Genomic DNA, 71661 nt, shown 5'->3' on the forward strand with positions numbered 1-71661 from the left:
AGCCTTACTCTGCATTTTTTCCTTCATTGCTATATTCACACAGAGAGCAGTAGGTGGGGGATCAGTAGGGTCTAACAGAAATTTTAACACCAGAGCCTCCTAAAGAAAAGAAGCAAAGAAGATTAACTCTGATTTACATTTGGTGATCATATTTGGACATGTACTGCAAAACCAGTAATGTGATACTATTTACTTCACTTTAGGTAGTCATTTAGTCAAGTCAAGTTTATTTAAACAGCGTATTTCATACGTACATACAGTGTGTAGATTCAATGTGCTTCCAGATGAAAAACAAAAATTAGGAAAAGATTTTACGTGACAAAAACTGAACTGAAGAAGCCTTTTGGTTGAGAGGTGTAGTGTCCTAACCCTAACACCATCCTGCAGGTATCTACAACCACATCCATTTGCCTTCAACTCAGAATTTCTTGGACAAGATAAGAAGGTATTACAATAAAAAGCGCTTAAGCTATCATTGGAATTATCCAAAGGGAATAATAATAATGAGATAAAACTTTTACCTATTAACATACTTTAAACCTAACTAAAACTTGGTCAGTCACTGGGCTAAGATTGTATTAAAATAATTAATACCAGAAATAAATGTATGAACTTTTCAGCATCTAACTTTAGATATATTTCTGAGATGATAAAAGGCAGTCTTGAAGATATTAGATATGCGTTTCTAGAAACTAAGTTCAGCATCTGAAATCATAAGTTTCTGGCATACTCAATTTTTCAACAACAAGGGAGAGAACAAAGAATCAATCAGGTTTTCTCAATGCCTTTGGACCTACTAAAAGAATCTTTTTGTCCTCATTTAGCTGTAAAGATTTCCATCCAGTATTTGATATCGGCAATGCATTGGTGTCATCAGCATAGGAATGACATGAAATATTGTATTGCTGAAAGATAGGCCCAAGTGGTAGTCTATACAAGTTAAATAACAGTGGACCAAGAATTGAACCTTGAGGGACTCCATATGAAGTGTTGATTTCATCTGACTCAAAGTTACCAATAGAAACATCTCCCAGTGAGGGAGGAGGACAGTCCAGTTAAGAACTGTGCCTCTGAAGCCCAAACAGTGTTCAAGGCACTGAAGAAACATTATATGGTCAACCGTATTGATGGCTGCACTAAGGTCATGAAGTATCAAAATAGAGACTTTATGGTTTTCTAAGCTGATTTTAAGATCATTAACAACTCTGATCTGGGCAGTTTCTGTACTATGACTGGTAAACATCAAACAAATTGTTATGACAGATAAATTGTTGTTGATATCCAACGTTTTTTTAATAGAATTTTTACCAGAAATAGAAGGCTTGAGATTGATCTGTAGTTCTCCAAAACAAATTGATCAACACTGATGTTATAATAGCGTATTTCCAGAGAGTAGGACGCCATCAACAATCACATACCAAACACATTTTTGAACAACTTTGTTGGCACTGGGTGAGGAGCACATGTTGCAGCACATAATTTATTCAACAGATGATGTGTAGATATTATTTAACAGAGATAAATATTATAAGCACCTATATAAAATTAAACCAAGCTGAAATATTTGTGTATTTTATTCATATTTATTCTGTCTTCGCTGTCAATGTAATGTGGGACTTTTTGAAATGAGTGGAAGGCTGAGAGAGGAAGCACTTGTTTCTTAGTTTAGAAGCCTCGAAACCACTACTCGGGTTCCTGTGCAGAAGTTCCTGTACAGAATTTGCATATGGGGATCCCAAATGCAGATAAGCCATATGTAATGTTTTTTTTTTCCAGCAGGTATCACTTAGTTGTTTCAGGGTTTTCCTTGTGTTTGCTTGAGTCATGGTTTCTAAAAAATCAACATCATGACATTTGTTTAGTGACTGGGTTTTTCTATGGTGAATGTATGAAATTTACTGGTGATTCCAGGGAGAGATTTTTTTTAATCACATGTGACATCACATGATGAGCATGAGCATATATTCACATAAATACACAATAAATATTTTTTTTTCATATTATCTAATAAATCTTTTAAACATGACAGCCAGGACTGCAGTATAAGACATCTGAGAGTCAGTAGATGAGCCAGAGACCATTAAAAATAATCTGTAATTTTGCTGATCACAGCATCAAAAAATGCTCCTTAATACAGTTTTTTGTTTGTTTCATATAGCAAATTAGTGGAGTTATGATATAGAGAAACAAGAGACTTAAGACGTTGGTTCACCGTTGGCGGATGTGTAATAGCAAAATGTCCAAAAGCACGTAACTGTTAAACTGTTTCTCTGCATTGCTCGCCACACTAGTTTCATTTCCGGCATACTACATTTTAGTCAGTTGTAAATATACCTTATGAGACGGAACTGAATAAGATCTTTGACATAATAGTCTCCATTTTTATAAACTCCTGAGACTCAAACCAACAGCTACCAGCCAGCAGCTGTGTGGTTAAACCCCTATTTCCTTCCTATCCTCAATAACAAGACATTGGGTACTCTGTTTCCTCCCAACATTTCTCACCTTTTTCCTTCAGATTATAATACCACAGCATTCACCGGTACAAAAGGGAGTGCATCATTCCAGTATACAACTGAAATGGGTCACGTCAGCCTGATTTTATAAATAGTATTGTAACATTCCTCAGTGTATCAGTCAGTTGTCAGCTGTACGTCACATAGGGAGAGGGACACATTGTTCATGTTGAGGTCATGTCCTCCCTCCACTAGGGGCAGTGCTGATAGAGATGTTAGCAGGGGGAAAGTCTCCTCTATTTGTGTAAAAGTTTTTTTTAAATCATCCATAATGACTGTGTCCATTTGTGATTTTTTAGAATAATTTGAAAATGTGAGCCCTGCTTTGTAAGAGTCCACAAAATCACATTTGCTGCTCAGTGGTCCATTTTCAATACACAATGCTCGGTATTGTTTGATGACTTCAGATCCAAAATGACCTTGTCTATGACACCAAGTGCACTGACCTGCTCCTGAACAGATACACAACTGAGGTCCAGCCCTGTAACCTGTGACCACTTCAGCCAAAACTGTTTCTGGAAGTATCTGTTTAAATGTCTCATCGTCATCACAGACACGATTCACAGCAGAGGGGCTCTGGGTGCGATAATTACCCCGAAGAATGGGCTCCTTCAGGAGCCCACTGTCCTGCCCATCCATATTCATGGAAGAAGGATCAAGCTGACAGCCCAGCCCTACTCCACTGTCCTCCCTCTTTCGAACTGTGTCAGTATCAGTCCTCTCATCCTGCAAGGGGTAATCTGTCTGACTGCTGGTGGAGCTCTCTGGTCCTCCCAAGCTGCCGCAGCCACTGTCTTCTTGTCTCATTAGAGGACTTCCTCCATTGTTTGAAGTAGAATTGGACTCCATGCTGAGCCCACTGTCCATGCTTGTCCGTCTGTCCTCCTCTCCATTGTCTACTGTTACTGTAACGTGGGGCACTGAGTCTTTGACACTGTTTTTCACTTCTGCCCTGTAACTGGACAGGAACCATCCTTTGTCTGTGACAACCTCCATAGTCCCCTCTCCAACAGAGAGTGGGAGCCAGTGACTAATAGGGGATTTCTGGGGTGACATAAGAGAGGACAAAGGTTGCAGTGTTATTCATTGTTTTGTTATCACTTTCAGTAGCAAAGTTTATGACCTATAAGCCATCTCACAAGACTTCAATAAAAAATATGATTCAATGTGGTATCTACAATCAACTTTGTGATCTCCCTTTCTCTATATTTTCTTGATAACTTTTGCTTCTCCTTTCCACATAGTTGACAGTACAAGTTTGTAATTATTCCCAATTTTCTGTAATTTAATCTACTTACCAACGCAGCAGGTGTTTTCTCTGGTCGTCTCAGATAACACATCAGGACGATTGCATTAATAGCAATGATTGCCAGCACACCCAGAATAGACAGGGATATTACAGCAATTATGAACCATTCTGGAGGAAGCAAAAACAGGGAAGAGTGAAACAGGTGTGAAGGCGTCATATATATATAGATATATATTAAAGGATTTCTCCATCGGTACAGATTTGAACCCATATCAAACTTTAAGTGTTGGTTTGAAGGCTTGACATTTTGGGAACAACACCAGACAAGAGAGTGACCCAACAGTGAACAATGAGCGCAACTCTCAAAATGAAAGTGAGTTGGGAGCTGTGTGTCATTAATGTTAGCAGCAAATGACATATGTACTGAATGTATCTCATGTTTATTTTATTGTTGGTGCATATATATATATATATATATATATATATATATATATATATAATTTGACTTTTTCTTTAATATATTATGTTGTTTTTTTGGTTTGTTTTTTTTTTTTGAACTTGGACAAATGAGACATCTGAACTAACCTAAATTGTAACTCTCTAATTACTGCTATCTCATAAATGTGCATCATAATTCTAATGTTTTCTTACCTTGTTCCGGTAGCAGGAGGCACTGCTTTGGGGACATATTGCTGGCAGGGAGAGCTCCATTACCTTCCACCTTCATGCTGACACAGTATTGTTTCCCCCACTGGAGAGAACTGAAAGTCTTACTCCTCTGATCCACATCATCTTTCAGGTATGCTGTGGTAGTCTGTAAGGTAAAAATCAAAAAGGTCATGAAGGCCAAGGTAATGTAGTCGAAGGAGTGATGATCAGATGTTGATTCAGGCAGATGAGTATGACATTAAATGTCAAAATATTGTTTATTGGATCATTCACCTGACCAAGACCCAATCAAGATTTTTAAAACATAAATTACAGGTATATTCAGATACACAATTATAGAGTTTGACTTAAATAAAAACAAGCATTCGAGCATCAACAAACATTTTACACAATGAAAAACATTAACAAATGAAATTTAGTTCTTATCTATGTTTTAAAAGCCCTGTCAATCAATGTAACAGTTTCAATTCTAGTGACACGGTTGGCCGAATGGCTGCCTGCTGTTATTTCATAAATTGTGCCTTTAAACCTAATTCTGATGCCTACCTTATTATCTTCTCCTATCTCATCCAGGTAGATGGTGTAGGTCAGCCCATAGGGAAAGAGCTTATTCAGAATGGGCTTTTGGTGAACATAAATTGATAGGGTGCTGGAAGTAGCCAACAAAGTGAAGGAGGGAGGCTGCAGTTTGCCTGTAGGAAAAGAGAAAGGTAGGAAAACAACCCTATATTAGACTGTACAATTATTATTCTGGGCAGATTACAGTAGTCTGACTAATCAACACTGATGTAATACCATGCTTACTTTCATTTGGGCGAACTTTCTTGCTTATCCACTGAGATTTGCCATCTCTTGTGACCAGCTGAATTTTGACCTTGTAGATACTGTTGTCATGTATAAGGCTGGTAAGGTCACAGTAGGTCCTTGTGATCCCCATGCAGCTTTCTACCTCACCCCAATCACCATTGTACCTGAGGACAGAAAACACACCAGTCACTAACTGGAAGGAGTGGAGTCATTGGATAACATAAATGATGACATGATTGACATAAAATCTAGCATTTTATTAAAAGTCAAAATCAACATTTGGTAACTCAACTTGGAAAATGATTGAAGTGGTTCAAAAAATAGGGAAAAAAAAACTTTTAATTGTAAAATAATAGGAAGTCAGTGAACAGGACATGGTAACTCTTAAGTAAAATAGTTATTACTGACATTTTGAAGTCAAACTTACTTTCCCATTTCAACATTGTACGTGGAGTTTGAGGGGGCATTCTTAGGAGGATTCCAATATATTATTACCTCCCCATCCAAAATATTCACCATCAATGTATCAGGTGGAGGAACGTTCGCTCCTGTCACAGAAAAAAAGTCACAAATTACATTCACTGCTGAGTATTACAAGATCATTTACATTTCTCCAAATGAAGTATAGGTTGAAGTACTGTTTTAATTTTAGAGACTTATGTAAAATCATTGACATGCTGTACAAAAAGCAAATTAAGTTATTTTTACTTAAATGCTTTATGAGGGATGTGTTGAGGAGGAGAAAAAGGAAGTCTGGCAGGCGAGAAGACACAGCGATTCTTGCAAATCATTCATGGGATCTTTGATCACAGTGACGCCATGGGTGTTTTGTAAAGGGAACAAAGTTTTACCCATTTCCACTCTGACAACGGGATACATTCACCAGAGTGGAAGAGGAACATTTGCAATTAATTCCTTTTTTTTTTTCCCCCAGATGCCTTCATGATAGAAAACCCTCTGTATTTGACTCACAGCATTTCACTGTAACAATCCCACCATGATAAACAACATATTTATATATAATTCTATTTGTTTAAAAAGTTAGAAAAAGATACAATGTAATAAAGGTTGTTAATTACCTGACACAGAGTTTATGAAGATAATGATGAAGAGAAGAACTAATGTCTTGTTGTTCATATCCATTTTTGGTATTCTCAGAAATGTCACCATTCAGTCATAATCCACACAGCTGTCACCACCGAACTCCCTTATTCCAGTCATCACTGAGACAAATTAGACTGTAGAAACATCTTTTCTCCTCAAGAACTCGGGTTAACGATTCAGATTAACGTGATAGTGTTGATAAATGTAGACAGACGGGAGGCAGCCGTTCTCTTGCTGATACTGTGGTGTCCGTTCATCTGTGAAAGAAATAAGAGGAGGCGGCTTGTTTTCCCCTGATGACTTTATTTACATAGTTCTGCTTAGATATCCTCCTCACTCACTCAACTCCCCTCCCTCTCATGTGACGCGTTTCCTGTTGTGCCTGCATCAGTGACGTTTTGCCTAGTTTCATCTCCCTTTCTAACTTCTGTCATCAGAGTTTTTCCTCTTTCGACACTCTCAGCAGGTTCAGTCAACTGCGATCGGGGGCTGTCAGAAAAAAAAGTACTGTAGGACTGTATAAGGCTCAAAGAAAAGAACAGGGAAGCTTTCAGAAATTCCCCTTTCACTTTTTTTTATTTGCATGGAGTAGTTGGATATGAGAGGCATATACAAAATATACAGTCTGAACCAGTACAGTCTTAGATTTCCACTGTTTAGTTTTTGTGTAGTGGTGCCTTTTTGACGACAGGACATGTATGCTTGCATGGTTGCTGTGGGTCTGTGTTTGTCAAACCTCAGCTGTGGTCAGCTGCCTGACAGGTGGTTTTTGTAAAGAGCAGTGACAGAACTGAGCAGAATAGACCTAAAAATATACACATACATACAATACAACAGCAATAAGGCTGTGTGGTGTGTCCTATAGTGTCATCTTAGGGAAACATCTGTCTTGATCTCTAGTTTTGACAAACCACAATGACCTTTATCTTCACACCTCATCTTACGCTCACAATTTATCGCTTTTCCATAGCTTTTATAAGGAAATGCACGATGTAAAGGTTATTGTGGTTGAATATGCAAGATACAGTATGAGTATATATTTTTTATATTAGCAAGAAGTCGCTGGCAAATTACTCAGTTATTTATCATTAATTTGATAAGATCAGGTAAGTAATGACATTTCACATTCTGAGTATTTCTCAGTTCTCAGTATTTCCATTTCATTTACATAGAGCAGGCAAAAAGTGCAAAGCTTTAAACGGGCCCTAAAATATCCAAATACACCTGTGTATTTTCCTCTTGCGTCTGCTGGATACTTCTCCTTAATAAACGTACAATAACAGAATGGATTTATAACATATTGCCCTTAAACTAAAGGCATGGTTATTTTTGAACCAACTGAACTGTCTAACTTGCCTCCTCTATTCTGCCTCTGCCAGGGTTTTTGTCTTGTACTTGTTTAATACCCCCTTTCATGGGACATTTTCCTCCTAATGAAAAGCAGAAAGGTTTGCTTTTTAAATTCTAACCTAGAATTTACAATGAATCCCACTGAAGCTGCATATTGATTGCCCACACTTAACAGAGTCCACAATACTTGTATTACTAAACTGAAGAGGAATGCATAAGGGTATTGATTTATTTAAGGGGAGGAAACTTATCTTATCTTTTAAAGGAATGTCAATAAGTTTTTTATAAGGGGTTTTCATTTGTTTAAAATTTAGCTCCTACAGATCAGTCAGAACTTTAATTTCAAAAACATGCTGTTGATTCTAAGAAAGCAATTTATACTTAATTATAGTCAAACATGTAATCTTACTTCCCCCTTCAGTTTCTCACCTCGAGTTTTGGTTCCTGGTAAATGCAGTCAAACATGTGTGTCAGTGTCATCTTTAGGTTTCTGTCTTGCAGATGGACAGAGAACTGCACTGTGTACGTGTGAAGTGTGAGAGCTCTTCTTAAATGTCAGCTATCTGTTTTTGTTCAGAGTGGGTACTTTTCTGTCAAGTCACTTGTGTCAGGAGGAATTCCCACAGACTACATGCACATAGGAAGAGACTATATAATATCACCCTCTAGTGGTGTTCTAAGGTGCATACATTTTTATAGTGAGTATCTGCTGGTACTTCTCATAAACTGCATATTAGTAGGCCACACATAACAGGTGTTTTTTTTTTTTTTGCAAAGAGCAGTTGTAGAACTGAGAAGAAACACAGTGGTTTCTCAGTAATGATTACATTTACATATACCCACACAAAGACTTGTGTTTATCTGATCATCAAAGGTCATCAAAACACTCAGATATTCAGCACTGATATTATGTATTGGTGTGATCTGTCTGCTCAACATCCATGGGCACAGAGAGGGAGATGGGGGGATGGCATGCCTCTGAGGTCCTCAGCCAGCTTCAAATCTTGGACAACGTGAATATGATGGATGTGAATTAGACCACGAGGCCACCACCAGGCCCCATACATTAGTACTGCACAGCACTTGCAAGCTACAGTAAATTGTTACTGATAAATCCTACATATTGTGACAGGGTGAAAGATGCAGGAAGAGTGGACCCAGGGAAGCAGTACTTCCATGGTTAAATTCCTATAATAAAGATTCACAAACAAGAGTGTATCAGTCTTGAGTTTAATTGTCACAGGTAAGTGGGCAACCACAATTATCAGAGTATGACACTGTGACCATGCTGAGGTGCACACTAGATATTTATATTAATATTTATACTAGAGGAAGTGACCACTCATATCTGGATGACTGTAGCTCATCATTTTTAATGAGTATGAAGCTGCATTTTGATATGCATTCCTGGCTGATGTGTTCAAATAGCCCAGTTCAAGGACAGTTTTGCATACCTGCTTAATAAGTCCACTGTCCACTTGTTGAGCACGCTATCTGCTTAACAAGCACAGTGTGCTGATATGATAGAACATTTATCAAAATCAAAGGTTAAGTCTGTGATCAAAGGTTGAGGCTGTGTATCTTAGCATCAGCAAGCAGTATCTTGACAGAAATCAGGTGAAGGTAGCTCCATTCATGGGCACATCTGTGCGGTAAGGTACCACTGAAATTTACAGACAGAGGTTCAAGAAAACAACTCAAACAGTAGCAGGCATATGAGTGAGTGAGGAAACATACCTGTATTTTGAGGATTCAATGACTCTTTTTTTCCCCCAGCATGTCCTTAAACTGCCAACACTGAGGTACCTGTCAGTCTCTGTGGAGAGGAGGCCATTTTGGTTCAGGTCCCTGCCTGCTCAGCTGGTGTCATTTGAGCCATAATGGAGCTTCGTACCGTGAAACAAGTGCTGACAGTCCCTTGCTGCCACGAAACCTGTTTGGCGGGTGAGAAACTGGTGCACTGGGCACGCCCGTCTCTGTGAGTAAAAGAATGAAGGGGAGAATGAGAGAATAATGGAGGCTGGAGGTGGGAGGTGTCAGGAAGGGAAGGAGAAGGCAGACCTACCTGTTGTTTGCGTGGATGAAGGTCAGTAACAAACACACAGTCAAGCAGAAAGGAGAGGAGAAGTTAAGAGACAGGAGAGAAGAGGAATTTAATGTGGCGTCACCATGCTATAATCACCGCTCTGTGACTGAGTAAGCACCTGGATGTGAAAAAGTATCCACCTACCTGCTCTCACCTCTACTCTCCACTGCTCTGAGTCCAATGGCAAAGCATGATCCGGTAGGTTCTTCCTCTGCACTTCTCTTTTTCTCATAACAAAAAACTTCTTCTGCTTGCTACAGTGTGCCTTCTTCAACCAACCTTCAATCAAAAACGAAACTTGCTCCTTAATCACCTGTTCTGCTTATCTCCTTCTCTGTTTGCTCGTTTTGAGTTTCACTGTAGTGTTGTCTTTAAGCCTTTGTGTCGTCCACAAGGTTGAACAATGCTGTTCATTGAAAAGGTTATATACTGCCAACAGAGGTTTTACTTGTTTCTATTTGCGTACCAGATTGCTGGGAAGAAAGGAGTTTGAATGTAAGTTTTGCCTAGATCGCCTAGGGCTCTGTAGTGTTGATTGCGCAACACTTTAGATTGTACCATTTTATTTACCTGGAATTGTGATTCTGTTTTGTCATTGTTTACCATATATCTCCACACCATCAACTTTTCATTAGTGAAGAAAAAAAATCACAATCATAGTCTTCAGATATTCCAATAGGGGTTTAAAATGGTGTATTTAGCTTAAGAAGCAGGGGAATATTCTCAACCCACAAAGGAACAATGTTGGTTCTATCTATTCAGAAACTATTGCAAAATGTAAGTGTAAAAAAACTGTTAAAAATTTTTTGGAGTGTTTCCTTCTCCAAATTGAGAGTCTATGGAGAGAGGGTGTTGTTGGTTGTACAGACTGTAAGGCCCTCTGAGACAAACTGTTATAAAGATAAACTAATGATAAGCACATAATGTATTGAAGTTTTCAGTGGTCTGACTGTGTGGTCTGAGCAGGAATAGCTCAGATTTGCCTTGGTTGCTGTCAGACTCAGATCACTATATGTTCTAAAGAAATGCAGTGACCAACTTTTATCTGCCCTGATTTATTTTGTCTCTACAGACACATAAGTTTACCATTTTATGTCAGGAACCTTTGTAACTTTATATTATCATAGTTATTGTTTGAGTGAAACAATAAATGTCATGTGAACCCGTAATCTTTTAATTATTTCAGTACTTTTCCATTATAATGGCCAATTGGCAAACTATGCAACACGATCCATGTGTACTCTAGTGGGAAATATGATGAACTTGCTCCTCCACCTATTTCAGCTTGGCCATTTTCACCTCAATTAAGTCGGGAGTATGCTGCCTATAGGCATATTTTGAAACTTGATCAGCTTGCAATAGAAATGGTCTTATGAAACATCTTTTGTAGCCAGTCCACCTCACAGACTAATCCCTTTCCTTTTTCTTTTGACAAAGGATTTTTTCCCCCCTGTTTATGAAGGCGTGACCATAGTGATGAATGACGAAGGTTCTCAAGAGCTATGGAGAAGCCATCATCATTGACTGTCGGGAACTAAATCTTAGCTTTCTCTGCACTCTGGACTGATTTGTTGAGGTTACTGCTCAAAGCTGCGCTTATAATTTGACCATAATGAAAAGACAGTGGCAGAAACTGACTCTATAATTGTGTATTTCAGATTTTCATCAAAATATCTTAGTACATGGGTATGTAAAAGTTTTTATTTCTAAGAATAACAGAGGAGATACAAATAGCTCAACATTTCTGTATTTGCTCAGGTAACTCTGCAGACTAGGTGATGACAGGGAAGCATTGTGCCCAAACAAGTTTAGTCCCATAACATTTTGCATTCGGGAACTAGAAGCATTCCACATACCAAACAACACAGCTCTCTAGTAAGTAACTGCACAGGAATGTATTTGCTCATTTTTACGAAGAGCTGTTGACATTTTTTTGAACATTTTTGCAAATATACTTATTCACTCTCCCAGAACAACCTAACCCTCTGGTTTTTGTTCTAATAAAACAACTGAGATATAATGTGTAAATTAGTGAGCTTTATAATACGTGCTGTTGTTGCCCTTGGACAGAGCGGCACTCGAGCTGTTCACAGACCCGAGAGCGATATCAATCTTTTCATCTAACTCCCAGCAAGAAAGAAAATTAAATGTCAAACTAAAGCTAAACTAAAGCTACCACTCCTATCAATATATTTTCTGTTGCAATATTTACAGTCGCTAAACGTCAGCCTCATTCGGGGAAGCAGGAAGAGAAGATTGTTTGAACAAGGAAACAATGTTTAATAAATTTTCAAAAGCAAGTTTTGCAAGTCATAGACAGATACAGGTACACAGAGACTAGAAGGAATCACCGGTATTAGAGGCTATATACCAAAAATAGAGTCTGACTAACCTATGTATCTGTTTATCATGAGTCATTCACAGTGAGATCATGATAGAGCTTTCAGCATTTGAGTAAAAGCACTTTTAAAACTCGCTTTCCCTCTCCCTGTTACCTCTCATTGGTGAGCAGATGTTAACCTACCTGTCCCAAAAATTCAAACAGTGATTAAGCCCTTTGTCTGAAATACACGATATGGCTTGATACTTGGCTGCTGCGAATCAAAAATGGCAGAGGAGATAGTATAAATAAATGAGGAAATGAACTGTTAAAAACTTGATCTTTTAGATACTGTTGCCAGGATACATCACCTGTGTCTTTGTGTGTGAGGCTGTCACCCTGGTGTGGACTTAAACATAGACTTGATACTAGTGTTAGGATTGCATAGAGGACAATGGGCTACGTGCTCAGTCTTGGCAACAAAAAACATACAGAGTTATTTGCCTCCGTATCTATTGTTCGTCTATCCACTGATATCAATATACCTACTAAATATAACATAGTGTCTCATTTCCAAGGGTAATAGATGGCACAATAATGACAATGACTGATCACCTCTAGCTGGTTATTTATTTTAATTCCATCCTTTCTGTCCTTTCCTCATAGAACGACCCCCCTCCTCCTTACTACTCTGTTGCCGTGCACACCCAACCTCCCCTGACGCCCTATGAGGAGGTGGTGTACGGTGTGGGTCCAGGCCTGACGCCCCCCACCCAGCCACATTACATCCCCCAGTATGCACCACCTGTGGTAGTTCCCCAGGTCACACGGCCAAGCATACGTGAGTGATATCCACAGCTCCCATATTTATGTTTTATGCGGAGTGTACAATTGATATGGGTGTATGAGAAAAACAAACAGAGATCGAGTCACTTTGAGGATTATCAGTGTGTCTCTGTGTGTATGTTTGTGTACCGTCTGTGTCCAGCCCCCAGCAGGAAGAAGAAAAGATGCTGTGAGAATAATGCCAAGTGTTACGGTGGGTCAGGGGGAGTTTTACTGGTGCTCGCTCTGCTGGCACTGGCCATCTGGCTTGGAGGTATACTGTGTTTAATATTAATTAATACAATATTCATTTGCTGCTCTAATTTATTCATGCAGAGTATATGTATCTTAAGCCCTTGTGGTTACATAAACATACAGTATACTGTATATAGTTAAGTTTATCTTGAGTTAAGTATACACATAAGTATTTTTAAATTAGTTGCTGGTATTTATGAAGTGAGGATGGCATAGGTGATGTATTCATCTACGTTGTATTTTACCTTTCTTTTTTTATGTCAATATTTAGTTTTAGTTAATCATAAGGCACACTGTACCTCTCCTTACCTATACTACCTCCTTACCACCCACTCTACCCCAACAACAGTTCGTTACGGCACCAGGCTGGCAACGGCAGCGATCTTGTATGATGACGACGATGATGACAGAAATGAAGATCTGCCGCTGCCAAAGCACGACAGCTGCCCCAATAATACTGTCCAGTGTGACGGGATAAGAGACTGCCAACTTGGCTCTGATGAAACAAACTGTGGTAAGCAGATGCAGCCACACACATAGGTCTGGTAATGGGGATAATACTAGGGTTGATACTAGTGTTTAGTGTCAATATCAAGAACAATTGAAACCTAAATCTACAGTAATAACATCATCAGCAATTAAGCGAGACGAGGCAAGGTGCAATCCACTTGATAGCCTTATTTTTACTGTAATTGTTTCTAGTTGCAACAACAGCAGCACACAGACCAGATTCCACATTACAGTTACATTCTTCTAGGTGTGACCCCAACTGAGAAGAGGCCATCTAAGTTGTCTTCTGTGTTTTGCCCAACTCCTTGTTTTCCCCAGTGAGGTTTGGTGAGGATAATGGTCTTCAGATCAAGACATCTCAAGATGGCCGCTTCCTACCAGTGTGCTACAAAGGCTGGGACCAGAGCTATGCTGAACAGACCTGCTCTCAACTGGGATTCAGACAGTAAATAATCACCACTTTATGTTTAAGCTAACTTGACCTAAAGTGTGCTAAACAACATCCATAAAAAGGTCTGAGAGTAGTAGCACCAAAGCTCTGGCTTCATGGTGGAATGATTTCAGTTCATCATTTTGCCAAACCCAGTTTCAACAGCAGCCAGCACACTTTGTGGGCTTCTGTCACCAATCTGCAGTTTACCCGCTGAGATCCATCTAGTTTCTAATTTCTCCTCACCTGCTGCTGTGTGTTAAGGGCTGAATTGATTCTCCATGGGTCTCTCTGGGGTGTCTCAGTGTGACAGAGCCAGAATGACTTTCCAGACCCAGTCAGACATTGTTTCAACAAAATGGTCTCTGTATGTGCAAGTTTATCTCTTCAGCTTTCTAAACTGCCCTTCTCTCTATCTCCAGGTCAAGTGTCACCAAACCAATTCAATCCCAGGAGACCACTGGTTTAACAATGACCAGCAGATCATCCTCACCTATCCAGGGTCTGGTAACAGTCAGGTATAGAATCTCTCCCCTGTTTCATACACAGCTTAATCTATGATCCTTCCAATTTCAGTTTGTTGTGATGTCTGTCTGATCATGTGAAATCTATCAATATTTGTAAAAGAGGGATACCTACAAAAACAGGAGTGACGTGCACATTAGGTCACTGTGTGTGCTCATGTTAACTAACATGCGTTTTTCATTATGGCATTGCACAGTCCTTCCTGTCCAGACCAGAAGATTGTCTCCCTGCAGTGTGTGGGTAAGGAGCCTCCATCTGTTCCTACAGTCCTGTGTCACACACAGTAACACATGAGCTCTCTCTCTACCTCTCTTTCTCTCTCTCTCTGTTATGCACACACAATACCAATGACTGCACATTCAGCCATTTGGCACCACAACAACAGAACATAAGTATCCGATCATATCACTTGACATTGCTGCAGCACGTTTTTGCTCATTGTAAGATTTTCTAAAATCATTTCTTGCCTTCTTTGAATTTTAAATCTGGATTGAATTCAGAGAATATTTCTATAGACCATGTTATATGAAAGCTGGTGTGATAAGGTTGAATTTCAAAAATGAGAAAACAAAACAATAAAAATATGAAAGTCAGCATGCTAGCTAGTTCTGGCAGTCAACTTGAGTCGACCACTACACTTAACTGCACATAGCATCCACCTGGCACTGCAACGTAAATCTAAGGCTCCCTTAGAGTCATGTGTACCTAAGCTGTTAGTGCTTTCTCACTCTTTTTCTGCCATGCTTGCTGGTATACCGCTTGCCTGAAAACTATACTGACACTTTCTACTACTGCTGCCAATGCTAGTATACTATTGCATCCAGTCGGGTCTGAGTCTACCTCTCCCCAGGGGGCAGTTACTATCATCACTCCCCCCACGATGCTCTCTGAGCCTGGAGCTTCTTTGTGGGGAGTGATGAGGTCAGAGCCTAGATGGCAAACATCAGCGCTTTACATGTTCTACATTGACATAATAATCAGCAATAACACAATGCGATGACTCATTCTAGCACCACCATTCCACTGAAACTACACAATAATACTGAATTATGTTTGATGTTTTAGCTGTTTCCTTGGTATGGTAGAGTATCTTACATTGTTTCTCTTTCCTAGACTGTGGTGAGCAGCAGTCTACATCCCGGATCATTGGAGGCAGCATAGCCAAGACAGGTCAGTGGCCTTGGCAGTTGTCGCTCCACTTCAGAGGATCCCATGTCTGCGGCGGAGTCCTGATCTCTCATGATTTTGTGCTGACTGCTGCACACTGCTTCCCGAGGTGAGTGACACAGATAATGCATCTTAGTAATCTTTTCCACATTTTGGAAATTTCGTTCAGCTTCAGTCCACAATGCTGAGCTCATAAATTTACAAAGTTACAATGCAAAGATTCAAAGTCGTCTTTTGTGCTGAGAATGTAAGAGCCAAATCAGTGTGAACACGTTGTTTTCGACTGAACGGTCTCTTTCTGCGCTGCAGAAGCAACTCTTTGGCTTTCTCAGCTGACCACTGGACAGTGTATGCTGGACTGGTGTCCCTGGACAATCTACCTCAGCCTTACCTGGTTAAGAAGATCGTGCTCAACGAGAACTACAGCAGCAAGACTAATGACCAAGACATTGCTCTGCTGAAACTGACATCTCCAGTCGTTTTCAATGGTCAGTCTCATATTCCCTTTATCAGTATGTTTCATCCTGTTTTCATTCTGAGGCTGCAGTCAGAATTTTGTCCTCACATCACCACCTAGATACCTGGTGGGAATCTGACCTCTTTGCAGCAAGAAAAGAGTCATAGAGTCAGAATATACTGTATAGGACACTGTCCAAAGTCTTGAATGATGCTATAAAGACTCAATAGACACTCACATTGTGTCATCATCTTATTATCTTGTTTTCTGTGGTGCATCTGTCTGAAGTACTATCATTTTGAGTATACAAGTTTCCTGTTGTGTTTGCAAAAGTTAAATACTTGTTTTGTTGTGTTATCTAGATAAAGTCCAGCCAGCTTGTCTGCCAACATCTGGCCAGCAATTTCTCCATGGAACCAAATGCTGGACCTCAGGCTTTGGCACAACTGAGGCAGGATCCGGTAAGCTGAGACATGGAGCCACCAAGTTTGTTTATTTTATTGGATCTGGTACCAAAATCGGTCCTTAGGTCAAAAGGCAGAGTTACAGTTGGTAAGAAGAACACACTCAGACAAAACAAAGAGCCACAGGACATTCAGGAAGATAGGCATCGGAAGAAATACAGGCAGGCAGAACACAATGCAATAAAGTCTGGACCACCTAAGGGAACACGCATGTGTGATTAATGGCTGTCCTCTATAATACTGAGGCTGATAGTAAATGAGAAAGATGGATGTAAAACAACAATAATGGCTGATGTGCAGCTGCAGAATGACAGGGGAAGTAAGAATGCGCAGCACTGCAATCATATAAAATGAAGACAAAGGAGAGAAGACGTGACTGTGGACTAGCTGTTGCCATCACAGTGCACATATTTATCAGTCAGCTAATCCTGTTTTTAAGCTCAGTGTAAAGTTTCACATATGTTCAACCACTATTTTGACATATTTTAGAGCCTTGTTGGAAAAGTGATTACATTGTTTTCTCCGACACAGGCACCGTCTCCAAGGATCTGATGGAAGTGATGGTGGACATCATCGGTACACCAGTGTGTAACAACCTCCGTGTGTATGGAGGCTCTGTGTCCAGGAACATGCTCTGTGCTGGGGACCTGAATGGAGGCAAAGACTCCTGTCAGGTGAGGCGTCGCTGTCAAGGGACAGGTTTACAGCGATGAAGGTGGATACACTTTGTTCTTTTGAACTCCCAGCAAACTTTAGTGGAAAACACGTGTTAACTATGTATGAACTACATTCTCTAGGGTGACAGTGGTGGACCTCTGGTGTGTCAGAAAGACAATCGTTGGTACCTGGCAGGGATCACAAGCTGGGGAGCTGGCTGCGGTGAAAGATACAAGCCTGGCGTTTATACCAAAGTCAGTAGTGTTTTGCCCTGGATCTACAGCAAAATGCAGGTAAGAGCGGATGGAGCAAAGAGTGAATAAAAAGTGTATGATTAGGTTGCATTTAGGCCTACTTTAATAGGTCACGGGTTTTCACCATCTTAACTCTTCCTGTGGCTCCTACAGCAAGAGAAGCCATGATGCCCCTTTGTCTCCTGTGGGTGGTCCGCTTCCCCACTCCCCCCAATGGACCCCGCACTATGAAGTCGTCGTAGGAAGATGGATGGACTGACACATTGGTGAGGAGATGCTGTAGACAGGAAGACAGACAGATGAAAGGTTGAGGGAGTAGTAGTGCCACAAAAATGCCCAAGTTGAACAAAGGACATCTGTCCTGGTTTCCTACATCATTTATATTCATCCTCTGTCACATACACACTAATCGATGCAATGACTTCAGTTCTTGATTTTTTTTCCCTCTGTCTTTTGGTGTCTCAGTTGTACAGTATATTTACTGTAGGTTTATCTACAGTACATGTTAAGCGAGCTTTAAAGATGGCTGGCCCTTCTCTTATGTGTTCTGTGCCAATGCAACAGTCCATTGGACTATGATCTCTTAAACTGGTTTGAGAAGGGTACTCTTTAAAAATGATTTATGATTGTATAGAGGTGTGTTTTTTGTCCTCAGGGACACATCTCAGGCTTTTCTATGTTACCTGTTGTTTATCACATTGAAATTAAGTAAGGACACTTTATATATTCACTTAATGAAGAAGGAAATCAGTTTGATGCTTGACCCCCTTTATTGAGCTGGCACTCTGTGCACCTAAACCTCCTCTTATGCTCACACTGTGAAATTTTTCAGAAATTGTATGTCAACATGTATGTGTGCGTGTGTTGTCTGTGTCATATTTATGTGGACTGGCCATGCTGTCTAACAGAATTTTCTACTTGTCTAACGTGTGGGATCAGAGCTTTAAACACTGAGCATACATAAAAAAAAATAAAATAAAGATGAAGGAAAATCATTATTATGGCGTTGATCTGTCTGACCCTCACAAATTGCCAATCACACACGAGGCTGACATAATGCTGGGGGGTCTGTGATGGGTGTGTGTTGTGTGTGAGAGCGAGAGAGAGGGAGGGAGAGAGAGCGACAGAAAGGATTCAAGGCGCTGAATAAACAGTCACTCTCGGAGTCACGCTGTTATCAATCACACCTCTTTTTCCAGGATAAAGTAGATGTGAGAAGTGTGCACATATTGACAGATGAGAATATTTGCATCGAAAAGCCTTGTAGATACAAGCTGACTGATTTTTTTTTTTTTGTGGGTGGATATCAGTTTGTTGGCCAACGGTCCAGCTGGAGAAACAAGAGGTAAGTTGATGAGCGTGCGTGTGTTATGTGTTAGATGGTTTTATTGTTATTGTTTCGTAGAATGACAGTCAGGAGGGATCATAGTGGTCAGAAGAGAAGGATTGGAAAGGAAATCAGAATTGATTTCCAACCGCTTTTTGGAGTAAACAATCCAAATTAAATAAATGGAGTAATTAGGGTTTTTCACTGAATCACTTCTAAATGAAACGTTGTGTGGTGTTTGTGATATTTACACACTGCTGGATGTGCTTTCATTGACTTGCAGGAATGCCGTTTACAACGCTAGTTATTTATCACTGCTCTAATAGCCTATATCACGAGGGTGTGTCTACTGGCACTGATCACTATATAACCTTCTCCTAACTGCGCGGCAATAAATAAATAAATAAATAATAATAATGGCAAAAATGGATCAAAGCCGTGAAAAAAGGCGGGCGTGACCGGTTCACTTTCTCTGACTCGTGCCATGCAAGAGTAAAGTTGAAAATCAAATATCAGCTGTCGTGTATGATGTCACTGCTTGTTGCTTTCACCGAAACGGAGAATCACAAGGCGGATGATGGCTCGCTTCTCAGACCCATCGGATGATCCACAGGTTGAGGGGGGCGCGCAAGTGGATGAATGCGCAGACGTCACCCATCGGATGTTTAAATTTTATCGTGCCGATTGTACATTCAGAGTCTGTCGGTGAGACATGGCAGCGCCGCGTAGGCTGTGCGTTGACAGGTGATCGGTGCCAGGCTCGGTCTTGTGTTTGCTGTGCGCACAACTTACATAGGTAACAAAAGCTGCCGAATTTTCCATCACCGTCCCCCGTAGCTGACGTTTTTCTTAATGAATGGACGTGTAGCGATTTATCCTGGAGACAGACTGAATTCAATAAGACAAGACTTATTCAGATTTCAAAGCCTCGTGCCACACCCGTTTCTCCTGTTTATGTGTGGACTTTGATTGTCCTTGTGTTTTCGCGTGAGGCCGTCATCTTAACCCATTTCCCGTTCGGCGCCAGAATTTTCAGTTTCAGAGACAGTTACCATGGAGATAACTGGACACTATGGAACAACGCACATTGTTGTCATGGTGATGTAACATCATTATGGTGGCAGATACTGGGAGTCAAGTTGTTTTTTTTTCCTCAAAGGCTATGGAGACCCGTGGCGTGACCTATTTACCTGCCCTACATTTTTTTAAATTGATGCTGAAAAATAGGAAACACTGTTTTATTTGACACTTCAACTCTAGTATTTCATTTGTCATATATAATAATAATAATATAGTAATCATACTTACACCAAAGCCTCAGGGTCATTGGTCTCCAAACTGAGGAAATCTGCACAAATGGCGAAGAACTGGCACAATGATGCATTGAAAACCTTGCATGTAAAGAGGGAAACACATACATGAACTCAAATATCCAGTCAAACAGGTGCACAGTCTCTCAGAGACTCATACAGTTGTAGCAGTATTTCATGTGAAGTAGCCCCTCAGTGAACAGCAACCAGACAATGAAACATGCGCAGCAAGCCAGGGAGAACGACCTCTATTACCTGATATGACTTCAAATTACATTTGATCTCCGTGTCATTATGCACAGGGGTGTGTTGTGTTGGGGGTGTTGGTGGGGTGTGGTCCTATGTAGAAATACAATGGACTTTGTGGGCCTACTCAGTCTTTTTGATATATTCTTTATTTAATAACCTTGTCTGCTTTTTCCATAATTCATGAGAGTAACTGTCATTTCAGGTGTTTGTGTTAAAAAGGGTTTGTGTCACACTCATCTTCTGAGACTCTTGCATTTGCCAGATTGTGTGATGTCAAAGGTTACATTGTTGTTTTTTCATATCTCACTGACCGTTGAGCACTCAGCTGCCCTACTTTGTCATCTCACTACTCCTATTGCTTTGTCTAATTGTTGTCTCTTTGATCTCCTGTCTTCATCTCCCCCCATCACATTTGCCTCGCCACATTTTCTGACCTTTCTTTTCAATACTTTGTGTATTTTACACACTGCCCTTCCCTTGTCCTCTCTCCTCAGACAGTGTCTCCTCTTTATGCCCTTCGCCTGTGCTCTCCTGCCAGACAGTGTCTGTCCCTGTCTGCTCATCCCCCCGTTCTCACCGTCTTCCTGCCTGCCCTTTCCTCGTCCCCACATTACAGAAAACAGCCTCCTTCCCTGCTATTTCCTTGTCCTCCCCAAAGAGATACGGTCACCCTGCCTGCCCTTTCCCTGTCCTCTCCTCTCAGACAAAGGGGAGCCTAGGTCTGGAACTTGATATTGCTTAAACAATAGTGCAGATAAGGTAAGTTGAGGAAAGATGGAGAAGAAACTGCTCAGGTGCCATGTATCATACCTAGGAAGAGAAAGGCTGCCGCTGAATAGGTGCTTGATACATTACATTTGGCAGTGCCATGCTGCCAAACACCCTAAAGGGTTCTCACGGGACAAGTATGTGACACTGACCCACTAACAGTTAAAAATACTCCCCCTCAAAAGGGATTCATATTGCAACCCAAACAATTAGCAGTCTTTCAATACTTGCCTATGAAATATCTGGCATTGATATCCACACAGTATATGTCCATCTGAAATTCCTGCTCTTCATCCTTCCTTTGGACCAATAACCAGACAAACTATGGGGACACAGTTGTGATTCCTTCTAAAACTAAGCCTGCAATAATTACTGTCAATAATAAATACAGAATTTTTTTCAAAGTGGGATTTGTATTGCATAAAAGTCTACTTCCACAGGGCCAGGTGTTGTGGGGTGAATGGCCATCTAGTACGTTAAGTCTGACTGATTGCTCAGCCTTTAACCCCAGTTTATCTTTAGTCCCCCTAGAGTTAATGGAGGTTGTCCAACAGTCCACTTAACCATGAGCACTTACCGTCATATCAATGCTATTAACAAGTCTCCCAGTGAGATGAGACACAAAAGGGCACAAGAGCTCTCTCCATCCAATGGCCACCAGCAGCTTCATCTTTCCCTCCAACATTCCTCCTCTCCATTAGTCTCTTACTGACGGACTCATCTTTACATTGCCAGTGAAGGAGGCCATCCGGATGAACACACATTATTCCACAATGCTCTATCTAAATATAGTGCTAGAGGGATCAGATGATATTGTATAGGAACATTTTGCAAATGGCTAAGTAGCTGCCTCATGCACAGTTATATTTTCAGTTTAGGTTTTCTGTTATTAGTATAAAGCCTTTTACTTTTGGTTGAACACTTGTTTCTTATTGAAAACAGTAACGGGAGGGCTTACCAGTGGTCCATATTTTTTGAGATGGATCACTTTTTATCTCTTCAGGAGCCTTTCTCTATTTATCCCACATCCTCTCAGATATATAGAGGTTTTTCACACCAGTTGCACAGCATGTAATGAGTGAAAGATGAGGAGGAGGGTTAAGAGGGGAAAGAAAAAAGGTTAAGGGAAACTGCTGTTGCTTTTGAAGAGAGAGATCAATGTGGCTCATGATCAAACATACCTAACAATTTCTGATCATAGTAACCATCTCTTGAGCGATGTAGCCACATTAAAGCATATAATTACCCTAAAGATGAAATCTTAACAATTCAAAAAAAAAAAAAAAAGTCAGGTGTCAGACATAGATGACAGTGATAGACAAATCTTAGAGACTACTAATTATACTAATTAGATAAACCACAACCAATATTTAAGCTTCTGTGTCACTGTTTTTACTATTGCAAAACTGTCATAGGTAATTGTAAGCTTCTATAACTGCAGTTTAAGAATCTCAAAGCAGTACACATTTTTGTGAATTGGGAGCAAAAACAAGCAGTCTATGTTCAATTAAGCAAACTGTTTGATAGACTGAACAGAGATGACCTACTTTTTGGCTGTTTGCTCTAACTGTACTGAGAGCTCTGTCACAGACAAATTAAAGTGTGTTTGGATGTTTCCTACTCCATAACAGGTAGATATCAAAGTGGTAATAAGAAAAAATGTAGTGCTGTAGATTTCACCTGCATTAGCGTGAATAATTTTCCTGCCTGTTTTGCTTGAGCTAGATCAGTGTGTATTAATTTGTTTGAACTGAATACCAGTGATGTACAGTTTGGGGCCAGCCGTCAATCATCACCTCTGATGTGAAAAAAAGATGTCTCTTTCAAGATGTGCAGATGTGATAGACATGCCTCTAAAGGCTATATTGTCATATTTCATCATTCATATCTGGGTTTGGTTTTAACTAGACTGTAAAAGTGTCCATTTTGAATGCACCATATTCTTCATAACACGCACATGGTGATGGTTAAAAAGACCTTGAGAGAGGACTTCAAAGGTTTCTGTCTTGGCTGTGTAGTCACAACTGAAATTAAAGAAGAAATTCTCTTTTGTCTGCAGGATTTATGAATGTTAAATGACTTTTTTAAATGACTAATATATGAATATGACTAATACTATATACTAGCTGATAACAGCTCATTATATATATATATATATATATATATATATATAATGAGCTGTATATATATATATATACACACACACACACACACACATACAGATATAGATATATGTTCAAGGTCACATAGGGTTGATTTTCATTTTAAGGGGAGATGCTATTAGTGTGATGGATGCTATAGGCCTTATGTTTGTCAGTTGTCATCTTGTGTCACATTATTTCAGAAATGTCCAGTGTGTTGGTCAGATCTGTATGAGGGCAAAATCAAATATATGGAGCACCAACATACAAATAGCAACTGGACTGCTACAGTCAGTACCTCTGCTAATGACTATAATGGAATCTGTTCATTTAAGTGCACTGTGTCCCATACCACTGATGCAGCTGAAGACAGACAAACAGCCAAATGGGTAGATAGACGTAAATGGATCCAGTAAGTCAGTTAGATGGATGGAAAGAAATACAGGCATGTAGACAGACAGATAGACAGCCAGGTGGTCGCTCTCAAAGAAGACTGGTTCAGCTTGGTGTATATAAAACATTTGGGCTTGAGACGAATGGTTTGTATATATACATGTTGTACTACAGACTTGTCACTTTCTGTTATTTCACTATAGAGCTTTGACATGCTCCATCAAATACATTGCTGTCAAGTCTTGTTACCCACCAGTATTCATCTATATTGACACATTACTCCCAATACATCCTGTTGGTTTGTTTAATGGTTCCTGGAAGATTGATGTATAACACATAATGGCACCTTGGAGAATTTGATGGGGAATTAGACCATTTGTAGATATAGACTGATGACTTGTTGCCATCAGGTCTGCATTGTAAGTACCCTGACAATTATTGTATTGAAACATCAGAGAGGAGGCAGTAAACTACTGCCTTTCCTGACCTTTCAAACCCTTCTTTGTGGGAGTTTTATAAATCTGAGGACCCAGACATTAACTTGTTCTACTTAAAATATGTTTCTTTTGTTCAAATGTTACTGAATTAAAGTAGTAGTGTAGATAAGTTACTTATAAAAGGTTCACCATTGTATTAACAAGACAAAGAAGTAGCCCTGTGACTTCACAATCACTATATTTACATGCACAGGATATTCTGGTTTTTGCCCTTATTCTGAAAAAGACAACATTCCTACTAAGCTGTTTACATGGTTAATAAAAATTAATATTCCACTAATATTCCTGTGTACATGCAGTCTTGCATACTCCAATTAACGTAAAATGCCCCTGTGACACTCTTTTATTGCTGCATATCCAAAAACTAATTGATATCCAAGTCTTTCATAATGTTTAATGATTGGTGTGTTTTTCCTTCTGTGTACAAATGTGAGCCTTTCTTTCATGACAATCCATCCTGTAGCTGAACTTCACTTAAAACATCAACCTCATCACTAAAGACAGTAGAATACTAGTCAAGACATGTCACTCAAACCAGAGATGTAGGAGTGCCAATAAAGTCATCAGGATTCATCCTCTGGGGAACACGAATGTCTGTAAAAATGTCACTGTAATCCATGCAGAAGTTGTGGAAATAGTTCATTCAAAATGGGGTAACTACTGACCGAATCATGGATAGACTGGATAACATTGCCAACCCTTGGAGCCAGCATGGCTAAAAACTTACCTGGGTGACATCACAGTACCTAACTAAATGCATTAACCAATGCAAAATAGTTGAGCATTAACACATTTTGTAGGAGACACTGTTGCAATGTGAAATGAATACCCTATATGAAAATAGGTCAAGGTTGTGGGATGCCCACAGGGGAGGCAGGAGTAATCTCTGCCTGGAAAAGAGAACATGTATGCAGGCTCTGAACATGGATCGTTATGCAAGATTAAAAAAACTATATCTGTAGGCCTTTTACATCAGTTACACTCCAGGGGTTTGGATAGAGCCAGTGCTGTGTGATGTGGTTCCCCCGTTCACACACCGTATGTAGTCCGTTTGGTCTGTGGGGTGTATATAAATTGTATGTGTTTGTGCTTTCATTGTTATTGTTTATGTTCCAAACTGGTGTGTTATATGTGTGGCGGAGTAGTGCTGCTTACTCAAACACTCTCTCACTGTATTTTTTTCTATCTTTCTTTCATTCTCTCTCACCCTCCCTCTGTATTACTCTATGTCAACAGTTGCCATGGAAACTATTTTGCTCTTCCTCTCTTCGCTCCTGGTGTGTGTGGCTGGTAAGTAACATGAAACACACACACACACACACACACACGCTGCGCATGCACGCACACCAATTGTCCATAGGGAGGCAGTGTAAGGGCGGGTAGTGATGTTACATGAAAAGGCACTCCATGGGTGTGGGCCAGTGAGCAAAACATCAATTACGACTTTAGGGCTTTATGTGTGGGTTTCACAGAACGGCTGTGTCACTGACTGCGTGTGTGAGGTCTGTTTATAGTGTGTGATTAAATGTAAGACACGTAAACACATGCTCTAACAGTCACACACTACAAATAGATGATGTAGTGCTGTACTGCAAATGTCTTTTTTTAAATGACACTTGGAGTTTGTGTAAGGTAGAACACAGACAGATGAATGATGACTAGACAAAGAGAGAGATAGGACCCTTTTGAGTATTTTTCTCCCACCTGATTTTGTGTGTTCCTTCTCTCTCCCTTTTCCTCTCTCCCTCTCGCTCAAACCACTTTCCCTCTTCGCCGCCTCTCAGCTGTAACAGACCCCAATGCGCAGGGTGAGTACCCTTGATGTAATGTCTAACACCTCAGTCCTAGCAGCCACGTGGTGTGGTCTGTTGGTTCCCACATCAGATCAAACCCATATGGATTGCCCCACTACAGTGAACAGTGGCAGATGTATGGATTAAGTCCAAGAATCACCAGACCCAACTGTGGGTTAATTAAAAGGAGGCTTTTATAGAGCAAAACCAATGCTAAAAAGTGGTTGTTTGGTAGGGGAGAGAAAGGATAATGTACGTGTATGAATACTTAACAAAATAATGAAACTCTCTGATTATGTCTGCAATTTCTGCCTTCTATAATATTTGCACATTCAAACTATGATATGGTTAACTTTGGGGAAATATGGTGAATAGACTGTAGTTAAGTCATGGGTAAGAGTAGTTAAGCAAAACACTTATTTTTTGAAACATCGTGGTCATGGTTAATAAAGGTGCAGAGGTCAACTACAAGTCAGTACCAGGAAGTAAAATGTGAGGTGAAGATTTATCCTAAATGGACTGAGGAATATAGAATTGACAACTTTTGATATTAGGGCCTCCCATTGGTAATATCAAAAAAGACAGACAATGATATGAGTTCCTACACCAAGGTTCTAAATGTGCGGTTGCTATTGTATTTTACAGATGGCAAAGATGGCAAGAAAGTTGAAAACCCATTTGTTTATGGTAAGTTTAGAAAATCTTTGTTTCCTGAACACACCATTTTCAAGATGTAGTGACTCCCTCTACACAAAAGAAAACTTTTTGCCATAAATGACATACTGATTCAATATCCTTCCCCTGCTCCTGTGTGCACTCTGTCATCAACTCCTCCTACAGACTATGATAGTCTCAGGATTGGGGGATTGGCCTTTGCTGTGGTGTTGTTCACACTGGGCATTCTTCTCATCCTCAGTAAGCTGACCTCTACCTGTGTGTTTGTGTGTCATTATATCATGTGTAACATGCACTCAGTGTAATCAAGTGTTACAAGCAAATTAAAGATAATTAATAATAAAGTAATGAATCGTTAGTGCATTTCCACGGCCATGCCATGTGTTTTTACACAATTTATTATTATTAACTATATTTCAATTATCAGGAAACACTGAAACAAATTTATCAGTGACGACAGAGACAGTACATTCAACTAATTAGATCTCAGTCAACACAGCTAATGATTTCTTACGTTGCCAGGTCGGCGATGCCGCTGCAGTATCAACCAGAAGCCCAGGTATGTCAGTGTCTCTCTGTGATTGGAGAAAAATAGAAAACGAAGACTTGTTTTTTTTTTTTTATGTCATATTACATGATTTGGTTACCATGACAACACGTGGTTCCTTTCTTCAGGGCCCCTGGAGACGAGGAAGCACAGGAGGAGAACCTGATTGTCTCCAAGGGTAAGGTTCACATTTTAACTCTCTGTCAGCTCCTCTCACCTCTGGCTCACCCCCTGACATACATCCATAATTGAGATTTCCTTTGGGAGTGCCGATGGGAAAGGGAAGGAGGAGGGGGGAGAGGTGATTTGCTCCGTGTGCACATATTCGCACATATGGAACTGTACGATATGTGTGACACAAAGAAGGCATACAAGTTGTATATGCTTTAAATTACTGCTGACCTCTTTCAAAAGGCATACAAGAAGTTTGGTTTAATACCTTCCAAAACCTTTTGGGAGGGAACATTTTGTTAGAATAGAAGAATAGGCTTTATTGTCATTGTACAGTACGGTACAACGAAATTGTGGGCCTTTACATTTACATACATTATTATCAAAATTATTGTATTGTTATAAATAGTTTCAAGCATCAACTGTTCTGAAATCTCTCCTTGTCTCCGCAGCTGAGATTTCACAGTTGGCTTCCTTTTAAATGAAAGAAACAACCAAGTACACGATCATTTTCACAGCATCCATGTTTCCCTACTGTTTGATTCCTGGGTTTGATTTTCTGACTGTGTAACTGATACCAGCTGTTTTTAATGTGTGAGCTATTGTCTGCATAACAAGTGTTACATGAAGGAAGGACTTTGTCTAAGACTAGGAGTAGAACAGAATTACAGAGTTCAAGCTTAAGTGTTCAACTCTTCAGAGATGAAAGAAAGGTACTTTGTTTGGCAGTCTTATCACAGGGTGAATATCAATAAATCCTCAACAAATTCCTGATTAGAAATATCTCTATATTTCATGATAGGCCTTTTAATTGGTTTGAAAAGTCATTAAATGTAACATAGAGGTCATTAAGCTGGCAGCAGTGCTCATTCATATAGTGCTTTCGAATGAGTTCAAAGATACACTGACAGCTCCTGCTTGCAACTGCATTAACATAAAGCTGGTAAAATGCTGTGTGATGTATTACCAAACTCAAAGTAAGCTCCAAGTCTTTACAAGATGATTTTCATAATGTGGACTGAAAGGCAGCGGTGGAAGAAGCATTCAGACACTTTGCCTTTGTCACATTGTAAAAATAAGCACTACTAGTAAAAGCCTTAAATGAGTCGAAGTAAAAAAAAAAAAAAAAAAAAAAAAAAGTGATCCTCTCTGAAATTGTCCACAACAAGCTCAGATAAACACAATTTCAGTTAAAGAGCACTGTCTTTTAAGCAGTTGCACTTGAGTAAACGAGAGAGTAAAGGAGAGAGAGAAGGACCGAAATGTTTAGGAAGAAATGAATGTGAGCGAGTTTAACGCTTTGTTCTTATGATTGAACTAAATCCCTTGTTCTTGACCTCTTTCAGCTGCAGCAGCTGCCAAAGAGACTCCAGCAGAGAACTGAGACAACTCCACGGGACCTGACTGCCCTCTGAAATAATGATCAGTTTTATTTGATATTAAGCCACCATAACAATGGATAACTTGATATTACTGGTTATATGACAGGGTGAGAGGGGAGGTATACATTTAGAGGTTTAATATGTACATATATCTTGTGCCCTGAAGACAAACCTTTATCCTGTTGTGCTCCGTTGTGACTGTGCCAGTCCTTCAGTTCTCTTGTTCGTCCCTGTGCCTTTCCGTGACAGTCTTTCACTCCAGTTCTTTGTCTTAGCCAGTAGCACCTTTGACACAAGATTGTCTTTTAAGCCCTAGAAGAATTTTTAATGTGGTGTGGTTGGCTGTTCTTTGTTTTGTGCTTCTATTGCCTTTAGGTTTTAGGATTTGTCAATTTGTTGTTTATTGACATTTTGTCAATTGTCCTGGATAATGTTTGTCACATTTGGATTATAATATATATCCATATATACAGTATATATATATAAGTATTTATAAGTAAAGATAGTTTATGGATAAGATATACAGTTAAATATCCTTCATTTAGGTCCATGTTTGAACGGTTGGGTGTGTTGCGTGCACATGTGGATATATCTGTGTGCATATCCTGTATAAGTGTGATTGAGTGTATATCACGAAGTACATGTGCATCTCTACATGTAAATGTGATGAGCCTTATATAAGACAATCTCAACTGCCACAGCTCTCTGACTGAGCACAGGAATGGTTTGCAGGTATCTGCACGAGCTCCTTCACTGCAGCGTTTTATCGTCTATAGTTGAGGGAGCTCCTGCATCAGCTGTCTCACTGCCTTCTTCTCCACACCCACTCCACTGCTCCGTCACTGGCTCCGCCAGGATTAACTAGTCTCTAGCAGACTATGATTAGTCTCTCTATACACACTAGTGCCGCAAATCTGTGAAGCTTGGGTCTCTTTACTTTTTCTTTTGTGTTTGTTTATTAAATTGTTTAATAAGTCTCTCTAATGTCACAATGCTTTGAATGATCATACATGTCATACATTTCTGAAGAAGAGAAGACAATGTTTGGGTGCTGAGTTTGAGAGAAGTGCAACTTAAAAATGTTATTATTTATTTGACTACATTAATTGTAGCCTAATGTAAGCCAAGTCATAGCAAGAGAGCAAATGAACAGTCCTTGTTGTGAATCTCCTGTTAGGTCAGGCTTTCACCAGTTTTAGGTCTGAGTATACTTGTTTTAAAGATGGCCGCTGTACCAGTAAACGCTATGTTCAATCAACGCATGAGAGCTTGTTGTGTAGCAAACTGTTGTGCTTTTGGCATAAATAAATAAAAGTATGTCTGAACACACAAACATGATGTGTGTTTGTGCCCATTTAGATGAAAAACAGACCTAAAGTTTTTTGTTTTTTAGAATTCTCTTCAGGGTGTTCATGTCTAAACATTTTAGCCTAGAAAATCAGATTTCACAAGCAACCCTCTGGCAGCACTTGTAATCGGTCTGGTAATGTCCTATCAATGTCAATCAAGGTTATAAGCAGCTCCTGGGGCTGTGAAACTACAACAGGAAATGGGTTCCTCACCAACAGAGCCAGTAACATGCTGCTCTTTCTGCTATGATTCCAAAGGTTGGTAGATCTTCTCTTTATTGGCATCAGAGTACAAACTTTATGAGCCTGTAAATATGTAACAGAGCAGCTGCACTGAAATATGGCAGTGGGCGTGGAGATGTGATTTGTGGGTGTGTGTTAGAGGGGTGGGGGTTTGATCTGCACCTGCCCCTGACGCAGATGGGGCCACACACGCACACACACGCACACACACCTAAGGTAATACAGAGCCCTCAACAGCTCAGGTGAGTATCAACCTGCTTTTATAAACCAATATTTACAGAAAATGCACAGGTAAAAAAAAACCTGTTGTGTGCACCTCTGGTGGTTTAATTGTTACTGTGGGATCATAGGACTAAGTTTCTAAGTATAATGTTAATTTGTGTTGATGTTTGGAGGGATTGCTTGTTACGAATAGATCGTTTCAACTGATGTCTAGTATGTGTATTTCTGTGTAAAAGAGAAATTATTGGCATTCCTGTGATGAAAATATAAGAGGTCCACTTAATACACACTGTGAAAAAAGGTTTAGAGGACAGACAGCACTAAGTTGTTAGTGTTCTTGTTAATTGTCTTGCAGTGAATACATCTAATAGCAGTGATGCATTACTGCATTTAAGGGGTGATTATTTGCCAAAATCATTTAGGTATCAATTCTGTATTATTAAGCAGGAGTCACCACAGCTACTCTTTCTTGCTCCATCTATAACCTCTATCAGACTGTGCAAGGTTCAAGGTTAATGAATATTGGAGCTGTAATATATTAATGAGTAACTGTCCGGTATGCCCTTACGCTCAGCGGTGCAGTGAAAAGGTCCAGACACATAATGAATGAAAGCGGTGAAGTCCACAATTCATAGTGGCACGCTTTAACAAAATGGAGACACTAAGGGAAATTTTTAGTCTGTTAATCTGTGTAAGTTAATGATTATAGGTCAAGAGATGTAAATCAAACGAGAGGCTTGTGTATGCTTGTGTGTGTGTGTGTGTGTGTGGTGTGTGTGTGTGTGTGTGTAGATGGGGGTGGTGGGGGATCAATATCACCATTAGCCTCTTAAAGTTCCCAGTGAAGATCAAGGCAATCACTTTGCTATTAAGGCAACCCAGAGAGGCAATTTGTCAGGACATATAGAGTTTCCGAGCCTTTCAGCTGCCTCTCATATAAACCAAATAAGCCGATTTAAACAAGCCTCTTCATGTCTCTAACTTTATTAGAATTGAAAGACTACTGAAACCAAATCCACATGAATCTCTGAACCTACAAACAATACCAGACCTGAGGGAAGATACTTTTATTGTCATTATATAAAAACAAGATGCCTGGTCAAATTATCTAAAACAGCAGACATGGATGGATCACCAGCAGGCAGCTGATGTTATCACTGGCCTTTTGTTAATTGTTTGTATTATGTCCCTCCAGTTTTTCCAGCTGAACACACAAACAGTCGAGGCAACATGTCATCTCCTAAAGGTACGTTAAGCAGCACCTGAACTGCAGGGATGTACTGTATCACAGCCAAGCCACTTTAACATGACACCATCTGAATGACTGTAATTTACAAGGTCACAGCCATTCTCAGTCTTTCTGAGTCTGAGTCAGAGCCACTAACAGCAACGTATTAATCATGCACCTGGGTAACACAAGGTTGACTTATTAACTGCTTATTAAGTCTAGCATAAATATGCTGGGTAACTATGAAAAACAACAAAAAGCTATAGGTGACATACAGCTTGACGGACTACAAAAACCAAGGGGAGTCCTGCTCACCTTCTCACAGTACAGCATTCTGCTAATCACATTCACAAAATCTGTACTGCTGTTTAGTGCTGTACATGCTGTTGTTAAAATAGAGGACAATGTGTACAAGTCCCCTGTGGTGGTTGCAAAACATCAGAGTGACAGTATTCTGTGGTTATAATAAATTACACTACATTTGTAGGAACACTAACAATTCTAAATCTGATACCCATTCCATCCCAGACTACCCCAAAATAGCATGCTGTCTGTGTTAAAAACACCTGCAGGGAATGGACCAATGCTGACTGTGACCTATTTTCTTAATGTTCACAGAGTTAGACAGTGAGTCATTCAGCCAGCAAAGTCCCGAATCTGAAATGTGTCTAAATGAAATGTGACCACTTTTGATGGTTTCTCATAATTGTTCACCTTGCTCAAGTAGTAGTACAGTAGCGGTTTCTGTATGACATTTCCACTGGGTTTCCACCTCTGTCCCTTCCTCTTTATTCCTAGGTGCCGAAATTGACCTTGATGCAGACTTTGTATATGGTAAGTAACAACAACTCTTGAAATATGTAACTTTGCTCTCTTCTTCCTCTTTAAAAAAAGAGGATGTAGAAAGCATGCATGGGATGAAGGGAGTTTTGGCCAGTATACGTAGAGGTCACATGAGCAAATAAATTAAGCACGTGCAGAGATAGAGGAAGAAGTAAGGGAAATACCAAGTGCCACATCAGAGTGAAAACAAAAAGAGAGAAAACAGGGACAGGGGAGTGAGGAAGGTGTGAGGAAAAGTGAAAGAGGAACACTGGGTAAAAATGAATGAGAAATGGGGGGTACAGTCACAGCTTTGATACATGACAGTGACAATGTCCTGTGTGAATTTGTAGACTACCACACACTACGTGTTGGAGGTCTGGTGTTTGCTGGGGTCATCGTGTTCCTTTCCTTCATTCTGTTGGCAGGTGAGTCAAAAACCACATCCAGTGTCAGTGTGTGTTGCACGTGTTCAGACTTGGTCATATGTTTCAGCTGAAGAGGAAAGTAAAGAGTCTGAAATAGATACAAAGACACTGAGAAACCAAACAGCTAAGGCTGTGATGATTGTGTGTGTGTGTGTGTGTGTGTGTGTGTGTGTGTGTCTGAGTGAATGTGGGCAGCTTCTGTCATACAGTATGTTGTTGGAAAGACTGGCTGAATGCAAACAACAGTGCATCTGATCAGATAAGGAGAGCATATACATTGTGTTCATGAGGTTCAACAAATGTATCTCTGCATCTTACAGCTCTGTTTGCTTTGTTGAAAAAATGCACAATTGCTCTGAGCTTTGAAAAACAACTAATCACTCAATCTCTTTTCCCTTAAAGGCAACAAGATTGCCAACTGTGGCAAATCCAAGGTAAGAGAGCTGGTGTCAAGCAGCTGAAATAAAATATGGCTTTATAGTGACATCTGCTGGTCATTATGAGACAATACAAATAAAAAGTTTTAACCTCTGCATACTTCTAGTCACCCTATTCTTTTAACAGCTAAAGGTAAAATGAAACTAAATGAAAAATGGCATTGAGTGGTTCCCGCATGAAAATAACAATGGCTCTTTTGTCTACAGCCGAGACGCGTTGAAGAAGACTAAGCGATGCAGAACCAGCCAGGAACCAAGGGGGGTGCTGCAATGTGGCACAGTATTGTCGACTGTTATGTGTGTGAGAATGTTAAGACTTTTGTATTAATAAAGTGTACGTAACCTTGCTATGTTTATGTTTCCTTGATGTCACTGGTGCTCTGGATCACCTGGATCTGAGACACCTTTTCAAGGCAGCTTCATTTTGCCATTTTCTCTGACAACGAAATCACAGGTGTGTTTCTAATCAGGTGATCAAAGTCACTTAGATAAAAAAACAAAAACAAAGGACTGAATACAAGTTAAGAATGCGAAAATATACACGATAAAATACAAAATTTGGACAAAACTTTTAACAGGAGAGACTGAATAAAAAGAATGAAACTATATGGGAAAGACCTCACAATGGAAATACCAAAATGCTGTTGTCAGGCGTCCCCGTCAAAAATCACCTGATCATACCTCTGGCAGAAACAGCTACAAAACAAGCGCTCCTGTCTGGGAGGGAAAGTCCCTCCCCCTCGCGTCAGGTGCCATTACCTGAACAAGAGGCTTCAAACGTTATTTCCCGCCCTTTGCTCTTTCTTTCCTTCAACCACGTATTTTGGGAGTCCTGCGGTCGACATTTCTAACGTAATATTTCATCTGCTTTGATGACAGCACACAGTTGCGGTCAACGTATTTGATTACACATCGAAAAACAGATGTCAACACATTTACTCGGATGTGCGGTAACAAAAACAATCACAAGGTGGCATCATAAGACCGGCATGACCACAGGAAGAAGAACTTGGTCACCCACAACTTCCCTTGTCATGAAGAAGAAGTGAAAGCTGCTTACTGAGGAGAGGGAAATCAAATGATTCCAAAAGTCGTGGGAAACAACAAGTAGGTGGAAAATTACTCCGATAAGTCACAGATACTATCACGAACTATAAAGCTGACAGTAGTCTGAAACATGTTTATGCTCCAGATTACATCAGAGACTAAATAAAAACATAAATAGGGTCGATATGAATTCGCCTATGCAGCAAACAGAAACAGGAATATGCAAAATGCCCTTAAACGCATCACATGTGCAACAGCAAACCACCTTCAGTGGTCCCAGCATGATAAAAGCAAAACAAGTTGCTGCTGTCTTTATAGTGTTTGGTTACAGAGAAGAGCTCCATTGTGCATCACTAAGTTGCGTTCAATGCTCATCACCACTTTTAACAGGATGTCCCGTTTTGCCGTTACACCGGCGCAAACTACGGGCGAGCAGCGGCGTCATAGAGGCTACTGTATTTCCACTGCTGCAGCACAGATGACAAAGCGCATTAATCATACCGCCAGAAAACTGCGCTTGATTAATTATCCCTGAATAAATAAGTCGTTACAGGCAGAGACAGGAGCTGTCAACTGGGTGAGTCCCAAGGACCCCCTGCTCTCTCTCCCTCTCTCTCTCTCACTCTCACCCCCTCTCCTTTCTGTCTTCCCATTCAGCCTCCTGAATTTGTGGGTGGGTGGGTGGGGGGGGATGAGAGACCCGAGCTGTAAAAGTTAACACGGCCTACTGCCAAGCGGTGAGGCAGGCGGTTTTACCGGTTGGATCCCTCAGGGCTCAGGTCAGCTGCTTTCCATAAGGGCTTCAGTTGAGGTAAGCATGAGAAGCCATTTATCACACAGTTCACTAGAGCTGATAACATCACAGCACCAGGAGGAGATTTGCAGAACAACACACACACAAGCAAATGCACATACAGTATGCTGGACAGGTGTGAGAGGGCTGATCAGTTACTGTTCCCGTAAGCGTTTAGGATGTCTCCAGTGGTCGCTGCTGAGACAAGAAGCGTAAAGGTGACTGAGGGGAAACAGGTGTAAAGTGGATGAAAATGTGTTTTCCTTGCATGGATTGACACAACATTTTTTAAGGGCAAGTTGTGGACAAAGAGACTAAAACACTTCATGATAGGGAGCTGACAACATGAGAGACACGCTGTTTCTCTACTGGTTGGCTCAAACCGTTCTTCAATTGGTGCAGTGTTTAACTTTAATGGGCTTGTCCCTTCACAAATTAATGAATTTGCATTTACTTTTTTACTCAGACCCTGCAGTTTGGAGTTCAGGTGACCTCTCTCTCTCGTGTTGTTTTGAATATTCAAAAAGTGCTGACAATGGGATCTGTTTCATAGCGGACAAATGGCTAATAACTGGCCTTGAGCTTAATATGACCAACCTGTGTAGCGGTGTAGTGAGCAGTTCCACAGTTCATTAAATATTTGCATTCATTTGTGTACCCCCTGTACTTCTCATTTGGCTATATCTGTCTGTTTCCTAATGTTTTTTGACTGGCCTCTAACCTGCTCTCAGCCCAAGGTCAAGGATGTATAGTTACCCAAGCAGGTGTGTGTGTAGTGTGTGTGTGTGTGTGTGTGTGTAGTGTATCTGTTGGGGACTCTCTTTTGCCAAGGACTTGATGTAGCAGTGATATATTTACAGCACTGACTGACCTGAGCTGAATTTACTCAAACAGGGGGTCGAGTCAAAATAAGCTACAGTGTCCATATTGAAGGAACATGTTATTGAGCCAAACTTTTGTTGGCTTCAGCTTCTCAGTTGTGAGGATTTGATGCTTTTTTATTATATATGATAGTAAACTGAATAACTTTGGGTTTCAGACTGTTGGTTGGACAAAACAAGGCATTTGAAGACGTAACCTTTGACTCTACAAAGTTATATTTTTCACACTTTTCTGACATTTTGTACAACAAAATAAGAACAGTTAATCAGGAGAGTAAATGAGAGATGAATTGATGATGAAAAAAATAATTAGTTGCAGCCCTACTTGTTTGCAGGATCAGTTAATTGTTAGGTTTGGTCTTTTCATGTGATTTGCTGGTAGTAATGTAGAATACGACCGGGCTTGTCCATCAAATTAATGTCAGTGGTCCCTTCTAAGTTACCAGATAGTTTAACAAATCAGTTTTTGTAGTCACCAGACCAACGAATTACATAGTTTATGAAAGATAAGTGGTGATGCATCTCTTCAGTTCAGTTAAATATTCTTCTAGTTGTAGCCACTGAAGAATACAATGCTTAAATATGATTTTCTCTGTTGTGCAACATTTTTACAACTGTCAGCATGTCTATTGATTTTGTTGTTAGAGTAGTTTTGTGTGTGTGTGTTTGTGTGTAACTGGTTAACTAGTAACACAGAGGTACAAGAGTGTTAACGTGTGGGAAAGTGATAAGATCAAAGCGCAGAGGGTCAAGATGGAAAGTCTGCCCTCAGCTAAGCTATACAACGTCCTTTCACACCTGCCAGCTCTCTCTCTCTCTCTCTGTCTCTCTCTGTCTGACTCCTGTCTCTAATGCATCAGTTTATTGTTGACTTAATGTAATGTAACAGACCAGAACTACAAAGACGTTAGTGTAAACAGCAGTTTATTTCTGTTTGTTCAGCCCTTATTTATACATGTTACTCTTCTAAATGCCCTGGAGGTTGCTGCAGTTTGATGTACGAAAACACAGTCCACAAGCACAGCTTAACTAAGTTACTTTGAATGACTAGATGAAAGGTTTCAGTCACCCAGTTTATGCAATAACCAGTGACTTATTAGTTTGATGCGGGGAACACAGCCAATTTTTCTCCACCATTGGCTGTGTCGCTGTTTGTGTATAACAACACCAGTTTGTGACAGGTTCACACTCTTGTTACCTTTCTTGTGTGTAAATACAAAAGTCAGTAAACATGGCTAGATTAACCTGTTCACAGGTCTTGGGGCAAAGATTTGTTGTTGAGTCCTCATTTGATCCTCCCCCCACATGCTCTATCTTCTTCATCATCATCTGTGAAGAATGTACCCTAAAGAAAAATTAAAACAATTAAGTTTTTACAACTACATTTTGACACAGAGCCATTCTGCTATTGACTCACAGTCACAATTTAGGTCATAATGCAGGACCTGCCTTAGTTGATTTTGTACTCAAACATACATCTAGTCGTGTCACTAAAATCAATCAAAATGATCAGAGTCACAGATTTATGGGGACCTGAGAATTTGTTGAGAATCTGGGGCGCAGAGGCTCTTGCCCACTTTGTCGAATTTCCAGTCTCAACTTAAGACACTGACTGTTTAGAGATTCAACAAATAAAACATTTAAAGTCACAGTGGCTAAAAATAAATCTGATAAATAAGACACTTTTGTCAGAAGAACATGTTGTAGTTATTTCGTCTATATCAAAATCTTACAAATATTTATAAATAGCCAGAAAATTAACACTGTTCATCTATTTGGATAACCACATTTACATGTAGATGAGAGGACGATAGAGAGAAAAACTTGATATGGAAGCCATCATGAATCTATAGACTCAGACTGCTGAACTGCAGCCATAAATCTGTTTGCCACACAGTAAACTTTGCCTAAATTAGCCAATACAAGGGATATAGCAGTATGTGATCTTCTAATGATAACATCTTTAATTGTGACCACTGGGTGTCACTAGATATCTCTGATCAATATCTCTGCCACAACCATATTCATCCAAGTCTCTAATATATTCAAATTCAAATGATAAATGTTAATCCTTTATTGAGCTGTTCAAATTTCATTCTCCTCGTTATGCTTGAGGAACACAGACGAAGTCAGAAAGTGTGTTTGTGTGTCACCCACTATGGAGCGAGAGCAGCGGGTCTCTAGGTTGGTCCCACAGAGGACGCCTCCAGCGGCAGCCATCTTGGAAGTGGTGGTATCGCCCTGGCACGGTATGTTTTTGTCTGCGGGCGTTCTGTCTGCCTCAGAATCTCATCGTTTTCCACCTCCCCAAATATTTTTTTCTTCCTCTTTTTCAATCTCATCCTCTTTCTCCCCCATCTCCCTCCTTCTCAGCCATGCAAATAGTCTCATTTGCAAATGTGGAAAAACAAGTGGGGGGTGGGGGCGGTGGGGTGGGAGAGAAATGGAGAGATGAACCTCCAGCCGAAGAAGGTACCCCACCCCACCCCTCCTATGTACACCACCTCCGCCCCTCACCCCATCCTCTCGTTATCCTCCCCAGCTCATTTGAATAAATTAACACCCCTTGATGTCTAGTGTGCACACGCACGCACTCCCATGCAAAAACACATTCACAAGCACGTGCAAACTCAAGCAAACAGGCAAATATATGTCCTGCGCTTTGCTGCCATGTAGGCACACGCTCGCTTGCGCGCGCACACGTCCTCTGATGTGCTGATACACTCTCACACATCTGCCACAACAATCACACATGCTTGGTTAAAGATAAACACACTCCATTGGTTGGCGCCTTCCTGTTAATGCACTGCAGCATGGTGGTGTGTGATTCATATTAGCTTAATGCAGAGGCTCATTCATACACAGCGGCATGCAGAGCTAGCTAGGCGGCCCCAACAGAAGGAAAAAGGGGGTTCTGCGGCATGTTGCTTGGCTTTGACCGCGTTCAGGACTGACGCCTACCACGGAACTGCAGTTTTTGTGTTCACTTTCACTGCAACGATGTGATTCTTAAAGGATCGTAACTCCTCCTGTTTGACCCATCATTGAGGGATTTACCCCGCAGCTCCTCCGACCGCCAGCCACCACCATCATCCCTACTCCTACAGCTCTCTCCCCATTCTCATTTCAGTCCTTCTGACCTTGCACAGAGCTAAGCAGCAGTACCATGTGCCCTCGCCGTCTCCTAATTCTGACCTTGCCGAGGTTTCAGTGGGCTGGGGGCTGTGCATTAATACTGGATACATTAGCGTTAATATGATCCTAGCATGTAGTCAGCGCCTGAGGGGAGCTGTGATTGTCTGAGCATTAACATTAACATCCACATTAACTTATCTGCCTCATCACCCTCTCTCTCTCTCTCTCTCTGCCCCTCACCCCTCCCTCCGCGCTCTCTGTTTCTCCCCTGCCCTGCTCGCCCATTTTTCCCTCCTCAGTCAACAAACTCTCTTCCTCTCGCTCTCCTCCTCCTCCTCCTCCTCCCCTCGTTTCCTATCTCCTTCCCCTATCTCCAGGCAACGATGGAGCAGAGTGATGGAGATGAGTCACATGGTCGCTGTGGTTTTTTTTTTTTTAGTGGTGTGGTGGCAGCCTGTCCTGGGTCCTGTCCTCAGCGACAGTCACATAGAGCTGTCTGGGAGCTTGCTTGCCTTTTCTCTGGCCTGGCTGGCCCGGCTGAGCCTGTCAGCCCCCATGATGATCACTGGCTGACATACAGTCCAACCTGCTTGGTGCTGTCAGGCCGACTCACATCAGCCCCTTAACCAGCTTGCCACGCTGCCTTTTGAAGTCCTGACAGAGACTTCATGCCCCATACGGGGCTGCTGGGTGGGGCCTCTGTGTACGAGGAGCTGGGTTTGAGCGTCAGGAGGTGTTGGATGCTGTTTGTCATTAGGAGCAGAATACATGATGCAGAGACAGATTATATACCCCGAGGGCTGTCAGACTGTCCATCTTACTCAGTATGCACTATAGGCTGCACTTTTAAACTTGACTTATAGTCTGCAGCTGGGGAAGTGCATAAAACTGCAAAATGCATTCATCTATAAAAAGAATTTTAAAGTACACATCCGGATGTACAGTGCACACTCCATGTATATGTCCCTGTCGTTGTGTGCATGTTTGTGGGTCTGTTAGAGAGAGAGAGAGAGAGAGACAGAGAGAGAGAGACAGAGAAGGTGTGTGTGTGGTGGTGTGTGTGTGTGTGTGTGTGTGTGTGTGTTTCCACCTGTTACATAATAAGAGAGTGGAGGCAGAGTGTGCTGCCTTGCCTGCCACACACTACAGCGGCTCTTCAGTGGGAGTGAGAGAGGCCACAGCTTGCCTCAGCTCGATTCCACAACCAGGACTACTTTTGGTTTCCGACGCTTCAAAATGCCACACTATACAAGTGAGAGAGAGAGAGAGAGAGAGACAGACACAGAAAGAGCAATGGTGGAGGTTAGAGGGGAGTTTGTGTCAAGTAGAAGGTGTTTGATGTCGGATAAGTAGTGCGACTAAAGTGGACAACGAGTAGAGTCTCTATGGTTGGTCTGAAATGGATGAACAACAATCGTCCATGCTTTGGTGTTTATTTTACTGTGCGTGGATCATGAACTGAATGGTGGCTTTAAACCCATTCAGCACTGACATCTCAGAGACTGTGTGGTCCACTTGATTGTATTTTCTAATTTTCTAAATGTATTTATTTGAGATAAAAGCACAGTTCAAAACACGAACAACACTTGTGTGTCGACCAGTTGGTCCACACAGGCAGTGCATCAGGTGGAACACCCATTTCCACTGAGGTTACTGATGCCAAAACATACAGATAAGATGAACTATTTTGGATATTTAAAACACACCCGCACATACACATCCTGGTACTGAGGATGTTTAGATAGTGTCCTGATCAGGTGCTGAGCTGCAGTGTAAATACATGCAAAGCAAACTTGTATGACTGGAGAGCCTGCAGGTTGTTTATCCTGGCTGCTTCCTTCTTCACACCTCTTGTTTAAAGTAGTTAAAGTGACAGTGTACTTGAAGATTTTAGCACTTCTTATTAAGCCATATGAATGTGAACCAGCTAAATAGTTGAGATAGATGATAGATGAAAGTACCAGATGTTCTGTTCGGAGACACACATCTCTTGAGTCTGGCAATGATGACCCTCATCAGTGAGTCTGTGAGCCACACTTTGTCCTCCCTTGTGTGTGTGCATGCGTGAAAAAAGAGAGTCAAAGACCATGGATCAAATATTTCTGGACCATCTCATCACAGTAAAGACCGTTTAAAAAAATCTCAATCACTATCTGTTCTAAAAAAGAAGTCCCCATTTTCCCCTTGATGGAATTGGATTCTGCAGCTTCTCTGCGCCCCCCCCTCGCCCTCTACACCTGGAACCCGCGTTACAAAATGCCCATGGTCTCTCCCATCCTTCACACATCATACATCATGGTGGCGTGGGCAATTTTACTTCCACTTTCTGCTGCTCAGCACTGCACAGACGAGACCGTGACAACTGATTTAACCCTATGGAAATTCTCAAGTTGATTTGCATGTGAAATACGCGCAAGCATTTTCCTCCAACTGCTGTTTTCTGAACTTGTTTGCACAAAAACTACATTTACATCACTTGGATGACGGGCGTGTTTTTAAGTTTGCGCACCAGCCTGCCGGAGAAAAGCATCTATCCAAGTGCGCGTAAAACAAGAGGTCCCAGTGGTTTTGGTTTGGTCCCACATTTGGTAACATATCGCTCACCTCTCCACCGCGGCGCATCATTAGGATACTGGCGGGGGGTGGGGCGACGGCAGCCTGTCCCGGTAAGGGGAGGAGAGAACGGAGGGAGCAGAGGCGGTACTTTCTCCGCGGCTCGTTTCTCGGCGCTGGAGAGTGTGGGACCAGGGGCTGGAGAGACCGCCGGGGAGCATCAAGCAGATCCAGTCCAGCACGGAGCCTCGCCTGGCCGACCGCTGCGCCGTGCACTCTTCTCGGGGGGACTGCACAACATTCCTGTGAAATATAACTGCTTTTAATGGCATGTGGCTTGTAACTTTACTTCTGCTGTATTCTTTGCAAGAAGGTAAGGTTGGAAATCTGTCTTTCCCAAGTGTTGCCTTAATCTGCATGCTGTCTCCTCTCCAGTGCAATGCTGAAGTTGGCTGTGCGTATTTATCAGCTAATCAGGTTGATAAATGCCGTTGGATTGAATTGGTTACATTCACAAAGGAAGGGCAGAGATGTCAAATCAAACTCTAAAACACCTTTAAGGGAAGACTGAGAACTTTTTCTTAATGTTTTGAGAGGATGTTTTCCTGCTCAGCCTTCGTTTTTCCTCTTGAAGGAGTGCTCGGATCCCTCTCACGTTCTCAATCTCCCATCCTGATTAGCTGATAAATATGATTAAGAAACGATGAAGGGGCTTATCACGAGCATAAAAATCAATATGCACTTAATTTGGATGACCGCGGAGAAAACCACAAAGATCTGCCAAAGTGCACACGGTGTTCGTTAAGATGGGAAAGGCAACGGCATTTGCATTTTGCATGATGAATATGTGGAGGTGTCGTGAATATGGAGGCTGTTGAATAGGAGGAGAGGCTGATAAGGATCTGCAGGCGCGCGCACGGATAGACTGGCGACCTCCAGCGCTGACGCTGGCCACAGCTGTAGGGTGTTTACTCGCAAAAGTCCGAATGGGGGGTCAAAAGGAGTTTAATGCATTTGCTGACTTTTCCTGTTCTGACCCCCGAAAAACAAATATGATTCCCAGTGTGTGTATGTGTGTGTGTGTGTGGTTGTGTGTGCTTATGTATGTGTGCCTGGGGAGGTTTAGAGAGGGGGGGGGGCGTCCCCAGGGGTTAAAGCACCCTTTGTATCAGTTAATTTAGTTTGGAAGGAAACACTAAAGTAGTGCATAAACGCCAGCTTGTGTTCGTGTGTGTGTGTGTGTGCGCGCGCGCGTGTGTATTGAAGAGTGTGTGCGGCAGTGAGGCAACAAGGGTCAATACATTTTATGAGAGACGTGTGAACTGATGCTGTGGGGTATTGAGCGCTGGCCTTTAATTTGTAGATAATGTGCCCCAGTTGGATATTTGAAAGAAGAGGCCATATATTACAGTTTATTTTCTTTGATAAAATGTAGGAGTGTCAGTGTGAGTGTGTGTGAGTGTGTGTGTGCAGACTCAGTTGTTATCCCCTGGTCTAATTATTCATCCACCATTTTCTGTGGCACCAGATTCTACTGATTGGCTTCGCTCTAAATACTGCAGATGGGAGAGAGTGATTCAGTTAGCTTTAAATGTAAAATGGTTTGTTCTTTCATTATGTATGAATTTCTGTTATTTCATGACAAGCAAATCATGAAAAAAAGAACCAAGATTTTAATTTTCCACTTCGTTTGTGTGTGTGTGTGTTTTTTTTTAACCCGTTGCCTATACGCACCGGTGTGTAAGTGAAGATGTCTGATTGTGAAGCTTATTACTTAACAAATTTGGATTCATCTTGAGCATTAGTTTATAAATATGGGCAGAGTGTGTGTTCTGTGGTCCTGGTCTCCATCGCTGGCCTTGGCAGTGCCCTCTGCCAGGCTGCAGCTGCGGCGAGGACTTCTGGGCTGTTTTTGTTGTATGTAATTGGATTACAGGGTCTATTTCGATTATACACACTGTACATCGCCCTGTCCCGTGACTGAACGAGATGTACTCTGTGTGTGTGTTTGTGTGTGTGTGTGTGTGTGTGTGTGTGTGTGTGTGTGTGGTGAGGGGAGGAGGGTTGGGGGCTGCAAACAGCCACTGGAGCGGAAAGAGTGCTTGAGATGGGAGAGATGTAGATAACGCAGTGGAAAACAAACTTCCATTTTCCGTTGCTTTTCAACGCCACGTTCCGCTCATTTTGCACGAATCAACCGCGATTTGTTGTCTCCTGTGGCAGCTGTGTATTTTAGATACATGTGATTTTTGATAAACTTTATTTTAAGGGGGGAAAGGTGGGTCTATTATCATACATGCATATGCATTAGTACTGCGTATTTTCCTGGCTCGGCCGCGCCTCCTAGAATGGCACACAATCCTCTGCTTTTATTTTTTATATTTTATTTTTACATCAGTATGAAAATATATTTCTGATCACACCACCACATTTATTTAAGAGATTTTTCCCCCTGTCTTTAATTTGACATTCATTCAGTCATTACTGGCCGTTTGTTGCCTTGGTTTGGCTGCATATCAGCACACCTGCACCCATGAGTGCGAAGAGGAGGAGGAGGGAGAGGAGAGGAGAGGGATGGATAGATGGATAGATAGAGGGGAGGAGGGGGGTACACTCATTCCTCTTTGTCATGGTTGGAGAGGTTGCTTGTCATTTTATGGAAATAAAATTGAGACAAACTCAGCTGAGGACTGTGTGGAGAATCTGCCTTTTTTTTTTTTAGGCCTGACAGGCCAGAACAGGGCCTGAGAAACTGGAGAAGGCTTAAATAATTACCACAATTAATACATATTTTTTTAAATCAGTTAGGAAAAGGAAACGCGTTTTACTGTTGAATTCAGGCAGTTTCAGGCAGGAAATTGTGCAAATTTCAGGAAAGGAAAGGAAAGAAATGTCGTGGAGTGATCGAGATGGAGTGAGAGCTCTTGCTATAATTATTTCATCAATTAATGTGATTCCGGTTTTAACCAGTTTCGGTCGACAGGCCTCCTGCAACACACACTCTACATTAAACTGAATATTGACTGTGTTTCAGTGTTGATACTGCACGGATGTGAAACACTTATGCACTTTATTTGTGAATCTGATGGACTAAGCAGCATGCGTTTCCCCCTTTTCATTTATTCAGAGTCGTTATATGTGTGTGTGAATCAAATGCTGTCGGTTATGCCATTTAATATCAGCACTTTTTTTTCTCGATTTCAGATAATAACACACCGGACTTCACGACCATGTCAATACATGTGTGAAGTACTAATGACAGTGTTACTATCTCATGTGCTCTAACATCACCTGTATGGCGTAGTTGAGTGTTTTCTCGTTCTTTAGTGAGGGATCCCTGTGTGTTCCTGAGAACGGTGATCTGCGGTGCTGCAGACCACGGGCTGTGTGTAAATTTGGAATCAAAACAGATACCGACTAGAGGAGAAGTGCTTGGAGGGGGAGCCCAGTAATTGCGGTATGAGTCAGACTCTGGTGGCTACTAGGCTACACCCGCACGATGCGCTCAGAGTTGTTGCGTCTGGGGTTGGATAACTAAAGGCTTTAAGCTGCTGATTGGAAGTAGCGTGACAGCAACTCCGGAGTTGCTTTTTTCCCCTTCCCCTTCTTGTCTCTTGTCTTTAAATGTCACGGTGTAAAAATCCGGGTGAAATGTGTTCTTATTTGGGGACTGGGAAGGTGTAGCTGCTGTGTGACGTTAGGTTCAAGATTCACTATTTTGGTCTGTTTGATGCAAAGTAAAAGTGATTTGCGCAGGCGAAGAGCTATGAATGTGCAGACCTGGGTGTGAGAGGGGCTTATATGTGTAGGAGTTTTTGCTGTTTTCCCATTTTAATTCCACATATTAAACAAAGTGCTTTTGCGTAATTTTGCTGTCGAATCGTGCCAGTAAAGGACAGTATCAGTCAGACCCCTCTAGTTTTTAAACACTTGGCACCATCAGACCTACATAAAAAGAGTTGTTTGAAATCAGTAAACACAGATCAGCTATTTGGATGGATGTCGCCCACATTATATCCATGACGCACATCTCCAATAACGCACGATACATCGGATCAGAAATGCTAAAAGGCCGCCACACGTCTTATTTCTCCGGCTCAAGAGTCCCCACTGTGCCTGCGCAGCCTGTCAGTTGTCTTGGAGCGAGTCAGCAGCGCCTCAGTATAATAGCTACATGTCACTCTCACGTTAACTCACCTCCCTCGGTTGTGCTCCGGCGAGCAAAGCCTGTTTTCATTGTCAAGCGCTGGCGCTCGCGCGTTTGGCAGTTGAACGGCGCAGCACAAACAAACACGTCCATCTGAACAAGTCATTCGGTCTCATATGCAGTCTGAACATTTTGTTTGTCTTGAAGTGCAGCGGACACGTCGGCCTGTTGGTGTTAAATGATAATTTCAGTTGTGGTGTATTACATTTAGGGTGCATTAGAGCAGATCTCTGCACCTTTATCAGAACATGAGATTGTCTGTCTAAACTGATCTGACTGATTTTTCTTTTTACTTAAGTAAAATGAGGCTGTGTTAGTTAACAACAGTGCAGGGCAGGACTTGGTGAGACATAATCTTGTACTGAGTCGATTCGGTTGTCATGCATCACTTGCAAAAAAACAATCCCAGCCTTCCCTGTAGGCTCAAATGACTGTTTGTCATCATACAGCTGTGGATCTTAAAGACCATAGCAACAACATTGTTGCTGCACTAAGCTGTCACACAGAGAAGTGGATTTTGACCACTCACTCAACAGGTTTTATGCACAACAGTAGTGTCCGGTAGCCAGCCGCCCTCTGCCCCATTACAGACACAGAGAAAGACTGATGGTTATGTCTTGAATGACAGAAAGGGAAAAAAAAATCAAACAAGCACACAAACTTAAGCATCACAGAATCAACTCTGTCTTTCACTCCTCCCCTCTCCTCTTCCTCTCTCTCTCCTGTTCTGCTTACTATCAAACAATTTATGGCCCTGTCTCTGAGGGAGAATAGGAAGAAAAAAAAACATCTCTACAAATCTGACACTCACTTCAACAGCGGAAATCATCTTTTTGAAGTGGAAGATGTGAATTTTCAAATGCTGAAATGGCTGCCTAATATTTTACTGACACTGCATAAACTGTGTATAGGGGTTGTTTACCCCCCCCTCCCCAAAACCACCACCACCACCTTCCCCCTGTATGTCTGTGTGTGCGTGTGCACAAGTGTATTCACGTCCCTAATATCGTGCCATGCAGTTTTTCTTTTTTGACTCCAGTGTTTCTCGCCTTGAAATGACACCATGTTAGAAATGATTTCCTCTTTGAAAAGCAGAGAGAGACACACATTGTCGTACAACCCTAATGCATATCTCAGTCTGGAGTCATTGTATAGTAAATGAGCCCCCCCTCATCAAACATGATCATATCTTTAGCTATTATGTTCTGCCATTTTTCTGTAGCATCACTACAAAGACTGTATTGCCACTGACTTCAATGCTTTAGCTGTTATTTGGCCTGAATGTGTTTTGTGTGCTGTTATCTGTAGTGCTACATGGTTCACCGAATAGGAAATCCACTTGCTATTATGAACGTATATGTGCAATCTGAAATGTATTTATGTGACTTTGTGTGTGTGTGTGTTTGAAGGAGAGAAAGAGTGAGAGCGGGAGGGAGAAGGAGAGGGATTTATAGCCCTGTTTTTCTATGCACGTGATGGTATGAATCTCAGTTTGTGTGTGTGTGTGTGTGTGTGTCTGAATGAATGTAGATGAGACAGAAAAAGCTGCATTATGCATAGCGGTTCACCATAGGCAATATCCTTGCTTCTCCAGCATACATATTCATACTCCATTTTCATATCCACTGCAAAAACAGGAAAAAAAGTGCAAATGTATTTGAGTGTACAGCAGAGAAAGATTTGAGTCAAAAGAAAAACAGAAAAGGAAACACAGACAAAAAGGAAAGAGAAGGTTAAGAAAAGAGGGAAAAAAAGGAACAAATTTAGAAAAATATTGCGAGGGGTTCACACTGACAAGAAGGATGTTTGTGGGTGTTTTGCCCAAAAATCACTTTGACCTCCTTCATTGTAATCAATTTATTCAGGCTTGAAGAAGGGAATCAAAATACAGTTCATGAACGGATGAGTGCTGCTGCTTTGCTCCTTATTTCTCTGATTGGGGAAAGGGTGGAAAGGGAGCCTGGGGCTATGAAAGCACTCTGTTAACCATCTGAGGTTAGATGTTGCCCAAATACAGAGGAAAAACTAGGTTATTGTGCTCTTTGTTTTTATATGTTGCTTTACATGAAATATTTACAGTTTATTATGATATTTGACTGAAAGCATTGTTTATTTTAGTTTCCATGTGGCCATCTATGCGTTGTATTCACACTTTGTAGAAGTTCTTAGATGGATAAGCTGTTTATGTATTTAGTCACACAATTTAATGCAGGTTACTGCATTCTCAGATCACAGTAAGTCATTTCTGACTCATTTGCACATCTCAGACAGGAACATAAGAACTCCGCTATTGTCCAGTTTTAAGTCACCACCCTCATTGTCTCTATTATATCACACATGACCAACAGTCACAGCCTGGGAGCCCCTTTTGCCATGTGAGGTAGGAAGTGCTCTTTCTCTCTTGATGTTTTGACATCAAACCATCATCGCGATAAGACACGTGGTCGACGTGGTCTCCTTTCGCTGGAGGCCACAATCCATGCTGCGTTGAACCAGGCTTTGCTTCCGTGTGGGTTATATGCACGTATCTTTTGCGTGCATGAGTGTGCGTATGTGAACTCAGTGACCTGAATTTGCACCGCAGGACAAAGCGATTAGCCATCGCATCATAAGCTGGCACTTTTTAGAGAGGTCTCTTTCCCCTCCAGGATGCTGATGTTGCAGGATCAACGCTGTACCCCTCTTGAGTTGGAGCTGTTGCATCTGAGCTGTTTTGAATTTTTGTTTGAGGCCATTTTTGATGATGTCACAGGATGGCCTTAAAGGTGTGTTTATGTCTGAACAGATTATTCAGTTTGAGAGCTTATGCAGTGGTTCTCAACCTGGGAGTCAGGAGTCAAATATGAGGGGTTATGTCACATAAAACTAAGTTTATTTATTCAGACCTTGCTTGTTTTTTCTTCTGAATAAATGGATATTTTTTTGCAATTTATTCCTTTACAATTATTCATTCATTAAGGGTTCACAACAAAAGGCTGGGCACTGTCTGGTCGAGCAGGGGGTACTTCTTCACTTGGACAGATTGTGCAGAAGCTTAGTTTAAAGAAATGAGTTTAGGATAAGATTAAAAATATACATAACCTAGATCCATGTATTTGTGTTTAGGAGGAATATCAGCACACAAATAGGATTACAAATTGGTGTGATGCTGATTTTTAAATTGTTACCGCAAGCTCCAACAAGCCGACTGCATACTTCAGTACTAATCTGAGTAAATTGTAATTCCAAGTTTTGCATGAAAAATAGTTATCATGTGAGCAGAAAAGTTGAGCTAAAAGGAGTGAATAAATGGCTTACACATCCATCTGCTGCCACTCCAGGCAGTAGTAGTATGAATGCAAACTTGACCAAACCTACTGAAAAAAACTGATGACGCCTAAACACTGACAAGATGGTCACATGGTCTTGTCACTGTTGTCTGTGATGAAATACTATCAAATAATTCCACCAAGGCATCTCATCTATAAAATGTGTAAAATGAAGTGGTGCTTGAGATTGTTTTGCAAAAACGTCCACTAGTCCAAAGCATAACATTATTTTGTGATTGCTGGTGTGTCACAAGATGACAGTATTCTGAACATTAATTCATATACAGTGATATTATTCCTTTTGTGAGGAGATTTACATCTACATTAAGTTGTTTTTTTTCATGAAATTATTCTGCTTCTAAAAATAGCATTTGCCATCAGAGAGAAGCAGGTCACTGTCATCACAAATCATCTGCTAATAGTTTCCTCCTTATTTGCTCAGTATGGAAATTCTTCTGTGTGTGTTCCTCACCCAGCAGTACATTGTGGTGCTCTCCTTGGTGCTGAAAGTGCAGATCAGTGAGCCTAGCAGCCTGTGAGAGTGATTGACATGGATTCGAATGGTAGGATGGATTGAACTTGACCTGAATTCGGATTTTTTGAACACAGAGGATCTGCTCCAATTTTAGCTGGTAGGCAGGAGAACAATGACTCTCTACCTCCTCAGCATCTCTTCTCCCTGTGCTTGCATGTACACATGCACTTACAGTCTCACGTTCTGCACATGCACCCGAGCAGCGTTTTTGTTTTTTTCCCCTGCACACCGTAGCCTCTGCTGTTGTCAAAGTTTGACATCAAGAACTGAGGCAGTCATTTAACATTAACCTCTCTATCCTTTCGACCTAACCACACACAGACATGGACACACACACACACACACACACACACACACACGCATACATGCACGCTCCATCACTCAGCTGCATCCAAACACCTTTGCACTTCAGCACCTCTCCACCCCAACCAGCCACCCGTGTCCTGTCTACAATATTAACACCCCCCCCCCCTTCCCCCCCATCTCCTCTTCTGCGCCACACCTACACACGCATGAGAACCAGGGAAGTCGGACGTCGGCCTCCCACGGCAGTGCGATTACAGAGTGGATAGACTGTGTGTGTTAAATGTGAGAGGAGATTATGTGGGTTTAACTCTCTGCGTCTGGCATACAAATTCCAATCACATAATATTGCCTGTCTCCAGTGTGGCGGGAAAAGACAAGAGAAAGTGTGTTTGTGTCTTGGAGGGGGGTATCTGGGAAGGGTGAAAGAATTATGGTAGATGGGAAACAAAAAGAAAAGGACAACTACCTTAAAAAGATAAGAGAGAAAGATGCAGATAGATGCATGAAGTGTCAGATAACAAACAATGGAGGAGAGAGTGAAAATCACCCTATGTTAGTTTGGGTTTTATCCCTAATCCCCCCTGCATTTCACTTCTGAGCCTTTTCTCATGTGATTCATACCATTCATGCCATTTTAGTAATGTCATTATGTCATTGCATGTTACTATTTATAACGGACAGGACAGATAAAAAGAATGGTCTTTTGTATGAACCATTCATCCATGTTCTTGCCGCGTATTAAGAGCTTAAAAAGACAGCCAATGGGCGTCTGTCTTTTATTTTATAGCTGGTTACTAATGATATCCATTAATGTAGAGGATCTGTAGAAATTAGAGCCTAAATGACATCTGATAGTGGCTTTATATCTCCATTGATGTGTCTTAGCCAACACCCCATTTCCTCCCAGCACAGAGAGAATTAAAGAGATAGGGCTAATCCAGGCATTGTTGACACAATCCAGGAAAAGGGATTAATTAAGTATCATTGTCTGAGAAGAAAATTCTCTGGCTCGGGGCACAGCGTCTTCCCCTGGCCTCCAGCCAAGCTGAGCTCAGCAATTCTTTACACTCCTCTACACCCCTACCCCCTCCTTAACCCCCACCCCCCCCCTCACCCACCACCCCCGATCCTGGCAAATAGACACACAGACAGAAACGCACAGATCTTAAAAGATGCCTCGATACCCCGTCTATACTGGAAGATGCCGTTTTGAGAGAGAGGATCTGTGGTGGTCCGTCTCCCTCAGGACAATTTATCTGGCAGTGACTCTTCATCTGTGCCACAACAGCACTGGTTTACAGCAAACATCTTGCATTATCCGGCCAGCTCCTAAGGCTTCTACAGCTTCAGATGCAGGCCTTCCTATAGTGAGGTGACAGGCCTGTAGTAGGCCTAAGATATGCAGCAGCTTGCTATGATGCCCATGCAAATATTTTGTTTTCCTGCATGAGGGAGAATACCAACATGTGACATGTTTCCCTCCTATTGAGAGGCAGATTTCCAAAGGACTCCCTGGATGCATTACATTAGATTAGAGATATTAGGATAATGCATATGGGATGAGATGGATGGCTGCAGTTTGGCACACATAGAGGAAGTTATTTGGGTTGACGTGACCTGGATGCCTGTCAATCTGGCTTGCAAACTGTGTTTGGGTGTCTGTGTAAGTTGGTCTTGGATCAGGTAGTATTTTCTGTAGTATTGCAAAGAGAGTGATCCTCACTTTACAATAGTATTATTCCATCAAACCTGTGAATTAATTCATGGAAAATTATGTAAATACATCTCTAGTGCACATTATGCCTATGCAACACAGTGTGAGAACAAATCCAGTATGGAGCATGAGAAATTGGCTTTTGTTTTTCAGTTACATCAAGTGAGTTTCCGTATGGCATGTTACATGATTTACATTTTATTATTATTATTATTTATTTAATAAGGGATTCATTTGATCAAAATGTGATCCCATATCTTACAAGTTACTACCTCAGCAGTTAGTCAGATCAACATACATTTTAGTGAAGAATAGAAACATAGAAAACACTCAACATTGTCAAACGACATTTGAGTCAACCACCTCTTTGAGTAAAGTGTAAATACTGTGTTGATATTTCACAGTGTTGTCTCATTCATGTAAGTTGTATGTATAGGCAGGGTAGGTGTAAATAAGTTCTTACATTATTTTGATACTGGAAAACAGTTACAGTTTTTATACACTTTGTTATTTTCAGCAGTGTTTTTTGATTGTCCACGTGCTCCCTCTCCTTTGTTGCCCCTATGTCTGACACTTACCGAACTAACCAACTCGGTCTCCTTTCCTCTCACCCCAACAGTCAACAGTGAGGATGTTGTCTCTACGCGGCTGTACTTTGTGAACGCCTCCCTGCAGCGGGTGACCTTCTCCAGCTCGGTGGGGGTGTCCCTGCCCTGCCCTGCGGGCGGCGCCCCCCATGCCGTCCTGCGCTGGTACCTGGCCGCCGGAGACGACATTTACGACGTGCCCCATATCCGCCACGTGCATGCCAACGGCACCCTCCAGCTCTACCCCTTCTCTCCCTCCGCCTATAACAGCATTATCCACGACAACGAGTACTTCTGCACTGCTGAGAACCAGGCAGGCAAAATTCGCAGCCCCAGCATCCACATCAAAGCAGGTGAGGGTTTGACACACTAGATGTAAACTAAGCCAATGGGTTAGTTTCAAAGGGTTAGTTTAGTTTCCTATTTACCGGGTCAACAATTGCCTTTTTTAAGGTGACTGCATGCATTTCAAGGGTATTTTGAATATCTATTTAAGTCAGACTGCTACAAAATCTTGAGCATGACATCATCAAATGATGCTGCGCGGAGTCAGCAGTTAAATCTTCAGTCCAATTTCAATTTCCACATCCAAAAACAGCATCTACAGTTTTTATCAGGGATGCTGTATTCACTGTTAGCACCTCAACCTCTTGGACAACAGGGCACCCTAACAACATTTATACTATTGATAGTATTCTTCATATTCAGTGTGCATGAATATATTGAGTTACCAACTCAAAGAACGTCCTGTGTGATTACTTACAATTGTGTCATAACAAAGAGAGTGGGACAGCAGTGCTTTTTCTGTATCCCATGGTTTTTGCTGCAGTGGTAGTAACTAATTCTTAGATCACAATCTTTTAAGGTGTACTCCAGCAATTTAGTAATGAATGTCCAGCAAGTTGGACCTTCATTAAGTTTGATGACTCACAACAGAAAGATTAAAAGCAAAGAATGGTTTAAATTGAAGCATCTGATGCTGAGATATCCTGACTTTTATTCCCTAGTATGACTCAGGCTTAAAAAACACCGGGTCCTACAATAACTCAGTAACTTGTCTTTCATTAGACCCTTTCTCGAGGAAAAACACCCACATCTTTCAAACTGTACTTCTGCAGTTTGTAACACTGAGTTTCTGTTAAAACTCCTCCTCCTAAACTCCTTCCAGAGCCACATAACTGTTGAGTACAGTACATTATACAGCAGATTGAGTAGTACTGCTTGTGACAAGTAAATTGATCTTCATGTACTGTGCTATCATTGGCTGAGTGCCTGAGTGCTAAGATTATAGCTAAAATAATCTCTTTCTGGTCATTCCTAATTATTTCACTTGACCACTTTTTAAAAAAATAAAAAGCAGTTTTCTATGGCACACATTGAAATCGTCACAATAGCATTGCCTAGCTATAGCCCAGCATCTGTAAACATGGTCGCCCAAACGGCAGTCTTATTGGCATCCCAAACCAACAACTTCTCCCAGGGGGGGTGAAGTGTCTCAGAGCACCACATCTTGACCTCGTGTATTAAAAATCCTCTAGAAGACAGACACACAGCCACATAGACAGTTGGTTTGGTGACCTGTCCGCACTCCCTGCCAAGGTCAAAGCTGGAGAGGGGCGCCGAACACACTGAGGGAAGGTGTTACTGCTCTTTCACACACTCACAAACACACACATAAACATTGTAAACACATGCATATGACCTAATGAGACACACACTGGATACACGTGTATATAACAGACATGAACGCATGTATGTTCACGTGCATATGCGCACACACGCACCCACTCCAACTCAGACGCACACACACTCGTACATGCACACCAGCCTGTGCATAGCTCATGCCAGCAAGCCTCCTGTCTCCCAGTCTCTCCATCTGTCCATGGACTGGAAAGTCCCCTAACTACACACACACACACACACACACACACACACACACACACACACACACACACACACACACACACACACACACACACACACAGCCATTTTCGTCAAGCTGGCTCTTGGCGTTTAGTTGCCAGCTCTTTGTCAGGGTGTTTGGCAAGAAAGATTTTGGAGAGTCAGCTACAGACATGGAAAGATGTGAACAGAATCGTGAAAAAAAGTGGATTTTCAGGTCATGGTAATAGCCAGGCAGACATTTTGACTGTGTTGATCAATCCTGCATGGAGAAACAGTCAGCAGTTCCCTACCACACACATGTAAAATCATTCTCCAAAATGCTGCTGGATTCTCTTCCTCACCACCACACACAAACACACCCATATGGCCTGTGTGGTCCCAAGAGGAAGACAGTCCCTCCAGCGTGAGAGTGACCTTCTCGCCAGCCTCAGTGTTGGGATGACCTTCCCTCCCAAATAATTACAACAATTAATCAATTAAATGCTGAGGCAACCACAACTCCACAGCTCCATAACCAGGGCTCACGTGCATGTGTGTGCACCTCATTACCTCCAGAGTCCTACACAGTGCGCACACACATGCTCACTTACACGCTCACACGCGTACACAACCCTGCAGTTGCCATGGGCGACAGAGGCGTGAGCGCTAGGGTGTGGCATGCCCTGTCTCAGGTGGCGCAGGAGAATGATGACAGCTGACAGCTCGCAGTGTGACACCCCACCCCCACCCCCTCACCCCCCACCCCAAAAAAATCTGCCCCACCACCACCATCACCCCCATCACCATCCGTCTCATTCTCTCTCCCTCTCCCTCCCTCTCTCTCTCTCTCTCTCTCTCTCTCTCTCTCTCTCTCTCTCTCTCTCTCCCCCTCTCTCCCTCTCTCTTTTCTCTTCTCTTCACTTCACATCTTCACATCTCTCTCTATCCCTCCCCCTCTTTCTCACCCTCTCCCATGCATGCTGATTGTGGTCCAATAATAGCACTAGCACCTGTCTGGATGGCTCTACATTTATGAAAATCACTATGTGGGCTGCTTTTTTTCCTGTATATGTTTGTATTTGGCACTGACATTCCAACCAGTCTACTTTTCTGTATTTATTTTACTCAAGCTCCTTTGATAGTGTCTCTCTAAATACCAGTCTGTTGCACACATTTATTGTTTTTTTTTTTTTTGTTAAAAATGTTACTTAGTTTGAAAGATTTCAGAAAAAGATTTGATTGCAGTCCAAAACATTTTCAAGTACATATACAATTTGGTCTTCTGGACTGGTTTATTCTCAGACAGAGGCCCTCAAAGTATCATGCGAACTGACTGCTGAATACTGCTGATCATTTTTAAATGCATGTTGTAGAAGACAGTCATTGGTTTCCAATCATTTCTGTATGGTAAAAAAATCAGCTGGCAAATTTTTACAACTTATTTTTACATAGTAATTCAGTTGTAAGTCTGTATGTTACCCCAAGCCAGTTAGATAACTATGACACAAACTATGACTTGATGTTTATTGTCATGCATTACACAATTCAAGGGAGTTTCAAGAGTCTGCTATTTGATTTATACCATATGGATATTAATTGAATACATTGGATGCTTAGACGGTAGACACAATGTGAACTATTTTCTAATGCTTCTTTATTACTCACTCCCACTTTCTACTGCTACCATACACATAGACATTAAAGGTATTGTTGTTTTGCACCAATAGTTGCAGAACAATCATCATATATGCTTCACTTTGTCTTCACCCTAACTGACCTGTTAAGAAAGCTATTATGTCCGTTTCATATGAATATTTTTTCTGCCCTAAGAACAGAAACCTAACCAAAACAAAGGGAGTAGTTAGTTCTCTTTCTCAGAAGTTAAAGTTTTCAGATTATGATATGATATGATATATGATATTACAATATGAAGCTGTACTGACATTGTTTTTCTTCCTCAGGTTCCTCCTACTCTTGTAGTCATTATGCAAGCATGCCAATGAACTGAAAATGGATGGTTTGAGGAATAGACAGGGTTGTAGCTTCCTTAGATTAATGTGGAGTTTAATTTAATTCAACAAAGAAATATTTTCTCCTGTATAAATTGTTTTATTCTTAAAACATTTCTTTGTAGTTCTTCTTTAACATCCCTGTCACTTGGTTAGCTGAACTTGGACATTGGTGGCTGGTGGCTCTGAAGCTCTGAAGCTCAATAATTGTTAAAAACATGATATTTTTCATATATTTATTGTCCGTTAATTTCAGCCTAGTTCAAGGATGTTGCTCTTCCTACTGTTTCAGTTTCAGAAGGATAAAGAAAGCAACTGGTTGGGTTTCCAAAATAAATCTGTCTATTGTCAAATCTAGTATTATCACAGAAATAAGAAAAATCAGTTTCACATTGGCAAAAAGATTCAGTGGTAAGCCATTTTTGTGAACTGGACCCTAACCCCCAAAGCAAAGCATTTTGTATGTGCGTTAAATATCCAGGAGTGTGGCAGCATCTATAGCTCCAGGAATAAGGTTTTATTGTATTTTTAAGGATCTCCTCTCCTCTCCTTTTATTTTTTCTTCACTTTCTCCTCTTTAGGATACAAAAATCTGTTTCACTTTTGGTCACAAGTCAAAGGACGCAATAACAAAAGTGTGACTTTAAAAATGAAAGCACACCTTTCACACATACATCACAGTCATCATTGCTTTGCATAAGTGATCTGTCTGAGACCCAGGGTTTCATGTCTTGTGCACCCAACACTACCTCGCCCAAACATCACATAAAATGAAATGAGGACACCTGTTCAGTCAGATCACCTCATCTCCCTTTTGTCCCAACTAAATCACACAAACCTACGTAGGCTCAGGCCAAGACAGCAGGTGCTTAGATCCCTTTCCTCCATCTGCCCTCCTCATCTCTTCTCCGGCTGACATTTCCTTACTAATACAGTAAGTAAGGTCCCTGAACCTGATACACAAGAACTGCTTTCTTATCCCTTCATTAATGAAACCTGCATCCACTCATTTCTCCTGTATTTCATTATTTTTTTTCCCCCTTCTCTCTGTCTCCCTCTTTGTGTTTTTGCTGCTCGCTTTATGAATAAGTAAATGCAGTATTTGGTTTCCCCGTCGTTAATTATTGAAGCGACAGTGATACAGGACTTGCCTCCCAGTGCATCCAGTGCACCAGACCCATGTTTTAGCTCGTTCCTAAGCAACCAGGCTGCATATAGTCAGGCATCAGTAACATCCTAATGATTCTGCTGCGCATGCGATGAGGGGGAGTGCAATTTACACACAAATCAGTTGGGTTACCATTTGCATCCTGTCACAAGGCTTAAGAGAATGAATATGTAATGTTTTTTTTCCCTCTGTGTCTTTCATATCTTGGAAGAGGAACGTGTGTTAAATGACAATGCTATCACAACAGTTGCCTCTTACTGGAGCTGGTTACATGGTTGTGCACAAGGGCATGTTGCCACACAGGGCTTGTTTGACTGGTTTGAATGGGGAGAGGAGTGGTTAAACAACACTTTTGTGAAGGTCAGCAAGTGTAGAACAAGCATGGGTCAAAGCACAGGAAGTACAAACCTGAGTTGACCTTGACTGGATTTAAACCTCTACTGAATTGACATGTGATGACTGTCATCATTGCACCGAACATTTACAAGCTGTCAAGCTGATTTTAAACACTCTATGAGAGGCTCAGTGGGCATTGGGGATTTTCCCTGCTATTGATGAGAGACAGCAGGGTCAATCAGGGAGTAAATAAATGATTGAAAGAATTGGCTCAGCCACAACAGCCCAGGCTACTCAGTCGATTCTGGCTATTGATCTGCAGGTAGATGGCATCAATGGGAAGCAGGGGCTGTTCAAATGAAGAATTGAAATAAAGATTTGATTGGAATTATTTGTGTTTTAGCTTTGATTTCTTTACAAATGAGGCTTCGGCACAGATTAGTGGTCTGTGTGTCAGGTGATATGCTCTCAGGAGAATATCTTACGGCAACCGTCAGTTTAGCTGAGATACAAAGTAGCACGGTGACACCACAACTGGTCTAAAGACCATGGTCACATACAATGTATGATGCAAGGTTAAATTTTTGACAGAATACTCCCTACTCTACTCCAATCTTTACTCCTTCACGAGTCAGGAAAGAAGAAAGAAAGGGTCCATGGTTCAGCCAATTATGAAAAAGTAGAACAATGTAAAAGCAATGGACAGAATCAGACAAAGACTTGGGAGATTAAACCTCGGACTTAAAGGTGAAAGACTCCCCACCATTTGGACAAGGACATTGGCTTTGGTTCCACTGGGTTCCAGTGACAGTGGTGGCTGGCATAAAGCATTATTAATGACCAAGGAAACTGGCCTTCAGGCTAGGCGTTAATTATATCACTGGAGAGCTGGGGGAGAGAGTGAACACACAGGAGGGTGGGGCCACTCCCTGTGTTGTGTGTGTGTGTGTATTTTACATTGTTAAGCCATTACTGTCCTCATTTCGAAGGGAAGCCTGTTTGATAGATTGTGTTAGATTGTCATGACAGAGACACTCCCCAACAACAGCCTGAGACCCCATCTGATTTCTGTAATTTATTTATTTTTTTCATCTTACTCATGTCAAGTATCCTCATTTCTGTATGTGTCAGGGTTACTGGGGAAACATTTGGCCCTTTATAGAAATGAGATCAGGGTGTGGTGAAAGCCCACACAGTTCAGCTCAGTTCAGTTTAGAAAGCGCAGCTCCCTGTTCAGTCCAGTCAAGCTAGCATGCCCTTGAACTACCTGTCTCTCCTCCTCACCAAAATAATCCATTAATTTAATTTCACTTTACTTAATTTATTTAATGAAAATTTATGCTCTGATTCAGCATTTCACATTTCTCACTAATCTAAATGTGACAGAGTTAACTGGAGAGATAATTTGGTTAGCTACAGGCTACTGTTTTCATCATTAAGCCCGTCTTAATCACCACCATCCTTTCTGTACACTGGCACAGATTCACAGCCCAGTGCTCTGCATGCCATGTGCAGGGGGTGTGTTTTTTGCTGCCTGGCGCCTGCATGTGACAGTTACATCGGCTGCGAGCAACCCTCCGCTGCTCGCCGTCTCGTAGCATCTGTGGCGTTGTTCTTTAAAAGGCCGAGGGCCACTCACTGTGTATCCCCTTCAGTGCAGCTCCAAGTCAACCCTCCTTACGATCATGGTTCAAATCTGGGGCTAAAGAGAGAAACATTGGCCTAATGTGGCAGGGCAGAACACCAGACGAGTTTGTTTATGAGACCTGCATCTGCCTTTACTACGGGTTAAACAGGACAGAACAATGTCAGCTGCACTGTGTCGATATGTGCACTAGAGAAGAATGGTTACTCTTGTGTACTCCAGTGAGTCGATTGATCAAGTGGCTGACTGAAAAAAACATGTCATTTATTCTCTTTGATATAATTACACATTGAACATCCTTGGGTTTTGTGCAGTTGTTTGGACCCAACAAGCAACATGAAGATTTCACTCTGGGCTCTGGGAAATGTTACCATGACGTACAATATTGCATGGTCACATCACAACCATGTATCAATGCTTTAGTATCCTAAAAGCCAAAAATGCCAAACTTTCAATGGTTCCAACTTTGTAAATGTGATGTCAATGTTTTATATCCTTATTAATTGAATATATGTGGGGTTTGGACTGTTGGTCTGACAAAACAAGCTATTTGAAGATATATCCTATATCCTATATATCCTTCTCTGACAACTCTCTGATTAAAATGATTATTACTTGTAGCTGTTTAATCACACTGTGTGTCATTGGTTAAAACTAAAGATCAAGGTTTGTGAAGCCTCATTCCCCCTCTCTGAGACCACTACTATTACCACCAACCAACATCCCTCCACTGTCTAACTTCAGCTCTTTTCTCCACACACCAGTGTTCAGGGAGCCCTACACAGTCCGTGTGGCCGACCAGCGCTCCATGCGGGGTAATGTTGCCGTGTTCAAGTGCCTCATCCCCTCAGCCGTCCAGGAGTACGTCAGCGTGGTGTCTTGGGAGAAAGACACCGTCTCCATCGTCCCAGGTAGGCAATTCAGCCTGAGGTAGCCATCAAAGATTCACAAAAACATAAACGAAGTCAATATGCAGGCGGTGGCAGCCCTGTATCCACTTTGTGTTGCTGTCCTTTTGCAATTCTGCCTCTCTTGCTGAAATGCACTGTCACTGCAAACTCTATTCGTATGACCATGTGAGTTTTATTTGGCTGGATGTGTGCTCGCTGTGTTTGATCAGTTGGTGGGTAATAATGGAAAGCAAATGATCTAATGTCATCCCAATATGTCAGTGGACTCAGCAACATTTGCCCTTAGAGAGATGAGAAATCTCTCCTGTTATTTTTAGACTGAATAAATCCCAAACCACAAATCCTGAGCTATGTCAGTATCGTAAAAAAGTGATTTCCTTGCCAACTTTATTGTAATGGAGATTTGCTCGTGGTTTGTCCTGCATGTGATTGTTGACAACCTTTAATCAATACTAATCAATTTATTTGTGTCACTGACGGCTCCTGTTCTGTCAGTGGAGAGAAGATGCAGGGAGGTTTAAAAAGAAAAAAAGAAAGCTCCAATCAGTCAAAAACAAGTCTGATGAAATGGCCTATGCCTGGCACATCCCTGGCTCTTCACTCTCTAACTGACACTGCTGTGGTTAATAGCTGTGTTACAGGGATAAATCAGGCATTAGTAGACATGTGCTGTGTGTGTGTGTGTGTGTGTGTGTGTGTGTGTGAAGGACAGAGGGGTGTGTATGGGCTGGGGGGGATCTAATTTGATGAGTGATAGATCTGTTTAGCTGCTCATCACAGTCACCCGAAAGGGAGCAGCCACACCTCTAGGGCTCTGCTGTGTCTGGAGCCGTTCTCTGCTCCATTTGATCCTCGGTTGGTTCAGATCATTCGATGTTTAACTGAAGAATAATAATATTAGTTTGAAACTGAGCCTCCTACATGCTGCTGTATGCTTGTGCATTGGTGTTTATGTGTGCTGTGTGCGTGTGTGCGTGTGCGCGCATGCTTGTGCGGTGCAGTGTTAACATTTGCTCCGTGGAGCAATGGCAAATTGCAGGGTGTCAGATGAGACTGTTTAGGTCAGATGATACGTATTGCTCCCTCTGCCCCTTATCTCGCTCTCTGATACCGAGCAGCCCTTTCATCCCTCTCAATAGTGTGTGCGAGTGTGTCTATGGAGGTGTGTGTGTATGTGTGTGTGTCTGCATTTGTGTACCTCTTTGTATGGCTCTGTCCTTCACACGGGAGCACTCATTGATCCAGCACAGCTGTAGTGTGTGTCTGCTTGTGTGTGTGTGTGTGTGTGTGTGTGTGTGTTTGTGGCCTGAGGGGGGTTTCCAGTCTGGATCGATAAAGCTTGCTGTTGGATTCCCCTCTCTCTTGTCACGGATCCCTCAGTGTGAGAGTGGTGAGAGCAGGCCAGTCTGTTTGACTGATGGCTCTGTGTGTTAGCGTGTGTGTGTGTGTGTTTGTACAAGCCACTGTATCATGGCTGTGTGGTAAGAGCTCAGTGGGAGTATGTTATTGATCAACTGATGGACGTGTTCGGTAAAACATGCACATATGAACGAACAAGAGCATGTGTGTTAGCATGACCACACGCACATGTTCACATGAGCAGCTCTCTGATCTGGGTAAGTCATTATAAGTTTTAATAAAAAATAAAAAAAGACATGATTTGCCCTATGAACATATGACCATAATAAAACATGATATATATACAATATTCTTATCAAGTAATTTTATGTAGAAATAAGTTTAGAATGATCAGCCTTCACAAATTTTCATCACATTCAGATGTTCAAGAAATGGGAAAAAAATATTATTGATGACATTTAATCAGTTATTGTCATTAGATATACTTATATACACTGTAAAACACAATAAAACACCATTTTATAGTGGAGTGAGTAGTCATTTAATCAACAGAAAAAAAATAATTATAATTTTGATAATCAATTAATCATCTCTATCTATTTTTCTCAGTTTTTTTATCATCATAAACTCAGTATTTTTGGGTTATGGTCTGTTGATCGAGCAACACAAGACACGACGATGTCACCTTTGGCATTATTTACTATTCTGTGACAATTTTATAGACACAATGAATTGATTAATTAAGAAAATAATTGTGAGGTTATTCAATAATGATTATAGTTGTCCTACACCATCTGAATTTGCATTTGAAAAGGTTTCAGAGCTTTTTTGTTTTCCATCTTTCTCTCTCTCTTTCTCTCTGCAGGGCTGATGAATAGGTCTTATTAGTTAAACAGTGCTCCTCTTCTTCTTTCCGTCCATCTTTGGCTCGAAGCCTCCTCTCATCTCTCTCCCTCCCTGGTACAGACTGGTGGCCTGTGTCAGCATCGTGGCCACACACACACACGCACACACACACCACACACAGTGCAGACAGAGTGCACATGTGCGCCCCTCCCTGCCCAGCCACACTCCACCACGCACCTCATCCATCCATCCATCCATCCACTCACTCTATCTATCAGCTCCTGGTGGCATGTACAGCTTTCTCTCTTTTGATAGCACTCGAGATGCTCTAGTGGTTTGCCATTTATTAGGGACAGTGCATGCCAAGGTATCAGCTTGACAGGATGACACATGTCATACAGACGGCCGTGTTGGTCAATAAAGCTGAGTTTGAATGGGCTTTGATGAAGAGGCAGGAGCGTGTTTGCTGACAGCTGGCCTCACTGCGAGACGACCCTGCCTGGGTGTCGTGTCACTATTTGACAGCCAGATCTGTTTGCGTTGAGGCCCGTTCAAGAAGCAATGGGGAGGAGGGGGGGGGCAGACAGATAGATAGACAAACAGACAGTCAAACAGAGGACAGCTTTGTGTGTTGACTGGCTATCCTGGTTTTTACTCCCATGTTATACCTCCTCTTCTCCTGCTATCTCTCTATCTAGCCATGTCTCTCCCTCTAATTGATGGTTTGCTGGTGTTGCTGTCGGTTAGAAAATTAGCATTTGTTTGCTTGTCAGTTAGGGAACTGAAAGAGGATGCTCTGCTGATGGATGTGTATGAAGGAGCTTCATCTGTGTGTTAGTGTATGCGTGCCTGTGTGTGTGTCTGTGTGTGAGTGAGCGTGCGCACTCATGTCACTTTGTTAGTATCCATCTCCTCCTCCAGCTGGAGCTTAAAACAGTGTGAGTTTTATCTGGTCACCATGGCAACGGGTGCGAACCGGCGGGCGGAATGAGGAAGGTGTGAGGATGCATCGCTGCCTGATTTTTATTAGTGCATCACCACGACTCAGCTCCGCCACACTCGTGCGTGCGCGCTTGCACACACACACACACACACACACACACACACACACACACACACACAGAGGACATAGCTGTATGTTTATGTACAGTGCAGTGACAGGTAGTGTAGATATACATGTCTTCACTGTCAAATGTGGAGATAAATCTTTTTAACACTTATTCTTTCTTTCTTTCTTTAAATGTGATTTTATAAGTTGTGCGTGTCAATAGGATGGTGATGCAGTGTGTGTGTGTGTGTGTGTGTGTGTGTGTGTGTGTGTGGTTTGTGGGTCATTACAGAATTGCCAAAGATATGTTTGAAGGCATAAAGTAAGAGTAAAATCAGTACAAACTGTTGTTACATTTTAAAACAAATTTAAGTACAGAGTACAATTTTACAGTTTTGTCTTAATTTGAAACAAATGAAGAAATTTGATCACTTCTGTAAAATTTCAGTGACAGTGACATTAGATGTAGCTTTTTGTTTATGAAATTCCTCATAATGCTCGTGTGAATCATATTGCACACTGCGGTTGAAGATGACAACTGAGTAACATGCTCCTTTAAATAATGAAGAAAACATTGACAGTGTGAGTCATATTACAGTAATAAATCAGGCTAAAGATATTATGCTTTTGCCAACTTGGTTTTGCAGTTATTTTAATTTTATGCAATCTGCCACATTTTAAAAATAATGTTTACATCATCAGAAAAATATTATAATACTATTAATCATAAGTTGTTCAAAAGTTCATGTGGCTTCATGCAGACTGTACTTTACCTCCACTTCTCTGCTTTATTGTATGGAGGGGCAACGGAATGACAGAACACCACAAAAGAATAACACAAAGTGATTTATTGATTTATCTGCTAATTGAGTCATTGATTGGTTGATGTGGTGGGAGAGACACTGAGAGAGAGAGGGAGAGCGTCAAGGGTGACGAGGGAGTGGAAAAGTGTGACGTCTGTATTTTTGCATTCATTGATTGAGGTTGTTTAATCCCCCCTCTCTTTCACACACACTGCCTCTCTCTCTCTGTGAAGTGTAGCGTCACCACAGCTGCTGCAGCTTCTGTCCCAGTCTCCATTTTGTTGCCACTCTGCAGAGGCCCAATACTCTGCCCACTCCTCTGTTTATCCACTCTTCCCTTAACTTTACCCCTCTCTCAGCCTTCCTTTCTAGAGGCACTTATTAGTGAGATGGCGAAATGACAAAGCATCGTCTTTTCCTTCCACTCCATCAAACCTGAAAGTGAACAACGGACAGGCACAAAAAAATGGCAGAATAGGCAGAAAAAGAAAGACAAAGTGGCACAAAAGCATGACATGCTAAATTATGCAGATGGCAAAGTGGGCATAGGATGGAGGGATGATGGAATAAGGCGGGTAGGTATGAGAGGACGTGTGAGAGGATGGGCAGATGGACAGAAAGAGGTGTGTGTGTTTGGTTTTCTTGCTGTCCCCAGCACCCAAGGGAGGAAGAGGAGGCCAGGGGCTCTAAAGCCGTGGTGTCCTGCCATTAAAGATGCATCTTAATGCCCCCTCCCTTTTTCCCCCATCTCTCTTCTCCTTTGGACTTTCTTTTTTATTTATCCCTGTTAGTATCTGACCATTAGCCATTACACACATCATGCGCATCAGTGTGTGTGTTTGTCTTTAGGATGGTGGCAGTTTGTACCTAGTGTGAGGGTGTGGGGAGGGGGCATAAGAGGGCACGGGGTGGCTGTGGAGGGGAAATGGTTGGTGTTTACTTATTGATGTGTGTTTATGGGCTGTGGTTTGTGTGTGTGCGTGTGTGAACCTGGCAGTGATGCGTGTTAGGTTGGGTTATTTATTCAGCACTCGTGTTTGGATGTTTTACAGAGAGAACAGGTGCAGAGCGACTCTGAGCTCGCTCTGTTTGAGCGGACTCTGTGCGTGTGTGTGTCTGTGTGAGTGAGTGTGTGTGCGTGTGTGTGCGTGTGTGTGTGTGTTTGTGTGTTTGTGTTAGTGAGACAGACAGAATGACAGAGTAAGACACAGGGGCATTCACTGCTGTCCAGGCACTGATAGGGCCGCAGTGTTTATTTGTGTGGATGACATGATTTGAGTGTTGAAAGGAAATGATGATTTGTAGCTTTCAAGACTCACTGAGACATAAATGTCCAGGTTATTTGTAATATAATATGATGATAGATAGATAGATAGATAGATAGATAGATAGATAGATAGATAGATAGATAGATAGATAGATAGATAGATAGACAGACACTGTATATGCACAGGAACATGGATGTTCTGTGTAGAGATTGAAATGGCGGGAGAGATGGAGGGAGACTGAAGAAGGGAGGGAGGTAGGAAGTGAGGGAGGGCTGTGCACGAGGAGAATTTCAATGGCACTCCAATCATGCAGGCAGTCTCGTTAGCCCAGGGAACATTTGCATAGCGCTTCGGCGAATTCATTTGGCCTTACTCAGAGAAGATGGCTCCCTTTCCTCTCTGCTAGTTAGTTATTCATTAACCACACATGGCCAAGGTGTGTGCCAGTGCATGTATGTGAATTTGTCCATGTGTTTCTGTTTGTATCTGACCCACCAGCCGACACGCTTTTAATTTTATACTATACACCCCCCACCCCACCCCGCCGTTGTTTGTGCACAAAATCGTTGCTTGTGCCTGTGTTTGCAACGTGGCGGTGCTTCTGCATCTTGAACAGATACATTTTTTGTCGTATCCTCCTGCATATATACTTACAATAGTAGTGTAAGTATGTGCCAGCAGACTGAATCGCTGTCACATAGTTTGCCAACTGCAGAACCGACGTCAGAGCATTACTCATCACCCACCATGATCTCCTCGCCAACACCCTCTTCCTCAAACAGTGATGCTGTGCCTCAACTTTGTGCTCATGCCTCCTCCCCCCGGCCCAAGGAACTAATTAGGGAAAAATGCATGATGGGGGTTCAGACAATCAGATCTATACTTGAGGCCATCACTAATGGGGATCATGACTTGCCTAAAAAAGCATGTCACTTGTAGGGTGGGGTGAGATCGTGTGTGTGTATCAGGGGGAGGAGGTGTGTCAGTGAGGAACCACAGCCAGTAAGTGAAGATGACACACATAATGAAGAATACAGTGGATGTGTTATTCTAATTATCCCACTGACACCACCTTGCAATCTAATGTTGTTTGACAGTGCACAACAACCATGGCAGAGAGGTGTGTGTATCTATTTGTATGTGTGTGCACTGGATATGTGTGTGTATGACTTTGCATCTGAGCATTTGCTAGAGCCTGACAGTGTTTGTCACTTGTGCTTGAGTTGAAATTTGCTTTGTGTGACCTTTACCTAAAATTGGTCTATTGGTCAGCTGAAGTTGACGTGGATAAGAAACATCCATATTCCAACAGTATCCAGTTCACCTTTGTTATGGGAAGGTAGGTACTTACTGTAGCTTTATCTAAAAAGTATGAAAATTAGATCGCACATTATCTTTAAATGGTAAGCACCCTGAAATAATATGCAGCTTTGTCCTCGGTTCGGAATTATTTGGTAAATATGACAGGAGACTTTTCAAAGATAACCATATCTGTGCTGTGGATGAATACTCACCTAAAATAGATCCAAGAATAAACCTAGCTACACCAGGTTTTGTTTACTTAAAGATATTGTATTAACAGTTATCATTAATTTGTTTACAAGCAATATAATAAAAATCCATGACCCTATTTTTTGCTACCAAAAAATCAGAAACTTCCAGTTATTAGTGAGTCGTCAGGCTGCCGTGATGCTCTGGCATAGAAACTGTAATATATTCCAGAAGTGTGACTCCATTATAATCGTATCATAGCCATCATTTAATAAAGTAGAATGTTGTTGTTTTTTTAAACCATTATCAAACAGATATCAGTCTCTGAAATCTTGCATGACAGAACAAGCACCCTCACACTGGTTCCTTCCCCTTAACTTGAGTGGCCAATCAAGTGTATTAGAGCTGAAATGATTGGTTGTTCAATCAGTTAGTTGAGCAACAGAAAAATAGTCTGCAACTATTTTGATAATCAATCACTTGTTGGAATCATAATTTTTAAGCCAAAATAAAAATACCAAACTTTCTTTCTTGCAATTTTCCAATGTGAGGATTTGCTGCTTCTTTTGACAAATATAATTAACTGAATATCTTTGGGTTTTAGACTTTTGTTGTTTGTTAAATAAAACAAGACATTTGAAGACTTCATCTTAAGCTTAGGGAAGTTGTGATGGGTGTTTTTTCATTTGTTTTTGACTGAATGACTAATCATGTAATTGGGAAAAAAAATCTGCCGATGAATTGATAATGAAAACGCAGCCTTACAGTGCATGTTAAGGTGTTGGCATGAAGCACTGTGAATTTGCTCCATGCAATGTCAAGCAAATGATGAATTTGCGCGCTATGATCTTATCATTTAATGAGTAGGTTGACCAACAGGTCAGAAACTTGTCTAGTCTTTCACTGTGTGTGTTTTAAAAAGAAAAAGAGAGACTAATAAACAGAGAAAAAGAAAGAGAATGGAAGCATTTGTGTGTGTGGTTGCAGACGTGCATGTGTTTGTGCATATTTGTGTGTTTTAGTACCGTGGTGGGGGCAGGGCAATATGAGAGATATCCTGTTCCAACACATCCCCTCTGGAGCTGACTTAATGACCCGTGACCTGAAGATGTACATGCTAGGGGAAGGAGGGAGGGTAGCCGAGGAGGGACAGAGAGAGAGAGGAGGAGGAGGAGGAGGAGGAGGGAAGCAGTGGGGTGAGGAACCAGGAACAAAATGGATGAAAACTGCAGCAAATAAAGCAGAATGAGAGATGCAAACGTGTCCTGCCTGACGCATCAGTCTCTCTCTGTTTCTCACACTCTCTCACTCTTTTTCGTCACTGGGATGTGTCCTGATCTCACCAGAGTCATATCCATCAGCTGCTGGTGCTCCTCCTCTTTACCTCTCTTTGTCCGTCTTTGCAGCTTTCACTCACTTTTCCTTATCCATTTCTTTCACCGAAGCTCATAGATCATGGCTAATCAAAGACAGGACGGAGACAGCCAACAGAGCTCTGACATGCAGCACACAATGGACACGGGCAGAGGCAGCCAGAGAAAGATAGAGAGCCTCAAAGTGAAAGAAGGGTTTGCGGGTGGGGGGGTGAGGTAGAATAACTCAGTAGGGGAGTGGGCAGAAGACAGGTGAAACAGATTGGCACAATTTACCTGCTCTGCCTTTTTGCTTGAGTCCTACTCAGATTCCCTTTTTTTACTGTCCAGTTTTTTTCTTTTCTGATGGGCTTTTTTCTCTGCTTTACCCGTCCCGCTCCACCTCACCTCACCTCTGCCATATCTGTTAATTTAAACTGTGTAGCTTCCTTTGTGTGTCTTTGTGTGTGTGTGTGTGTGTCTTTGTGTGTGTGTGTGTGAGTGAGAGAGAGCCCTTACTGACCTCCCCTGTGAGCAATGGCATCTCTGTGCTTTATTAATAGCTAATCAATGGGCTCTCTGGGATGTATGGGATGCCCTCAGGACTCCCACAAGACATATGCCAGCATATCAGCACACACACAGACATTTCCACACACACACACACACACACACACATCAATAGTTCATAGAAGTCAGTGGAGTATAACACATGAAAAGGTTATTTTGCCAATGGTGTTTTTTAAGTTTCCATTGCACGTTTATTTAGGCACTGCGACAAAATGATGCAAGTAGCTCTGATCCATAATAGACAGTTTCAGATTTGTCCCTCATGTTCCCTTATTTGGTTTGTTTGCATCATAAATGCACTCTCTGTTTCTCGCTTTTCTCCTTTACCTCCGCCTCCCAGGGTTCTCTTACTGCTTGACTTGACATTTATTCCTCTCAAGCGCTTATCAGGCCCACCTGACCACCCCTTGTTTTGCATCATTATTTTCCTTCCCTTTCTGCTATTTTCAGCGTGCCTGCCCTCTTCCTATTCTTCCCTCACCTACTTATTTTCTCCGCTCTGCTCTCACTTTCTGTACCGTATTTTGAAAGTGCAGTGTTTTTTTTTTTCTGTCTGTTTTGTTCATGTGCATAGCCATTGTTTTACAATGCCCAGGGCAATGCAAGTTTTCTGTTCCTCTCACTCTGTCTCACTGGAGACATTGTTTGAAAACAGCGATGTGAGTTTTAAACATATCTTGGGAGGAATTCTCTGTGTTTTTTCCTCTCTACCTTTCTCCCTCCTCTACGACTCCACTGCTGGCTCACTACTCACTCAAGTCCTGTGCTTTATAACTGTGACGCGTTGCTTGAATAGCACTTCATGCCACATATTTAAATCACTCCTAAATTATATGTTGCACATTTTTGGCTTCTGTGAATTTAAGGACCCCAAACTAAATTACAGGATAAGGCAGGTGATATTCCATATTTTTTGTTACTGTCACCAAATCCAATGAAAAGACCAAAAGTGTTTGCCAGTCTCTTTCCCAGGCTCTCAGCCCCAAGTATATTTGCTCAAACTAAAGACGCATATCTTTAAAAAATTGGTTATAAATGTATACTTTCGTGTAAAAAAAAAAAACCCCAAAACAAATAATTTCCTTAAGTAGCTGACCACAGTAGTCTTTAGGAAACGTTTCTCAAACAAGATTCACTATTTGTCTGTGATAGCCACAGATTTGTTGTGGTAGTGCGTACTCATGGCAGCAGGACCATACATGTGGGATTGAATTAAAATAAACTGCAGTGCGAGTGTTCATGGTAATCAAGGAACATGCCGTCCAGTGCAACTGTGTGACTCACTGATGTGTTTTTAATAGTTTTTGGACAACAGTGGAACAGAGGAATCCGCTATATCGAGCTCTGGTCTAAACAGGCTATAGTTACCACTAAGATCAACTTCCAGTAACTTCACAGTTGGTGTGTCCACTGGTTTCATGGTGATGACTCCAGGGATACTAGCCAAGAAATAGCCCAGCACATAACCCTAAAAAAAACCCATTTTTATGCTTTGGCTTTTGTACAAATGAAACAACCTAAATATAATGTGTTAACTAAAGGGCTTTAGAGGTGGTAGAATGTGGTTTTGTTGGACAGAGCCAGGCTAGCTGTTTCCCTGTTTCCATGCTTTATGCTAAGCTCACCGGCTGTTGGTGGTAACTTTATCTTTAATGGACAGATCTGGAAGTGGTATCAAGCTTCCCATCTAACTCTCATCAAGAGAGCAAAAATGTTGAATTACTGCTTTAAATTGGATTTGTAAATCCAAAAACATACATAACAACATTAATCTCAGTTCTCATGCTTCAGATTCAGACCAATGTGAGGACTTATCATCCTGTGAGCTAAGGAGACAAGCTGCCATACTACAGGTCATGGTTGACCTCTGCATCAACACTTGCAGCAAAATAGAAACCTGACTCACTTTTTATTTGACCACTATTCCGATACCTACATCCAACTGCCCTTTGACTAAAAATATGTGTGTGTGTGTGTGTGTGTTTGTATTTTTGTGTGTGTGTGTGTGAGGGAGAGACAGAGAGAGAAGAAAATCTTTTTACATCTGAGCTTAGCTGACTAAGGCTCCCAGAAGACAAAGGAAGGGGGAGAGGAGTGCGGGGAGAGTATAGAGGAAAAAGAGAATGTAATTTGAATCTCATATACATTTCAGCTGAAAGTCATTCTAGCCTTGATACATTCTCTCTGGAGTTGGCCTCACACATACACACACACACACACACACACACACACACACACGCACGCACGCGCGCGCACACACACACACCCCACTCTCATG

At 41.5% G+C, this 71661-nt stretch overlaps 4 protein-coding genes across 9 annotated transcripts in view; 3 read left to right on the forward strand and 1 right to left on the reverse strand.

Annotated features, from left to right (window-relative positions):
• Positions 1-207: 207 nt before the first annotated feature.
• On the reverse strand, positions 208-9579 carry il10ra (interleukin 10 receptor, alpha). 2 transcript variants are annotated; one of them, XM_018693971.2, is made up of 8 exons: positions 9433-9579; positions 6321-6602; positions 5669-5789; positions 5239-5405; positions 4981-5126; positions 4417-4579; positions 3815-3933; positions 208-3560 (listed from the first exon to the last, which is right to left on the reverse strand). In XM_018693971.2, exons 2-8 carry the CDS (start codon positions 6409-6411, stop codon positions 2634-2636), a joined length of 1734 nt encoding a protein of 577 aa, XP_018549487.1. In that variant the 5' UTR covers positions 6412-6602; positions 9433-9579; the 3' UTR covers positions 208-2633. The 2 variants fall into 2 exon arrangements, with proteins under 2 accessions (XP_018549487.1, XP_018549486.1); XM_018693970.2 differs by lacking the exon at positions 9433-9579 and having other exon boundaries at positions 6321-6657.
• A 201-nt stretch (positions 9580-9780) lies between these two features.
• tmprss13a (transmembrane serine protease 13a) lies at positions 9781-18643 on the forward strand. Its single transcript, XM_018693972.2, has 13 exons — positions 9781-9979; positions 12768-12942; positions 13090-13200; positions 13531-13695; positions 14010-14136; positions 14544-14639; positions 14843-14886; positions 15760-15922; positions 16123-16301; positions 16633-16731; positions 17266-17408; positions 17532-17684; positions 17799-18643. Exons 1-13 carry the CDS (start codon positions 9962-9964, stop codon positions 17811-17813), a joined length of 1488 nt encoding a protein of 495 aa, XP_018549488.1. The 5' UTR covers positions 9781-9961; the 3' UTR covers positions 17814-18643.
• Positions 18644-18734: 91 nt separating this feature from the next.
• Positions 18735-30231, forward strand: fxyd6 (FXYD domain containing ion transport regulator 6). Of its 4 annotated transcripts, none has more exons than XM_018693981.2 (9): positions 18735-18990; positions 21026-21290; positions 25567-25620; positions 26115-26138; positions 26769-26810; positions 26964-27038; positions 27321-27357; positions 27474-27523; positions 28863-30231. In XM_018693981.2, exons 3-9 carry the CDS (start codon positions 25572-25574, stop codon positions 28898-28900), a joined length of 315 nt encoding a protein of 104 aa, XP_018549497.1. In that variant the 5' UTR covers positions 18735-18990; positions 21026-21290; positions 25567-25571; the 3' UTR covers positions 28901-30231. The 4 variants fall into 4 exon arrangements, with proteins under 4 accessions (XP_018549497.1, XP_018549499.1, XP_018549496.1 ...); XM_018693983.2 differs by having other exon boundaries at positions 26124-26138; XM_018693980.2 differs by lacking the exon at positions 21026-21290.
• An 11952-nt stretch (positions 30232-42183) lies between these two features.
• Positions 42184-71661, forward strand: part of LOC108895272 (cell adhesion molecule DSCAML1) — a 95486-nt gene continuing 66008 nt past the window's right edge. For both annotated transcript variants that reach the window (XR_007815362.1, XM_018693974.2), the window contains exons 1-3: positions 42184-42409; positions 52726-53046; positions 60500-60646. Coding sequence is in view for 1 of the 2 variants with exons in the window: in XM_018693974.2 (XP_018549490.1) it covers positions 42367-42409; positions 52726-53046; positions 60500-60646 (511 nt within the window). In the remaining variant the exon portion in view is untranslated. The remainder of the gene's footprint in view (positions 42410-52725; positions 53047-60499; positions 60647-71661) is intronic.

This window comes from Lates calcarifer, linkage group LG21 (genome assembly GCF_001640805.2).
Source record: "Lates calcarifer isolate ASB-BC8 linkage group LG21, TLL_Latcal_v3, whole genome shotgun sequence".
NCBI lineage: Eukaryota > Metazoa > Chordata > Actinopteri > Centropomidae > Lates > Lates calcarifer.

What these genes read in the sequence shown, in the direction of transcription:
- fxyd6 (XM_018693981.2), top strand. Translation starts at nt 25,572, where the DNA reads ATGGAAACTATTTTGCTCTTCCTCTCTTCGCTCCTGGTGTGTGTGGCT. An exon ending in AACAGACCCCAATGCGCAGG is followed by an intron (nt 26,139 to 26,768) that starts GTGAGTACCCTT and finishes TGTATTTTACAG; the next exon opens with ATGGCAAAGATGGCAAGAAA. An exon ending in TGAAAACCCATTTGTTTATG is followed by an intron (nt 26,811 to 26,963) that starts GTAAGTTTAGAA and finishes CTCCTCCTACAG; the next exon opens with ACTATGATAGTCTCAGGATT.
- tmprss13a (XM_018693972.2), top strand. An exon ending in CTCTGATGAAACAAACTGTG is followed by an intron (nt 13,696 to 14,009) that starts GTAAGCAGATGC and finishes TGTTTTCCCCAG; the next exon opens with TGAGGTTTGGTGAGGATAAT. An exon ending in TCTCAACTGGGATTCAGACA is followed by an intron (nt 14,137 to 14,543) that starts GTAAATAATCAC and finishes CTCTATCTCCAG; the next exon opens with GTCAAGTGTCACCAAACCAA.
- il10ra (XM_018693971.2), bottom strand. Translation starts at nt 6,411, where the DNA reads ATGGTGACATTTCTGAGAATACCAAAAATGGATATGAACAACAAGACA. An exon ending in CTTCATAAACTCTGTGTCAG is followed by an intron (nt 5,790 to 6,320) that starts GTAATTAACAAC and finishes TTTCTGTGACAG; the next exon opens with GAGCGAACGTTCCTCCACCT. An exon ending in AGATAGGAGAAGATAATAAG is followed by an intron (nt 4,580 to 4,980) that starts GTAGGCATCAGA and finishes TTTACCTTACAG; the next exon opens with ACTACCACAGCATACCTGAA.